The 72,089-nt window shown below is 43.8% G+C and overlaps 1 long non-coding RNA gene across 1 annotated transcript; it reads left to right on the top strand.

The window, feature by feature from the left end:
• The first annotated feature begins 18,166 nt into the window (after positions 1-18,166).
• LOC309621693 lies at positions 18,167-63,189 on the top strand. Its single transcript, XR_014240187.1, has 3 exons — positions 18,167-18,503; positions 57,055-57,585; positions 63,013-63,189. It is a non-coding gene; the product is annotated as an uncharacterized lncRNA (long non-coding RNA).
• Positions 63,190-72,089: the final 8,900 nt, after the last annotated feature.

Genomic DNA, 72,089 nt, shown 5'->3' with positions numbered 1-72,089 from the left:
TCTGCGCTTCCTGGACTTGGGTGGCTATTTCCTTTCCCATGTTAGGGAAGTTTTCGACTATAATCTCTTCAAATATTTTCTCTGGTCCTTTCTCTCTCTCTTCTCCTTCTGGGACCCCTATAATGCGAATGTTGTTGCATTTAATGTTGTCCCAGAGGTCTCTTAGGCTGTCTTCATTTCTTTTCATTCTTTTTTCTTTAGTCTGTTCCGCAGCAGTGAATTCCACCATTCTGTCTTCCAGGTCACTTATCCGTTCTTCTGCCTCAGTTATTCTGCTATTGATTCCTTCTAGTGTAGTTTTCATTTCAGTTATTGTATTGGTCATCTCTGTTTGTTTGTTCTTTAATTCTTCTAGGTCTTTGTTAATCATTTCTTGCATCTTCTCAATCTTTGCCTCCATTCTTATTCTGAAGTCCTGGATCATCTTCACTATCATTATTCTGAATTCTTTTTCTGGAAGGTTGCCTATCTCCACTTCATTTAGTTGTTTTTCTGGGGTTTTTTCTTCTTCCTTCATCTGGTACATAGCCCTCTGCCTTTTCATCTTCTCTATCTTTCTGTAACTGTGGTTTTTGGTCCACAGGCTGCAGGATTGTAGTTTCTCTTGCTTCTGCTGTCTGCCCTCTGGTGGTTGAGGCTATCTAAGAGGCTTGATGGGAGGCTCTGGTCCTGACTATTTCTTAAAATCTCATTGATAGGTATTTAATATGATTTTTAAAAATTTATTTATTTATTTAATTTATTTATTTTTGGCTGCGTTGGGTCTTCCTTGCTGCGTGTGTGCTTTCTCCAGTTGCGGTGAGCGGGGGCTACTCTTCGTTGCGGTGCGTGGGCTTCTCATTGCGGTGGCTTCTCTTGTTGCGGAGCACGGGCTCTAGGCGCGCGGGCTTCAGTAGTTGGGGCACGAGGACTCAGTAGTTGTGGCTTTTGGGCTCTAGAGCGCAGGCTCAGTAGTTGTGGCGCACGGGCTTCATTGCTCCGCGGCGTGTGGGAACTTCCCGGACCAGGGCTTGAACCCTTGTCCCCTGCATTGGCAGGCGGATTCTTAACCACTGCGCCAGCAGGGAAGCCCAGGCTCCAGCCTTTTTAAAAATGTGTTCCTTCCACCTTCGTGGAGCAGGCGTAGGGGATGGGGAGGAGTGAGAACCCGATTGGCAGGGGTCCGGTCGCAACCCCGGAAGGGGACGGGGGACGATCTAAGAGGTGGCACCGGGCCACAGTCGACCCCCAGTGACAGCTAACAGCTGCAGTGCTGCCCCTTCCTGCCCCAGGACCTGAGCTCAGGTCCCGGGGCGGCTGGAGAAATGCACTGTTTTTGGTGAGATGCTCTTACTTACTGTGTGGAGCTGCTCCGGCGACCACACCCCGCAGGGCCCTGTGCCCGTCCTCCCTGCCCCCTGTGCAGGGCTCGGAGAACAGCAGTCTCTGTGGGGCAACCTGCTTCCAAGTCCTTCAGTGACCACGGAGGACTGGGAACGGGCTGGGCTACCGGGGAGCCTGGGCACCCAACCCCTGAGCTCAGCCCTGGGGGCTCCCGTGAGGGCAGGGGCTGGGGGCTGTGGGCGGTGAGCGGAGGGGCCTCCAGCCGGCATCAGCCTGGGCCCTGGACCCGGGGAAAGGCCTCACCCTCTCAGTCCTGACCTGCCGCTCAGGAACCCTGTGGCCCACCAGCCCGAGGCCTGTGTCGCCCACCACGGACTGCCCGGCGCACGGCTGGCGTGCCAACGCCACACCTGGATTTTGCACGGGGACCATCTGGGGGCTCGGTGCACAGGAAGACGAGTGGCCCCCAGGCCCCGACACGCCCCTTCCATATCCATCGAGAGGTGCCTGATGGAAGGCCGGCTGTGCTCCTTTTCAAGCCCCAGGGAATTCACACGAACAGCCCTCCCGGCCACGGGGTGCCTGCCCACCGGCTCTGGGCCTGCGACCAGCCCAGAACACAGAAGGCACCGAAGTGGGTGCAGGGAGCTGAGCCGGGGCTGCAGAAGGGCAGACACCACAGCCTGGTCCACAACCGACTGCCCTAGGGCGGGTGAGAACGGGCGGGCAGGCTGAGGGGAGGGCAGAGCGTGGCACGGCCTGCCCGCCTGGGCCACGGGGAGAAGGTCGGGGCACCGCCCGCGCGCTCGCTCCGCTGCCTGGCGTCCTTTGTGGGGGCGAAGGGCCGGAGGCAGGGCTCCCGAGGAGCTCAAAGGCCCGGGAAGGACACACGGGACGGTCCAGAGCCACCCTACCGCTCCAGTGGTGCAGCACCCTCTCTGAATTCCTACTGCCACCAAAACACATCCCTAAGGCCTTTGGGAAGAATCGCTAGGACCCAGGAAGGCAGCCCCCTGCTGTGGTCCAGACTTCAGCAGCTGCCGATGATCAGAGGGAGCCAGCCGGCCGGCCTTGAGCAGGAGGACAGGACACGGGGACAGGGACAGCCACAGCCGGGCTTCCCACAGCTGTGCCCACCGCCAGAACCAGCTCCAGCCAATCACAGCCCCCGAGATGCCAAACAGTGACGGGCGAGAGGCTGGCAGGAAACTGACACCCCCTCACTGGAGAGCCTGCCCGGCCGGGGTGCAGGGCACCATCCCCGTCTGCACTCACCCCACAGCTCAGCCGTCTCCCAGTGACCCAGACGCGTCACCACGGCCCCAGGGCTGATCCCCGACCAAGGTCAGAACTCCCCCCGGTGTGACGGCCCCCATGCCACTCCTGTGGTGGAAGGGACGGCAGGCAGAGACCAGGAGTAGAGTCTTTTTATTAACGGCTGCGTTTTCAAAGAACCGTTTTGTTACCAGGAAAGCTCCCCAGGAAGGGATTGCATTAGTGCAACAAGGGGGAGCCTTGATGCCAGGCTCTCCAGACACTTCCAGGTGGAGACTTTTGGCCTAGGCCGGCCACCGGGGACTCAGGGGCTGGGAGGACACGCGGCCCCTCCCCCGCCCCGACGGGGCGCTAAGGCACCCGGTCCGCCTGGGTGGGCAAAACCCCGTGCCTTCAGCAGGCCGGCGGCTTGCAGCCCTCAACCTGCAGCCCTTTGCTCAGGAGGAAGGCGTCCTGCGTGGGGTCACAACCCAGGAAGAGCTTCACCATGCCCTTGGCATCCTCGGAGCCCTCTGGCCTCAGAATGCAGCTTCTGTAGTCCATGGCAACCTGACGAGAGGGGGTGGGGCTGCAGGAGGGTGGAGCACCCCCTTCACTGAGGGTGTGGGTGTGGCCACCTCTGCTGTGACTCAACAAAGGGCAGGGGAGCAGGGGAGCAGGGGGTCCAGGGCAGGGCCCTCAGAGCCTGGCAGGCCCAGGCGGGCAGCACAAGCATCTAGGCCCAGGCCAAGGACCTCCGTGCAGACCGGCCTCTCACCTTGCCACTCAGGACGCCCTCCCGCTTGAAACGTGTGTGGAACGTGTCCGCGGAGTACACCTCGCTGCACAGGTAGCCATAGGACTGGGCGTCGTAGCTTCCTGCCAGGTGGCCGAAGGTCGCAAGCAGGTGGGTCCCTGGGACACACGCGGAGAAGCTCCTGCCCGGCCCCCTGGCCGCTCCGTGCCCCTTCCCCAGAGAGGGGGCCTCAAAGCAGCCCTGTCTGAGTCCCCTGCCACTAGAGGGAGTATTGGCCCAACACTTCTAGAAAACGGGGACCTGGCGGGCAACTCAGTGGAGGGACACAAATAAATTTTTGCCGACTTTCTGCTGAAGCTCACGAGGGTTCACCCCTAAGCCTCTTACAAGGTCAGCTGCCCGAGGCTCCGAGGGATGAGTCAGGGCTCACCTTCCAGCACGGGGAGAGCGCGGGTTCAAGCGCTCACGAGGGAGTGAACTGCGTCTCCGCACCGACACGCACGGGCAAACCTCGTCGACGCGTTCCGTCCGGGATATGAAGCCCTCTCCTGCCTCTTCCAGGCTCTCCAGAAAGCACGTGCAGATACGCCCACCCCACCCTCGGACTCCGCAGGCCACAGCTGGAGGGACCAGGCCAGGAACCGAGGCAGGAAGAGGCCAGAGGTCAGCGGGCCTCGGCCAGAGCCCGTCAGTCGGTCCCCCTTCACACACCACCAGAGGATCCTCTTGACCTGGGCAGTAGCCGCCAACCGACCGCTAAGGTGGGCCCGGCGTGCACTTGGCTACCTGGCGTGGCTGGGACCCCGAGGACCTCCTGGCAGAGGCGGGCATTCTCCTGGGCCGGGTCCGCGGGCGTCTGCGTGTGCAGGGCCTTGTCCACCTTGGCCAGGACGATCTGGCGCAGGTTGAAGAGGCCTGGAGGGCGGGAGGAAGGAGACGGGGGGCTGGCACTGTGTGCAGGCCGCGCTTTCCAGCCAGGGGGTCCGGGAGCCCCTTTCCTTTCCCTCGGCCCGACCGCACCGGGGTTGGCCAGCTGGGACTTGATGAGTTGGCCAGCAGCTCCAGGGGACGGCGCTGCCCGTGCCCCACCGAGACCGGCAGCAACGCCAGGGCTTCACAGGGCGCGGCGCTCCCGGCCCCAGAGCCTTCCCTCTGGTTCTCATCACCGGCTGTCGCCAGAGTCGCAGGTAACGTGCCTTTCTTGTCGTTTGTCTTTTTTCCGGCCCTCAGCCACGCAAAGGTGTGAAGCCCTGACACTCGCTGCCACGTGGATACACCCTGAGAACACGATGCTCAGCGAGAGACATCAAACACAGAAGGACACACAGGGTGTGACCCCACTGAGGGGAAACTTCCAGAACAGGTAGATCCACAGAGTCAGAGTGGGTTCCTGGTTGTCAGGGGCAGGGGAGGGGAGGGAATGATAACTAAAGGCGTGAGGGACACTTTTGGGGTGAGGGAAATGTTCCAAAACAGGGCAGTAGTGACGGCTGCACAGCTCAGTAAAGTGTCCCCACATTCTCCGGTGCAGCCTGTGAGAGCATCGCTCTCAGGACGAAGGGCTGACCGCAGGAAGACTGAACGAGCACTGGGTCCTGGGCCCAGACGCTCAGCTGGGGACACCCCCCACCCCCCGGTGGGGAAGTCCCTGGGACTTGCTGAGCCTCCACCGAGACTGGCAGCAGCCCCAGGGCCTCACAGGGCGCGGCGCTCCTGGCCCCAGAGCCTACCCTCTGGTTCTCATCACCGGCTGTCACCAGAGTCGCAGGCAACGTGCCTTTCTTGTCGTTTGTCTTTTTTCCGGCCCTCAGCCACGCAAAGGTGTGAAGCCCTGACACTCGCTGCCACGTGGATACACCCTGAGAACACGATGCTCAGCGAGAGACATCAAACACAGAAGGACACACAGGGTGTGACCCCACTGAGGGGAAACTTCCAGAACAGGTAGATCCACAGAGTCAGAGTGGGTTCCTGGTTGTTAGGGGCGGGGGGGGGAGGGAATGATAACTAAAGGCGTGAAGGACACTTTTGGGGTGAGGGAAATGTTCCAAAACAGGGCAGTAGTGACGGCTGCACAGCTCAGTAAAGTGTCCCCACATTCTCCGGTGCAGCCTGTGAGAGCATCGCTCTCAGGACGAAGGGCTGACCGCAGGAAGACTGAACGAGCACTGGGTCCTGGGCCCAGACGCTCAGCTGGGGACCCCCCCCCCCGGTGGGGAAGTCCCTGGGACTTGCTGAGCCTCCACCGAGACTGGCAGCAGCCCCAGGGCCTCACAGGGCGTGGCGCTCCCGGCCCCAGAGCCTACCCTCTGGTTCTCATCACCGCCTGTCACCAGACTTGCATGCAACGTTCCTTTCTTTTCTTTTGTCTTTTTAAAGGCAACTCTTGAATACACGTATTTAACATGCAGGGAACCAGTCTTGACTCCTTGATCTGCGGCTTCCAGCCTCCAGAGTCTCGAGGACATCCACTTCCGTTTTTTTTACACGCCCTGTGCGTGGGGTTTGATGATGGAAACTGACACCGAGGGCGTCACCACGTGCGGGGTGACATCAGCGGAAGAATCCCGTGGCGAGGGCCTGCCTGAGAACCACGGGAGAGCCCGGGCCCTCCCCGCCCCCTGCCTGCAGCCCCGCGCCCGCACCCACCTGGGAGCGGAGCTGGTGCGTCGCTTGCCAGAACTCATGGAAGTAGGTCTCCAGCTCATCATGCTGCAACAGGGAGGGCGGGTTGGGCGTAGGCTTGGTGAAGTTGGCCACCATGGCCACGATGGCAATCTGGCGCCTCCCATCCTGCTGCAGGCAGCCCGGCTGCAGGCCAAAGCAGGCCATGTGCCCGGACTTCCCTTCCCTGGGGAGGGACGCGGGTGAGGCCCCGCTTCCACAGAGGAGCCCTGGCCCACGGCCGACAGGTTCCCCCACGCATGCACCGAGGGTAGAGGTCCAGGTAGAACTTGCCGATGGATGACCTTGTCCGCGGCCGCGTCCCGGACCATGTAGAGCCTCACATCTTCGTGACACACGTTGGCACCCTCCTCCAGGTCGAAGGTCAGCCCCAGCAGCTCCTGGGAGATGCCCAGCCGCCCGCGCGTGACCACCTGCATGGGGAAGGACTCATTGAGCAGGTACCGGTCCACGTGGTAGCGCGTCTCCTCCCCCTGGTTCGTGTAGTAGCACAGGTCCTAGACGTTGATGGGCCCGTCAAAGTGCAGGCCCCGCCTCTGGCACTTGGCCTTCTTTAGGTCCAGGATCACGGCCGCTCCTGCTCCCCGAGGGGCTTCAGCTTCTGGGCCAGCTCATCTGCGGGCGGAGGGGAGAGGTTCGGCTATGTCCCTGTGGCAGCCTCCCAGCCGCCACCCACCCCACGCCCCTCGAGGCAGAATGAAGGGTTGGGGAAGGCGACCCCCAAGGGCTGACACAGTGGGGTCTCAGGCAGCACCACGTCCAGTCAAGGTCCGCCTGACCCCTGTCCCCACTGGGACTCGGGGAGGCGGGGTTACCTAGGAAAGTGGCCACCACCTGGCTGGTCTTGGCCATGTTCATCTCCAGCACGGAGTCGGCACGCGTGCTGAACCCCAGCAGGCGGGACTTCTGAGCCTGCAGCCTTACCAGCTCCCCGAGGATCGCGCAGTTCTCCTGGAACCCAGAGACGGCCAGCGCTGGGCACCGTGGGCCACGCCCTCCCCACGGGCCCCGGGCCAGGTCTCTGAGGGCGGGCAGGGCTCTCAGGCCACTGGCGGGCACAGCCAATCCCCCTCCCTCCTCCTCCTGGCCCGGATTTCTAGACACTTTGGTGCTGTCCTAACACGTGGTCTTTATGAACACAGGTCCTTTTGGAACCAGAAACGGCGTGAACCGTGATGAGCTCTAAGGCCAAGGGCAGGAAGAAATGTGACCAGGCTCTCCAGGAGCCACCCAGGGGCCTCGCCGGGCTCAACAATACAGACTCGGCTGCCGTGCAGACAGCAGGTCATCCCCACGGCGCCCGAACACCCAGCCCCCTGGACGGCGAGACGCCTGTTGCTGCCGGTGGCCCGGGGCTGGCTGGTGAGGCCCGGCCCCAGGCGTACGCCACCTTCTCTGGGGCCACCTCTCCGGCTCTGCGGTGGGGTTCTCCTGGGAGCCCCCAGTCACCACAGGACCAACGTGGCCTGTCTGCAGCCCAAGAAGGTGGGGACACAGGACTGTCCCCCACGCCCCCCACATCACCCACGAGGCCGAGCAAGCACCAGTGGTGTCTGCGGGGAAGATGAAGGGCTCATGCACAGCCCCCATCTACTGAAGATGCTGAACAGGAGAAGCACAGACTGCAGCCACACGCGGTATGGACCAAACGCAAGTGTCCTTGCAGGAACCGATGTCTGAATGTCAAGGCCGTACCCGGGCCACAGTGAGAAGGCCCAGACCCCACGCAAGGCACAGAGAGGAGATGGGGGGAACATCTGCGAAGCTGAGCTCATGGGGCATCACCCCAGAAGGAGAGGGAGAGGAGGAGGGAGAGGGAGAGAGAGGGAGGTGCAGACGTCTCTCCCTTCCCTGGGGGTTCTCTAGTGCAGCCAAGGCTGAAAAGCACTGCATTTCGGGAGATGGGTCCTCGTGGAAAAGTTAAATAGTAGCTCATGGCATTATCGACACATATTAAAAAGGCCCCAAATCTTGGGGAGTCAGGGAGGGGAGCTGGCGGCTGCCTCGTAAAGGAGGAGAGATTGGGCGTCAGAGGAGGTGCCTGTGCAGCCCGCCGCCGCCGCCCAGGGCCCCGCAGACTTCATCTCCCAGCTGTGGTCCCGGGCTGGAAGGCAGCGGGGAGGTCAAGCCATCCAAGCATCAACGTTGACTTCAGGGCTGATCTAAAAGGCGCCTGGTGTTTGTTGAAGCAGAAGAAAGAGAAAGCAGTGGGGAGAGGAGGGGAGGGGGAGGGAGCCCCCATCAGCCCTTCTCCCTCTCTCCCTCTCTGTCTCCCTCTCTCCCTCCTTCCCTCCCTCCCTCTACCTCCCTGCTTCTCACTCTCACTCTCCCTCCATCTCTCCCTCTGCCTCTCTCCCTGTCCCCCTTTCCCTGTCCCTGTTTCCCTGTTCCGCTCTTCCGATACCTCATTCCCTCTCCCTCTCTCCCTCTCTCCCTCTCTCCCTCTCTCCCTCTCTCCCTCTCTCCCTCTCTCCCTCTCTCCCTCTCTCCCTCCCTCTCCCCCTCCCTCTCCCTCCACCTCCTTCCCTCTCTGGAGAGGGTGCCTGCTTCCTTCTCTGTCTCCCTCTCTGGAGAGGGAAGGAGGTGGAGGGAGAGGGATAGAGGGAGGGAGGGAAAGACAAAGGCGTCTCTCCCTCCCTCCCTCTCTCCCTCTCTCCCTCCCTCTCTCCATCTCCCTCACTCCCTCCCAGAGATGGAGAGACAGAGGAAGAGGCAGAGACAAGGGAGAGGGAGAGAGGGAGAGGGAGAGAGAGGGGGGAGGGAGGGAGAGAGAGAGAGGTGTCTTCCTCCCTCCCTTTCCCTCTCTCCCTCCCTCTCTCCCTCTCCTGCTCCCTCTCCCTCTCTGGAGAGGGAAGGAGGTGGAGGGAGAGGGAGCAGGAGAGGGAGGGGGGAGAGGGAGAGAGAGGGGGAGAGGGAGAGAGGGATAGAGGGAGGGAAGGAAAGACAAAGACGTCTCTCCCCCCCTCCCTCTATCCCTCTCTCCCTCCCTTTATCCCTCTCTCGCTCCCTCTCTCCCACTCCCTCGCTCCCTCTCCTCCCTCTCCCTCTCCCTCCAACTCTCCCTCTCCCTCCGTCTCTCCATCTCCCTCACTCCCTCCCAGAGACGGAGGAAGAGGCAGAGACAAGGGAGAGGGAGAGGGAGAAGGAGAGAGAGGGGGGAGAGAGGGAGAGAGAGAGAGGTCTCTTCCTCCCTCCCTTTCCCTCTCTCCTTCTTCTCTCCCTCTCTCCCTCTCCCTCTCTCCCCCCTCCCTCTGCTCCTCTCCCTCAGCTCTGCCTCTCCCTCCATCTCTCCCTCTCTGAGAGGAAATGAGGGAGCGGGAGAGCCGGAGGGAGAGGGAGAGACGGAGGGAGCGGGAGAGACAGAGGGAGGGAGAGGGAGAAGGAGGGAGGGAGAGGGAGAGAGGAAGGGAAAGGGCGAGGGAGAGGGAGGGAGAGAGGGCGAGACATCTCTCCCTCTCCCTCTCCCTCCCTTCCTCTCCCTCTCCTAGAGGGAGGGAGGGAGAGGGAGAGACAGAGGGAGAGGAGAGGGAGGGAGCGAAGGAGAGGGGGAGTTGGAGAAGGAGGTAGGGAGAGGGAGAAGGAGAGAGGGTGCCTGCTTCCTTCTCTGTCTCCCTCCCTCCCTCTCCGTGTCCCTCTCTCCCCCCTCTCCCTCTCCCTCTGTCTCTCCCTCTCTGGGAGGGAGAGAGGGAGAGGGAGAGGGAGGGAGAGGGAGCAGGAGGGAAAATGATGGAGGGATGGAGAGGGAGAGAGGGTGAGGGAGAGAAGGAGGGAGGGAGAGGGAGGGAGGAAGAGACCTCTCCCTCCCTCCCTCTGCCTCCCTCCTTCTCCTCCCTCTTCTCCCTCTCCCTCCAACTCTCCCTCTCCCTCCGTCTCTCCATCTCCCTCACTCCCTCCCAGAGACGGAGAGACAGAGGTAGAGGCAGAGCGGAACACGGAAACAAGGACAGGGAAACAGGCACAGGGAGAGAGGCAGGGACAGAGGGAGAGGAGAGGGAAGAGGGAGAGGAAAGAGGGAGAGGAAAGAGAGAGAGGGAGGGAGAGAGGGAGAGACAGATGGAGAGAGAGGGAGGGAGAGAGAGAGAGGGAGAGGGAAAGAGGTAGAGGGAGAGCAGAACAGGGAAAGAGGGACAGGGAGGGAGAGAGGGAGGAGAGGAAGCAGGGAGAAAAGAGAGAAAGAACACACCATCTACATTTCTGTCAGATGACACCAGGGATCCTTACACAACCAGGAGAAAATAACACAGGGAGGCTCTTTCTCAGCTGGAACTGGAACTGCAGAGGGGGCCAAACACCACCAGGCTGGCCACACATGTCCAGCCGCCGCTCCAGCCCCGTCAGCCGTGAGTCTGGTCACCAGGGCTCTGAGTGTCTGCTCCAGGGAGCTGGGGTTCACCCTCTCACCGGTGAGGCCGGGCCAAGACCGCGGGGCCCCGGGCTGGACACATAGGGGGAAAAGCATCCCCACAGGACAGCTTGTGCGAGCAGATTCAGCTGCCAGATTCTAGAGGCCCGGGACCACCCTGTGGCCCATGAAAAACAGGAGGCCACGAGGGTCTTGCATCGTGATTCCTGTCCGTTGGACTGTAAAGTTTATGTAGGGAATCTTGCAAACAGTGGTAACAAGGCTGAATTGGAACGAGATTTAGGCTATTGCGGACCACTCTGAAGTGTGTGGGTTGCTAAAAGCCCTCCCGGCTTCGCTCTTGTTGAATGTGAAGATCCCCGAGATGCAGCCGATGCTGTCCGAGAACTAGATGGGAGAACACTATGTGGCTGCCGAGTAAGAGTGGACCTGTCGAATGGGGAAAAGAGAAGTCGCAATCGTGACCGCCTCCTTCTTGGGGTCGTCGCCCTCGAGATGATTATCGGAGGAGGAGTCCTCCACCTCCCACACATCTCCAAGATGGAGAGCTTTCTCCGTCAGCCAGAGCAGGTCCCTTTCTAGATATAGGAGAAGAGAGAGATGACTGTCCCAGGAGAGAAATCACAAGCCGTCCCGATCTTTCTCTAGGTCTCCTAGCCGATCTAGGTCAAATGAAAGGAAATAGAAGACCACTTTGCAAGAGGAGTGGTGTACAGGCAATAACTTCATTTGACAGGAGTAGGCACAGAAAATACAAGTTTTGTTTGAGACTTCTGAAGCTTGGTGCACTTTTTAAATGTTTTAGTTGTTCACATTTGTTTGTCTCTTGGGACAGTGACCCATAAAGGTGTCATTCTCTATGGTTTGAAATGTGTCATATGAGGCATGTGATATGAAGAATTGTTACCTTCCAATGTTCCCTTAAGCAAAATTGAATTTGCTTTGAATTTTTGGTCTTGCCTAGACTGATAATAAAACTTTAACTCCTGCCCACCTAAAGTGTGATGTTTACTATTATGGAAACAACACTGGCAAACATGGAAAAGACTTTCTGTAGCTGGGAAATGATATGCAGCTGTAGTTAAGCAAGCAGTCTTTAAAAGGTGCTGTGAACACAAGCCAGCAGGTAAAAATGAAAGCCGCACCCTTACCCTAGATTAGAGGTTTAAAAATTCCACTAGTCTTCACACGGGACAAGAGGTTGTCCAGGGAGTTGAGAATCTAAGAAGTTTCAAGGAAGTTAGTTTACCTTTGAGTTCGGTCATAAGTCCCCTCTGTGATTGCTGTACATGAATACATAGCTCTTTGTAATCTTTTTTGGAAATCTGAGATTATCAAGATACCAATGTCCTGCCAGATAAATAAGAGTATTGTAGAGCTGAACTTTGAGTTACTGTGCAATTTTTTTTTTTTCACGCTGTCATTTGTAATATGTTTTGTGAGAATCCTTGGGATTAAAGTTTTGGTTGCAAAAGAAAAGAAGAAAAGAAAAGAATCCGCCTGCCAGTGCAGGGGACACAGGTTCAAGCCCTGGTCCGGGAAGATCCCAGGTGCCGCAGATCAACTAAGCCCGTGGGCCACAACTACTGAGCCTGCGCTCGAGATCCTGGGAGCCAGAACTACTGAGCCCCCGTGCACAGCTACAGAAGCCCGCACGCAACGAAGACCCAACGCAGCAAAAAAAAAAAAAAAAAAAAAAAAAGACGATACTGGCCAGGTGATCAAGGGTAAAATCATTTGTCATAAGTCCCGTTGATGGTGTGTATCCTTGATGTGACCTGAGGAGAATGGCATTTTTATCTCTGTCTGGATCTTCCGCCCCAAACCCCATAACTCCAGACCAACCATAAGAAAACATCAGAAAACAAACAGACAAACAAATTGAGGGACAAAATACCTGACCAGTCCTCCTCAAAACTTTCAAGGTATCAAAACCCAGGGACATCTGAGAAATGTCACAGCCCAGAGGAGACTGGGACAGAAAAAGGATGTTAGGGGGAAACTAGGGAAATGCTAATGAAGTGTGGACTTTCGTTAATAACAATGTATCCATCTTGGTTCCTTAGTTGGATAAACATGTCATACTAACGTACTAACGTGTTGGAAATAGGGTTACTGGGTCAGGGTCCACGGCACTCTACACTCTGTACAGATCTTTGCCACTTTTTTGTAACTCTAAGCTATTCTAAAATTAAGCGAGTACTGAACAGAGAGAAGAATGTTATTTCCCTGATTTGAACATGCCTGAGTTTCTTTTCATGGTCACATTTTTGCTATCTGGATGTGTCTTGGAATCAGTAGCAAAGGAGAGTTGCCAGCCCCTGGAAAGATGTGGGTGGTTTGCAGGTGGCTTGCTCTGGAGCTGAAGACCACGGTGGGAAGTCTGCAGCCTCGGGCTGCACTTAGAACCATGGGAGGGGATGGGCCAGCTCAGTTAGGGATGGAACCTATAAATAAAACTTTTTTCTTTTCCATTATGGCTTATCACAGGATATTGAATATAGTTCCCTGTGCTAGACAGTAGGATGTTGTAGTTTATCCATCCTATATTTAATAGTTTGCATCTGCTAACCCCAAACTCCCAATCCAACCCTCCCTCACTCTTTCTCCCCCTTGGCAACCACAAGTCTGTTCTCTGTGTCTGTGAGTCTGTTTTTGTTTCGTAGACGAGTTCATTTGTGTCGTAGTTTAGATTTCACATATAAGTGAGATCATATGATATTTGTCTTTCTCTTCTGACTTACTTCACTTAGCATGGTAATCTCTAGGTCCATCCACATTGCTGCAAATAGCATCATTTCATTCTTTTTATGGCTGAATAATATTCCATTGTATATATGTACCACATCTTCTTTATCCATTCATCCATCAGTGGACATTTAGGTAGCTTCCATGTCTTGGCTATTGTAAATAGTGCTGCAATGAGCATTGGGGTGCATGTATCTTTTCTTTCTTTTTTTTTTCTTTCTTCCTTTCTTCCTCCCTTTCTTTCCTCCTTTCTTTCTTTCTTTCTTTCTTTCTTCCTTTCTTTCTTTCTTCCTTGCTTCCTTCCCTTCTTTCTTTCTTTCTTTTTTTCTTTCTTTCTTTCTTTCTCTCTCTCCCTCTCTCTCTTTCTTTCTTTTTCTTTCTTTCTTTTTTTTTTGTCACACGGCATGTGAGATCTTAGTTCCCTGACCAGAGATGGAACCCATGCCCCCCGCACTGGAAGCACGGAGTCTTAACCACTGGACCACCAGGGAGATCCCAGGGGTGTGTGTATAGTTTTGAATTAGAGTTTTCTCCGGATCTATGCCCAGGAGTGGAATTGCGGGACCCTATGGCAGCTGTATCTGTTGCTGCACGGCTCACATCAACCACCTGCACTCCAATCCTTGCTCTCAACGTCATCTTTGGGGAACCCAACCTGCGACAGGGACCTTGACAAGAAGAAATGGCTCAGGGAAAAGCTACCTGCACAGGGAGGAGATAGAGGCCATCGCCCCTGGGGTGCGGCGGGGAGAGTGGGCACAGAGATTTGTCATTTCACCCCCGATGCTCATCTCAGCCCTCCTGGCTGCCCCACTCTAGGTCACCTTGGGATACAGAGGTGACCCGGTTAGAGTCCCTGCCTGTGCAGGAATCTGGGGGCACCAGCGGGTCTGAATAATATTAGTGCAGGGTCTCCCCCGCGGCACTGGGGTTATTCGGGGCGGGTCATCCTCTGCTGAGGGCCCCTCCTGGGCACTGTGTGGGGTTTAGCAGCAGCCCTGGCCGCACCCATTTGATTCCAGGGGCCCCTCCCCCCCAGTTGTGACAACCACAGATTTTCCCCACACATCACGGAAGAACTGGGTGAGGCGGCGGAGGCAGGATGGCCCTGGGCGAGGACAGCTGTGTTGAAGCAACCAGCCTGGCCCAGGGCAAGGTCTGCCCCAATCCCGTCAGCGCCTGCATTTAGACCTGCCCCTTTCCTCTCCCACCTCCTCTGCCCTGCAGTGGTCTCCGAGACATCATCGCCATGTAATAAATCACACCTTCTCAGTTGACTGTTTGCTGCCCTCGCTAGAACGTGAGCTCTTTGAGGACAGGGATGCTGTTATGTCCCCAGCACCTAGAAGAGTGTCTGCTGTGTAGTAGATGCTTCATAAATACTTGCTGAATAAAGGAGTTGAATAAAGGGATGAGTGGATGAATGAATGAAGGTTACAATGGAAGGAGGGGGGAGATTCCCTTTCTGGCTCTCGGGGGTTGGGAGATCAAGTGAAAGATCCGTCCTAAATAGGCTGACCAGCCTTCTGGGGTTCCCCGGGACTGAGGGTTTCCCCAGAGTTCCAGCGCTCAAACCTGAGCGGTCCTGGGCAAACTGGGGGCGGGTGTTGGTCACCCTATCTAAACACAGTAACAATTCCAGCTGCAATAGCAATGGCCAATGACCTCTACGGTCTTATTGACCATGCACAGTTCTTTACCTGGCAGGGAAGGAAGGGTGGGCCGGGATTGGAATTCTGGTGATCCAGGGCGGGTGAGGGCACACCCCGGGCTTGTGTAGGGGAGTCCAGGAAGGTTCTGGAGGAAGTGACAGTGACACAGGGGGGAGGGAGGAGTCTACGGAAGAACGTCCCACATGACAACGTGTGCCAATGGCCCTGGGCCCAAGGTCACACCTGACCAGGGCTTGCCTTTTTTTTTTTTTTTCTAATTTACTTTTTCCCACATGGATATGCAATTGTCCTAATGCCATTTATTGAAAACTCCTTAATTTCCCCACTTTCTGTCATATCAAGTTTCTATAGATCTGTTTCTGGACCTTTATTCTATACCATAGAGCTATACGTCCCATCCTTGCACCACTAGGGCTGTTTCATCACTATAACTTTATTTTTTATTCATTTATTTTTCTTGGCCATGCCGTGCGGCATGTGGGATCTTATTTCCCTGACCAGGGATCGAACCTGCGCCCCCTGCCAGTGGAAGCTCGGAGTCTTAATCACTGGACCTCCAGGGAAGTCCCCAGGGTTTGCTTTGACATCCATCGAATGGTGGCAGGTGGGCACGGGGAGCAGCTGTCTGTGAGCCATCCTGTGTAGAAATGCAGGCTGGAGGGGAGGACAGATGGAGCGGGAGGGGAAGAAGCGGAGGAGGGAGGGAGGGCGGGCGAGAGACAGACAGAGCATGAAAGCTGAAAATAGCTCCTAGTGCCGGGAGCCTTGGAGCCAGAGCCTGGGAGCCAGGGTGACTGGCTCTCCTCCCTGGTGTGTGTGTGTCGCGGGGGGTGGCTCTGGGCTTCTCAGGCTGGGAATGGGGTGCACAGAGCAGGGACGGAGCAGGGACCCTTCTCTCTGGGACCTCGTGGGCCATCCTCAGCTCACAAAGCTGAGCCACTCCTGGCCCTACGAGTGGGGGGGCTTATCCTCCCTGTCCCCTGGATCACACCCCCTCACACACAACTTCCCCGTGTGTGTTCCCAGCAACCAAGAGAATCTGTTTTTAAAAGATTTGGGGGAGGGGGGTAAACATACAAACAAGAGCAGAATGGATACTTTTTCAGAATGTGAATGGCTCTGTGTAAGCCCACCCCCAGGGTAACCACAGTCCTGACCTCTAACACCCTTGACGAGTCAGCCTTGGTCTGGGCTTGCGGACCCACGGAAGCTTCCTCATCCCCTCCTTCAGATCCCGTCTCTCCCTTGGCGTCTTTGTGAGAAGCACCCGGGGAAGTGGGACTGCTAGGCTGTACTGCTGCTAGAACTCCACCTGGGCTCCACCAGGCTCCAGCCCCCCACCCTGTGCACCTCTCTGACCCTGAGGCACCTCAACTGGTAGGAGCCGCATCACCTTCCCTCCTGGGACTTGTGACACTTAAGGGAGACACCGCAAGGACAAGCCTTTGGCTCCCTGGCTGGCAAAGAGCAGGTGCTCAATTGTCATAAGTGTCCGTATCAGTGAGGGTTCTCCAGACAAACAGAATCCATAGGGTGTGTGTGTGTATATACACACACACGTACATATGTACACGCATACAAAAATATACAGCTGTGTATCTATGCAGTATGCATACACACATATACACATATAGTATATACAATACACACATACATATATACACACATATAAAATGCATAGTTTGTATATCTACAGTATGTATACACACATATACACATAACATATACAATGCACACATACATAGACACTATACATACACACATACAAAATGCATCGTTTGTATGTATACAGTATGTACACATACGTATAACATATGCAATATACACACCTAGGTACATATATATCATACATATATACACACATACAAAGATATTTAGGTGTGTATATAGACAGTATACATACATACACATATAATATATGCAATACGTACACGTACATACATATAGACACACATATACACCTACATATAAAAGCATATAGCGTAAAAATATATATGTACTGTATATATAAATTCATCGTACGTATACGTACATATATCATATATATAAGATATATACATATATACAATGTATACACACACATACACACCTATATGTAAATATGCGCATGTACATACACATATAAATACATACGCAAGTGTGTATATAATAGTATATACATATATACATATAACACCTAGAAACATATACACATACAGGTATACAACATATATACACACCTATATATAAATACACACTGTATACATACATACAGTGTACATAAACTGTATATCTACACACACCCATATATCAATATATGGGTGTGTGTATATATACAGCATGTTCACATTTATAAAATGTATACTATATATATGCACATACATACATGTATACAATAGATACACACAAATATATAGGCTTGTATGTATACTGTATATAGTACTTACACATATACTACAAACGCACGCACATATAAACATATGTGTATACATATATATAATATGTATGCACACATATACAAATTAATAGGCTTGTATATATTCAGTATTTTTTCATATATAGTTTTGTTTTAAGGAGTTGACTCATGTGACCGTGAGGCAGGCAAGTCAGGGCAGGACTCTGGGCTGGAGACACAGGGAAGAGCTGATGTCCCAAGGCCATTGGAGGAACAGTTCCCTCTTTCTACGGAACCTCATTTTTCTCTCCAGTCCTTCAACTGATGGACGAGGCCCACCCACGCCGCGGCATTGACGATCTCCTTTCCCCAAAGTGGACCAATTTCAGTGTTCATCTCTCCTGAAAAATACCTTCCTGGCCACATCTGGAATAATGTTTGTGGTTGCCGGGGCCCCACGCAGTGCGCACATGAGATTAACCACCCCCGTGGCGATGATGACACTTTATTTTCTCCCTTGACCATTGTCACTACTATTCCAATTAAAATGGCAGCGCCATGAGGGCAGGGCATTTCCTTTTTTGCCAGTACTGAGCGTCCAGGGTCTGGTGCCTAGCATAGGCTAAATACAGGGCATTTTTGTGAACAGAAGCCGGGATTCCGGCTGTCATATTTAATGAGGAATTATAGTCTTATTATTGGGTGGGGTGTGTGTGTGTGTGTGTGTGTGTGTGTGTGTGTGTGTGTGTGTGTGTCACGGTACGTCAAGGGCGGGAGTCGAACCCGCCACCCCAAGCCCCGAGGGGGTCTCCCCGGGTCCCGACTTCGGGCCGGTGCGGGTGGCCGGGGGCAGCCGAAGACGTGCGTGCGTGCGTGCGTGCGTGCGTGCGTGCGTACGTGGAGCGGGCGAGTCCACGGGGCGGGCGGCGCGCGCGCCGCGAGTGAGTGGTTCAGCCCGGCCCCGGCTCACTGTGCTCACCTCACGCCGGCCCGAGTTGGCGGCAGCGCTGGAGGTCCCGGGCCTGTGACCACAAAGAGGGAGCCGGGGGCCAGACGGGAGCGCGGCGGCGGCGGCGGCGGCGGCGGCGGCGGCGGCGGCGGCGGCGGCGGCGGCTGAGGTCCAGGCCAGGCCCCCTCCCCTCAGCCTCCCGCCCGCCCGCCCGCCTGCCCCGCCCCCGCCGGCGGGCGTCCCGCCCCTCCCCCCAACCGCCAGACTAGCCTGGTGCGGGGGCCGCGCGCGAAGACATGGGGGAGAAGTTGGAGCTGAGGCTGGAGTCGTCCGTGGGGGCCGAGCCCGCCGTCTACCCGTGGCCGCTGCCGGTCTACGTGAGTGCCACCCGTCCCCTCTTCCCGGACCCCCGCCCCTCTTCCCCCACGGCGCGCGCTGAGCCCACCGAGAAACGGAGCGACTCGAGTCGCCAGACCCTCTTTGGAGCCCCCCTTCCCGCCCCGCCGTGGTTCTCCGCGGCCGTGTCCAGCCCCCGCGCGCAGGGTGGGCAGAGGGGAGCCGGGGCCGGCCGGGGGCGCGGACTCGGCCGCGGGGACCCCGCGCTTCCGAGGGGCGCCCGAGCCGGGCTGCCGTTGGCTCTGTAGGGCTGGGGACCCCGGTCCCCCCGGGCCTGGACTGCCGGCGGGCTTGCCCTTCCGTACTTTATGATCTGACATGTAGGGTTGCTTTTTCCTGGTAGTTTATTCTTAGCGCTGTCAACGTGCTTAGCTTTTTTAGTTTTGAGGACACCCTTTCCTTCCTCTCTCCAGTTTTTTGTGTTTTTGTTTTGTTTTGTTTTAGTTAGGCATTTTGTCCCTCTGATCTTGAGTGGGTGGGCTGGCTGGACCCTTGGAGAGGAGGCGTTGTCTCCCCTAATTTGAGTGGGTGGGCTGGCAGGGCCCTTGGAACGGAGGCATTGTGTCCTGTAATTTGAGTGGGTGGGCTGGCTGGACCCTTGGAGAGGAGGCATCCTGTCCCCTGATCTTGAGTGGCCTTTGGAAAATGACACGCCGAACGGAAATTTACACAGGCGTCCGGTGATTCCAGAAATGCAGGGTGTCCGGGCAGGTGGGCGCCCGGCCTCTCGTCCCCCGTGGCGGCGTGGTGCGCGTGTTGTTGTCTCAGGGTTTACGCTTGGGCCCTGCAGCCCACCTTCGGGAGGGAAAGCGCAGCGGGCGCCTTGGGCCGGCGCCTTTGGGGCGCCCTTTCGTGCGCTCGGCTTGCGGGGGACCGGCCTCCAGGGGAGCCGGCGGGGAAGCCCGCGCGACCCGCCCTTCGCGCGGGCTCCGTGTGTCTCAGTTTGTGGAAACTGTGTCGCGGCCGGGTGCGGGTCGGGACGCTGGGACCGCCTGGGAGCCGTTGTTGACTCCGGTCCCCGGTTCTCCGCAGTTCTCCGCGGTCGGAGGGTTTCCAGCCCGCCACCGCGCGCTGGCGCCTTCTATTTTTGCTCTTCCTGTGCCCAGAGGCGCGGCTGAGTTGTGCACCCATCCCTCACTCTCCGTGTCCCTCTTCCTTTATTGTCTGGTTACTCGCTGGTACTTTCCTCCCTCCCATTTTATCATTATCTGTGAGTTTTATTAACATGCCGTTTACTCCCTCTTTTAAATTAAGAATGAAGGAAACTGTGAAATGGTACTTTTATCTTTAATGGCTGATGCTGTAAAAGTGACAGTTGCCATGCAAGCAGCTTTCCCTAACTTGACTCCTGTCATGCATCTCAGTAGTGTCTCTGTGACAGGACTTGAAATGATAGCACCCACATCTCTTGCAGCTCGTTCACACTGAAGGGATATAATCATCGGTTTGCTATCACAGCCACTTGCCCAGCTCAGACTGTGATGTCACAAACCAGAGATGATTCTCCCTCAGCAGGAAGAAGCCGGAGAGATGAATCTCCATGATGGACCATCAGCCTTATTCAAATGTGGTCACTTCATGAAGAAAAAGTAACCATAATAAAGATCAAAGATACCGGCTAGTTGAAATACCCTGTTGAATTAAGCTTGAAAAACTTTTCCATGATACTGGAATGAAGGAAATTCTTTCAAAATTCTAAGGAAAAATTTGAGAGTTATAATAATGCAGATATCAGTAAATATTTATGGAATTAAAAATATTATGTAGCGCTGGTCCCTTTAAATGTTAACACTTAGAAATAACTTATAGGTATGTTTCTTATTTTCTATGCAAAATTATGTGGCTTGCTATTTCAGACAAAGGTGACATATCAATCTGAAAAGAGTCAGCAAAGACACAAAATGGATGTACTTTCTCTTGACCTATACACCTACTTTTTATGTTCTCATGGTTTAAATAAAAAGTACAGCTTTTGGATTATTTAAAAAGAGCAGAAGCTAAAAATACAGTACTAAATATCATTGCAAGGATTTGGTAGCCAAAACATTTGCTCCATTTCTAGGAAAGAATCCATGAAGACAAAATTATATTACTTTTATAATATAATACTTTTTATATCATGTGCGCATGAAAAACATTCTAAATTACAGAAACAATTAGACAGTCATTGAGTACTCCCCAAGATGTTCAAAATCTCTTTAGTTGTTAAATCTATCAACACACAACACAAAAACTCTCATAAATAAACCACATCTTCAGGTATCCAACCAAATCTTCTAGCATAAAATTCCTTATCCGTTTGTACCCATGAGATGCTAAAGTTGAAGCAGTTTTCAACTTGAATCATTGATAAATGATGTGTTAAAAATTAGCTAATGTCTTTATTCTTTACTTTTCCACTTAAAATGAAGAAGAAACTGTAGATTGGGCTAATTTGGAATAAATTGCTATAGAGTTTTTTTTGGAAAGCTGTTATTTAAATCTCAATAATCATTATTCAGAATGGGTTATTATAGAGAAATAGCTTGATTTAGATAGGAAAGAGAAATGAAGGTTCACTGGGACTGATGCTAACCAGGGCTAAAGGGGAGGTGGGTTTGCTCATCCATTGTCTTTAGAAGATAAATCATAGAAGCAAAGTCCCTAACCTGGTGGGACCTGGGTCTCTTTGTACATTACAATGAGTAAATAAAATCCAGAAGACTTGAGGAATGTAATTTTACACCCCCTTCAGTTCTATTTATTGGAAGCAAATTGTTTGAGTATAATATTGTTAATCTCTTCTTTTTGCCTGAGTTAAACAATTCTTTGAGCTGAAATAGTTTTGTAACTTAAAAAATATATGCCTATTTTCAAAGCATGTCAGGTTACAAAATATAATGAGGAAAAAGATGAATTCTTAAGGGTTCAGGTACATGTCAGTACAGTTAAAAAATACTTTTAGTGAGGGCTGGTATACAAAGTATTTTGAAATTTTTAAATAAACATTTTTCTCTGCAACAAATTGATACACTACAGTATTACTGCTTGTATTTGAATTGCTGCTTTCCTTTACTGGAAAATGACGGGTGAATTTCTGTAATGAATTCCGACGCAAAAGATTTATGACATTTAAGGTTATTTATAGACTGTCTTGAAAAGAGTGATGGGATCATGTAATTTACTCTATTAATTAGAAGTTGAAAAAAGGAAAGAATTCAGTGAAATGGAAGAATTTCAAATTTGACTTATCAGGCAAGTACTGACTAATTAATTACTTTAGATAAATTTCCTTATATTATTGGAAGATCTGTACAGTTAGGTGTGATTTGCTTTTATTGTTTCACTTATCTCCTGTCTTTTAAGATAATAGAAGCATATTATTTGTAGGGCTTCTTTATGAAAAGATTAAGCTTTGAACTTTTCCTATTGAAGTTAACTGATATGGTTGAATTTTTGCTAAAAATCTATGTAGGGAATTCAGATTCTGGCAAATGCTTTTCTTTTTTTTTAAACATAAGATAGTCTCTCTAAAAGTCTCATTATGGAGTGATTTCCAGGGAATTTCTAAAAGGCACTGTACCCTTTAAAATTCTGTGATGGTGTCACTAGTTCTTTGCATTTTACGGTTTGGGCCATTTGATCTGAGTTAAAGCTTGTGAGGTATTAAGATACCATTTGTTTTTGTTCCGTTGTTAAATCAGAAAAATGTCCTCATTTATAAATGTTATGAAACTATGCCCAGAACCTTAGGGTATTTTAGCTCCATTCTACTGAAGTGCTTGCTATACCTTAGTTTACTAGAGATTGTTTTTCTTGAGTGTGAATGAGAATGACATCACAGGGTTTTTTTTTTTTTTTTGGCTAATGATAAAAACCAGTCATTGAGCTTTGTTCTTTTGCATCAATAGAAATAATATTAAAAACAATAATTTTTCTTTGTTTTACCAAGTGCCCTGGGAAACAAATTACATTTGAATGTGTTTGGTAAATAGCATCTCTGAATGACTCTTCTGCCCCATTCAGGGCTCTCTTCGTGCATTTTCCCCCCAAGCTATTAAATAAAACAAAACTGGGAGTTGTAAGACGAAGACAAAGATGGGACAAATCTATTGAAAAATGAATGGAATTTTTGGAGCGTTTTCTTACCTAGTTATGGATGATTAGTTTATGCAGCATAAATGAAAACAAGTGTTTACCTTACAAGGCGTAAATGTGCCCAGAGCTCAAGGGAGGATCACATGAAATTCAAATCTACTACATTCACAGCATCAGCAGGTTTAGTTTCAGTGGTCGAGACATAAATTAATGTTATAAAATTAAATCTTACCTGGCAGTGGTTTGTTTGAAGCTCAGTTATTTGAACTCCGGCTGGAAATAGTAAGCTTCGATACCTGAAATGCAGTCTCTACTTCCTTTTGTGTTCTCTTTTACCCCTGTGTTTTTCTTTCCTGCAGTCTCTGTCTGTATTCCCGGTAATCTTGGAGCATTAGTTAGGACAGCATGCAATAGATGAAGCTTCCTTTTGGATAGGATTATAGAACTAGAAGGGTGAATTTTGCCTTTCTCTGTCTGATGACAGCCGTCGATCTGACCGCAGACAACTTGAGTGTTCAGAACTTATTAAAAATTCATTGACTGTTTCAGCAATTGAGAAATCCTGGGTCTTTCTATAGACGTTTTACCTTCTGCAAAAGTTCTGTCCATATTTCAGAACTACACATGCTCCTGAATCAAGTTGCCTTAAAAAATTGTCTGGACTAGAAGCGTGGATGTTCTCTTGCGTTCTCTTGCTTTCCTTGTTTTTCCCTCTCCCAACTTTTCAGTCCATGAGCTTCCTTCCTGTAGAGGGTGAAGGGATTTCTTCTGTCCTTGTGTTCCTGTAACACGTAGTTCTGTGAATAGTGAGCAAAAAATCCAAAAGGAGGTACGGCTTTATCGTAGTCTCCGGACAGTGAGCACACTTGGCATGAATGAAGAGCTGATAGGAGCTATTCAAACCAGGCAGCAAACTGATGGGATGACGCTTTCGTACATAATAAACCCATTAATTACTTCTCCTGATGGACAGCAGTATGCCCTGAAAGGAAAAAAGGAAGGAGCAGATGATCACATTCGGTTTAATATGTGCTCTCTGAGCAGCCTGTCATTGAGAAGTGAATCCAGGAAAAGCTGCAGCTTTGGAATGTGATCAGGTAGAGTGGGCAAGAGTTGTTTTGACAGACAGTTAAGTGACGTATTTTGGGAGGAAAAAAAGAGCTGAGCACAGAGGTAGCAGGAATAAGGTTCCAAAATGCTTTTGAAAATGTTCATTTTCCCCTGTTAGTCCTTTTGGCTGGAAGAAAGTAATGTGTATTTTACCTCTGCATTATTTGCAGGGATTTTGCTGAGCTGTTTTCTCATGATATAGCTTTCCCTAAAGAAGGAAAATGATTTTTAAAAAGTCTTTGAGATAGAAAAGTATATTGTGAGTTTAAAAACTTCGTAGCAGGGAAAAGGCTACTTTTTTGTGAAAGATGTGTAAAAAAAAAAACAATTGTAAGCTGTGTTCTGACATAAATCTGAGGGTAAGCAGAGAGAAGGCTGCTTTTTAAAAAATATATTTTTATGTTTTTATATATGTTTTAGGCACATGCATTTTGTTGCTTTGGAATAAAGCATCACTTGACATAAAAATTTAGCAGGGTCTTCCTTTTAAGAAGTTCCTAAATTAGAGGGAATTTTGAGTAGTTGTATAAATGAATAGATCTAAAAATGTCAATTTCGTAATTTTTTTACTTAATTTTTGAAATATCACAAGATGATTTTTTTCCCCTACATAGAGTCCTTTAAGGAGGGTTTCTGGGCAATAGAATGCTTTTAAATGTTTTTAAAAAAAGTATTATGAGAAATTTCAAATGTATACAAAACTACAAAAAATAATATAGGAACTTCCATAAACCTATTACCCAGATTCAATAATTACCAAGGTTTTTGCCATATTAGCTTCATTTAGCTCTGTTTTTTCTGTAGCTGAAATATTTTAAAGCAAATCTCATTTCACCCCTGCATACTTTAGTATGTATATGTTTAAAGCATTAACACTTTCTCACATGACTACTGTGCCATTATCACACTTAACAATACTAATAATTATAATTAACAATTAACAAAGGGGTTAATTGTAATAATCATTTGGGGTCATATAATATCCAGACTATTTAAAATTTCTCATGTGTCCTAAACTGTCTCTTTACATAGGTTTTTTTTGAATTAGGATCTAGACAAAGTCCACACATTATATTTAGTTGTTAGGCATTAGAATTTTAAACTCTGACTAAGATGATCACATACGAGGAAGAGGTAAAATTTAATTTTATTGTGGTATTCTACACACATTCATAATATGAATATCTACAGAGAACATATCTCTAGAATATTTTCTTGAATATTTTTCCACTTAACATTATGCATGATACCAAAAAAGGAATGTAATTTTATATGGTAATGATTGGCCATTCGTTAGGTTCATTGCTTTCTGTAAGTTTTGGTTTTGACTTGTTCTGGAGTATGTATTGATAGTTCAGGATTCTGCGCAAGCTGTTGAGCCTACCATTTGGGCTGGGCAAGTTCAATCCGATGCATTCCAGTCAGTTCTGCTTTATTGCTGAAAAAGACCATCTTGCTTGTTTACCTTATCAAACACAGTAGAGTATTGCGATAATAAACACTCCAAGTTTAAAGCCATTGATTATTAAGCCACTTTCAACATTTGAATGTGACCTACGAGTTCCATGAAGATCTAAAAAGAAGTAAGAATCAGATGGGGTCATTGTGTTCCTGAGGACCAGTGACTGTAGTACTATATAATTACATACTATCCATAATAGTGTATAATTTTATGAATTATTGTATAATTATTTCCAATAATAGCAGTTTTTTTCCTATGAATTTTTATTTTCCTGTGAGATTTGAACTCCCAGCTCCTTTCTGAAAAAGCAGAGCATTTGGCTGCCTACTTTACTTTCTCAGGAGTGCAATAACATGAGGTCCTTGAATAACTTGTGTGCTGCATTCTCCCCTGTTGAAATTCATTCTTCATTCTCATCCCGATTCTCTCTCTCCTTCTCCATCTTCCAGGTTGGCTAGATAAATGAGAACGGGGAAGATGAAATATGGGGGGGGAGTCACTAAAAGGGCATGGATGGAAATTATACCCAGGTTCAGAGCCAGTGCTGAGGACCATGCTCCCATTTCTCTGGAGGCTGTAGAATTCTGCTCTCCCAAGTGGTCCATGGATGGTACACCCCTGGCTGTATCTCCTGTCCCATGTCATGTTATGGCATGATTGTTTGTGTAACACTTCTTTATGTTGTCAAATTATGCCTAATGAGGTTTATATCTGTTTATTACCTACATATGTGAAATCCTGGTAAATACTTAATGACTATGACCATTTTATACACGTAAATGGAATAGAAAAAGATGAGCCAAAATGCTTCTGCTTTCTGTAGGACGGACTTTCTGCTTTTGAAGCAAGGCGTTGTCGCTGTGAATAATATTGTTCAGAGATCTAATGGAATGAGCGGCTAGTTGGGTAAATGGCTTGTTCTCCTCACCTCCACCTCCATAGGAAGAGGAGGGAAAGTCTCAGGGAGATGGATTTTATGTTCTCTTTGATGCATGTGATAAAGCACAATTTTCTTTTGTCCAGATGTTTCAACTCCCATCTTCCATTTTGCAACTCCCTTTATTCTCTAAATTTAAGTTAATCTGAACTCGCCCATTTCCACTATAAAACTGACCAAAGAACTTCAGAAGTTTCATAGTCTTTATAGATTTTTAAAGAGCTTCATGTATAATAAGATAAACGACTTTTCCCCACAAAGTTCTTTCTTGCAAGAATGTTTTGTCCATACCAAGAAGTATGCTCACAGCTGTTTCTGAGTCTTTGCAAAATCGTAACTGCTTTTGTAAAGGAAAAATAAAAAAAATAGCCCCTTCTTTATGTTCTCCAGTTCTTAGATGAGTAGGATTTGTGTTTCAGGACTGCTTCTGTGGCAACTGCTTATTTTTAGGGCATTTTAAATATCCATCATCTCAATCGAGTGTCATTATTTTTCAGTTAATAAAGAAAGAAAAAAGTTGCATTTTAAGAGTATTGTAGAATCATGCAAGTTCTTTCTAAAATATGCTTTTTTTGGTTGCTCTTGTTAAAGACATCAAATCTTTGTTGGCTTACATGGGTCATTCTAGATCATTTTAGCCCATTAATTGTAACAATTAACAAATATTTGATTCCTTCCTAGGTACACGACACAACTCTAGATACTTTGAGTGTGTAATAATCTACTTTTTTGTAGCTTTGGGGCAGAGACTGTTATCAATCATATTTTATAAAGGAGGAAATTGAGATACAGAGGGGCTAAGTAACTTGCTCAATTTGACCCAACTAGTAAGATGCTGAACTGTGGTATGAATCCAGTAGGATGCCCTACTAAGGAAAAAGATGATGGAGCCTTTTCCTTTACATGTGAGACTCCCAGTATAATTTTGACAGTGGTGTGTCTCCAGCATAATCAACACTTTACCAAAATGAGGTCTGCAGTTTCTCTGAGATCCCAGATGACTGACTGGCAGATGACTCTAAGAATTGACTGTCCTTGAGAAAAGGACGGTGAATTTAATATAGGATGAATGTTGCCTTTCTAGCTTCCCTGCTTAACATTTATAAAGGGGTGATTTTTTCTTTCTAAAATTATTCATTTTATTCTTTTATAGGCTCTCAAATAGTAGTATGTTTTAGAATACCACTCACGTTTAATTAAACATTTTTAAACTGAGTGTGGTGCTATGAGGGGATATGAACTAGACTTGTACTTGATAATAAAATTGATAGGAAACAAGTCTTCATATGTGTCACATTCAGGTAAACTGATTGCAATTTTATCTTCTTTGGATTTGTTTTATGTTTCACTTTTAAACTTCTTTAGTTCATTACGCTACCGTAGCACTTACTTGTTTCTCTTATCTTGGGCTTTAACCTGTGTCCTGGTGTTTGGCCCTTTCCATCCAGTCTGTCCTCCTTCAGATTTTGACTTCTCCTAGTGACCTGCAGACGACGCCTAGAGGTCTCCAGACCACAATTTAGAAGGCTGATTTTACAGGCACACCCCAGTGAGTGGGATAGATATGTTCCTGGGGAGATGGGTTACTAACATTTCTCATTAACTCTTTATTAAGTGTTTCTAATGTTCCAGGTCCTAGACTAGGCTATGTTCTGGGGGTAGATTAAAAAAAAAAAAAAAGAAAAAGGTAAGAACCTTGAGAACCCTGCAGCCTAGTGGGGACACTAAAGTGAACACATGGTCCCAAAACCGAATGTTAGGTATGGCCACATCGTACGCTTTCAGATCCCAGTTACTGGGGCCCTTCAGATTTCCAGGTTTATTTGAGCTCTTCTAATACTCTTGAACTTCTCTGTAGCTGTTCTTCTGTTGTGAGATCACTTCTGCTTTCTCATTGAGCTCTGATACTGCATCTTCATCAGTCTGGCAAGGAGCCATTCTCTGGAGCAAACTGGATTATTTGGATAGGCTGTGTTTTTTGTTTTTGATGCCCTTCTCAGTGGCTCTAGGCATCTAGTCTTTAGGGAATCACTTCATACAAGAGTCAGCCTCTCCCAATCCCAGGGAACAAGGTAATCCCCACAATTTGGGATCTTCCATTTCCATTTTGCTTTATACTAGAGACATGTTTTTAGAAAGCATCTGTGTCCCGTTTGCATTTCTCTATGTTAGGACTGGTCTCCTAGTAACATGCTTATAGACTTATTCTGAGTGATCCATGAAGAGTACCCAGCACAGTGCCCCACATAGATGGCAAATGCTCAATAAATGTCAGCAGTTATGATTATGGAATTTAGTTTTAGTGCTGGAAGAACTTCAGAGATAATTTAGTCTAACCACGCATTTTACACAGTAAGTTTTTTTTTTTTTAAACAACAGCTCCTGTTTATTCTTTTATTCTTTTTATTTCTTTATTTTATTTATGGCTGTGTTGGGTCTTCGTTTCTGTGTGAGGGCTTTCTCTAGTTGCGGCAAGTGGGGGCCACTCTTCATCGCGGTGCGCGGGCCTCTCACTATCGTGGCCTCTCTTGGTGCGGAGCACAGGCTCCAGACGCGCAGGCTCAGCAATTGTGGCTCACGGGCCTAGTCGCTCCACGGCATGTGGGATCCTCCCAGACCAGGGCTCGAACCCGTGTCCCCTGCATTGGCAGGCAGATTCTCAACCACTGCGCCACCAGGGAAGCCCTACACAGTAAGTTTTAATGTTCTTTTTCAGACGGGCCGTTTAACTGGAATTGTTATCTTTAGTGCTATCCATTCCAGAGTAGGAAGGCCAAAATTTTGATTCGGTCATTATCAGCTTAATGATTACACTATTTCATAGGAGTTTTTGTGTGGATAAATATTTTGAAGTAAATGGCAATTGTGTGTTTTAAAAGAAATTAAGGGTGAAATTGGGAAAGCACTAAACATTTCTACATAAACAGTGATGGTATAGAAAACCTGGCAATTTGTTAGGCTTCCATCTGTAACAAAAGTTCCAGAGGGAATTCTGAAAATTATAGATTAGTAACTTTCTGGAGGGTAGATATTTATTGATTTATGTATTTATTTAAAATTAGTTTTTATTGGAGTATAGTTGATTTACAATGTTGCATTACTTTCTGCTGTACAGCAAAGTGAATCAGTTATACGTATACATATATCCACTCTTTTTCTAGATTCTTTTCCCATGTAGGTCATTACAGAGTATTGAGTAGAGTTCCCTGTGCTATACAGTAGGTTCTTATTAGTTACCTATTTTATATCAGTAGTGTGTATATGTCAGTCCCAATCTCTCAATTTATCCCTCCCCCCACCTTTCCCCCTTGGTAACCATACGTTTGTTTTGGTAGATCTGTTTTTTGTTTTTGTTTTTTATATAGATAGAATTGTGCAGCCACTTTATTTATTTTTATTTATTTATCTATTTATTTATTTTTGGCTGCATTGGGTCTTCGTTGCTGCGCGCAGGCTTTCTTTAGTTGCGGCGAGCGGGGGCTACTCTTCGTTGCGGTGTGCGGGCTTCTCATTGTGGTGGCTTCTCTTGTTGCAGAACCTGGGCTCTAGGCACGCGGGCTTCAGTAGTTGTGGTACGCGGGCTCAGTAGTTGTGGTGCATGGGCTTAGTTGCTCCGCAGCACATGGGATCTTCCCGGACCAGGGCTTGAACCCGTGTCCCCTGCATTGGCATGCGGATTCTTAAGCACTGTGCCACCAGGGAAGCCCGGTAGATCTATTTTTAAAAGTGTAGAATCCTTGAATACTTAGGTGAGCAGTTATTGAAGCAAAGGTAGCTTGCTTTCAGAAATAAATAACTATATGAATGAATAGAAGCGGGGGTTATATTTTAGATTAAAAATATATATTTTGACAAAGTATATACCTTAAAATCTATTTTAAAAAGCTTAGTAAATAGCTAAACATTTAAGTAACCTTGGGGACCTTTAAGTGGATAGCCCAGTTGTCTGAGCCAGCAAGAGAACTGTAGGAATAGACGTCAGTTCTTGGAATGGAGGAGCTTTGGGGATTGTCTAGGAGTTGAGACAGTTTTCATTTAACATTTTTATAGATTATTTGAAAGACAGAGGATAGGAGGAAAGCCCCAAGATTAGGTAGTAGTATATAAATCTGTTAGGGATAAATTCTAGACTAGAGCTCTATGAGTGGGAAGTGGTAGATGCATTTTAGTTTAGTGTGGGCATGAGTAAGTAAAAATAATATTGATAATAACTATGTAATGATAGGCCATAAGATAAGGGGGGAGTTATAGGAAGGTTTCAATCATTCCATGATTTGCCATGTTTTTATTTTATTTTTATTTGTTTATTTATTTGGTTGAACCAGGTCTTAGTTGCGGCAGGCAGGCTCCTTGGTTGTGGCTCACTGGCTCCTTAGTTGAGACAGGCAGGCTCCTTAGTTGCGGCTCACCAGCTCCTTACTTGCAGCCTGCGAACTCTTAGTTGCGGGATGCACGTGGGATCTAGTTCCCTGACCAGCGGTTGAACCCGGGCCCCCTGCATTGGGAGCGCAGACTCCTATCCACTGCGCCACCAGGGAAGTCCCCTTGCCATGCTTTTAAAAGATCTGAGTCCTGTGTGGCATCGTAAGAAATTAAGAGATTGGTAGCCTAGTAAGGAGATGATTGTGATGACCTAGGCAAAGTATGATGGTTCCTATCTTAGCTTAGGCTGCTGTAACAAAATACCATAGACTGGTGTCTTTTTAAAAATTAAGTAAAGAATTTATTAGAAATGCTTCATCCAAGTTTAATAAATCTTGTGTAATTCACTAGTATGTATTTTTAAAAATTGAAGTATAGTTGATTTACAGTGTTGTGTTGATTTCTGCTGCATAGCAAAGTGATTCAGTTATACACATACATTCTTTTAAAAATTCTTTTCCATTATGGTTTATCACAAGATATTGAATATAGTTCCCTGTGCTATACAGTAGGACCTTGCTGTTTATCTATTCTATATATTGTAGTTTGCATCTGCTAATCCCAAACTTTCGATCCACGCCTCCCCACCCTCTGTCCCCCTTGGCAACCACGAGGCTGTTGTCTGTGTCTGTGAGTTTGTTTCTGTTTTGTAGATAGGTTCATTTGTGTCATATTTTAGATTCCACATATAAGTGATAGCATATGGTATTTGTCTTTCTCTGTCTGACTTACTTCACTTAGTATGATAAATCCATCCATGTTGCTGCAAATGGCATTATTTCATTCTTTTTTATGGCTGAGTAGTATTCCATTGTGTATATACAATCTTCTTGATCCATTCAGATCCATTCAGATCCATTCAGTGGACATCCATTCTTTATCCATTCAGATCCATTCAGTGGACATTTTGGTTGTTTCTGTGCATAGACTGGTGTCTTAATCAACAGGCATTTGTTTCTCACTGTCCCAGAGGCTGGAAAGTCCAAGTTCAGAGCACCAGCATGGTCAGGTTCTGGTGAGGGCCTTCTTCCTGCCTTGCAGATGGCTCCCTTCTTTCGGTATCCTCACACAGCCAAGAAAGGAAGCTCTGTTGTCCCTTCGTCTTCTTATAAGGGCACTAATCCCATCATGGGAGCACTACTCTTCTGACCTCATCTGAACCTAGTTACCCCCCAAAGACCCCACCTCCTAGTATCATCACATTGGGGATTAGGGATTCAACATATGGATTTGGGGGCACACAAACACTCAGTCCATAACAGTTCCTTAGACTAAGGTAATAACAGTGGAAAAGGAAAGACGTGGACAGATTAAAGGACTATTTTGCAAGTCTGAAAGATAGAAGTTGCTGATGAATTGGGGAGTGATGGAGAGTGAAGTGATGGAGATGTGAGTGTTGAGAATGACTCTCAATAGTCTGGCTTGAGTAACTGTGGATGGAGATGCCATTTGCTGAAACTGGGGAAGCTCCCTGAGGAGGAGCTTTGGGAGGGGGAAGATCACTAGAGAAAATACTGAACAAGCTGGGCTGTGGATCTGGTAAGGGTTACCTTCTTAGTTACTTGGGGCATGTGAAAGAATACAGTCTTTATAGGCAGGGGTCAACATACTCTTATATGTAATCTTTGTAATAGGCCTTTTTCTCTGTTTTAAATGATGGTTTCAGCTTCCCTGTGTTTTCTCTTGTCTCCACTATTTACATGTAACACATACTCCTCATAACTTCTCTCCATGCAGGTATCCCAGGGAGGTAGGAAAGGAGTGGATAAATTAATCTCTGTGTATGGGGTATGGTTTGAAAAAGTCACTCTAGGAGAAAATATGTCCATGCATATTTCCACTCCCACCCCTACCTGGTTGAGAATAATTAAAGAAAATTCTTCTATGAATGGTTTTCGACATGTCCAGATTTCTTTAACGTTTTTTTGGTTTCTTGGTCGCACTGGCTCATAGGCAGAAAGGGCTCTCCTCAGATGGTCCAGACACCTCATTTTCTAGATAAGAATGCTGAGCATCTGAGAGGTTGGCATTTACCCAAGGATGCAGATCTTGCTTGCAACTGGTTAACAGTAGATACATGAGAACAGTGGAACCTCAAGATCAGAATCCCAGCCTATAATTCTTTCCATGAGACGTACCATTTCCTTCTCAACTTTCTCTCACAGGAGAAATTCTCATGAATAATAAGAGAAATGTTTTATAAGAAATAGGTTTGATAAAGTAAAATATGTTGTTCTGTAGAGATTTCATATTTATTATTTGATAGGATTGATCAGTTGAACAGTTTAGCGCCTAAAATATCTGGATCATTGTGCAAGGGTGACTAAGGATAAACTGTTCCCAGGCAGCTGACATGGAGTGAGGGAGACAAGCATACAACGAACAATGCTGTCCTTAGTGTGACAGCTACTAAAGTGGCTACAGAATAGTCAATAACACGGGGCTTACACGCAGGAGGAAACAGTGTTACCTGGAGAGATTAGGGAGGTTTTCTAGAGGAGGGGTGTCGGGGGTAGGCATTGGCTCGGTGCTCTTTGAACCCCTCCGGAAGAAATCAGTTTTAAGAAGCTCATTTTATTCTTCTTGTTTATCGCGAAACATTAACAAGAGGCTTGTTGTGTGCTAAGTGGAGAATTAGTTTGAGATAATATGTATAAAACATTTAAAATAATAGGAGTGGCAACAATCTGAGACACACACACATACACTCTCTTCCTCTTTTTAACCCAAGTATTCTAGTTGCCATAACAACCTGATTATGGGAGTGCATTTGCTAGTATGGTTGAGGTTGTGTCAGCAGATCCCATTATAAGCTGCAGTTTTCAGGGTTTTAAAATTCAATGTCATATTCACCGACGTGAATATAAAATCCCATCCATTGGTTTTATTTTCTTATCTAGTTGAGTACCCAAGAGTCATTCTCCTCTCCCCTCATGTTGACAAAGTCCATATATTCAGTGCCTAGGATTCTGCTTTTGTTTGTGAGTATTTTACTGCTCAAAGAACCCTCCATATCTGATCAAGTTCTCTTATCTTACAGTGAGGAAATTGAGGCTCTGAAGGGTTAAATGACTTGCCTGAGGGCAAATAATTCAACAGGGATTTACTAGTTAATACATTACAGCAGTGATGGTGTTGGAGTTCAGCAGTGTTTGTGCTTAGTGATCTCCTTGATCTTTGGTTAAATCTCACAATGACATGCCTTTAATTTATCTAACTGTGTGTCTATGTTTGATGTGTGTCCTTTTTCGTATAACAGCATTCTTTTGTCATACACTGCATTGTAGGCACTTGTTTATATGTCTGTTCAATCTCCACTAAAAGAGCTTCTCAAAGGTGGACACCAGGCTGTACGCATGTCTCCAGCATTTGCTGGGAGAGGTCAGCTCAGCCTCTTCTTCCTTCTTGCCTTGACTCAAGTTTCCTTGGCTTCTGATCTTCCTTGTTGCCTATTGCTAGTTCTTAGACCTGATGACCTGTTACTGGTTTGTTGTAGTTTGACTCCTAGCACTGCCCTCTCACTAGAGAGCATGAGAGGAGGAGATCGGGAAAGAGGAAGTGATGGGGGGGAGGGAGGATGTGCGCGGCAGAGGCAGAAGCCCAGGGAAACGTCTGGAAACTCAGGAGAGCGTGGTGCTTTGAGGGCTGTCGCGTCGCTAACAGTGTGAGACGTGGGTCAGAGAGATATTAAGGGACCTGAAGACAGACTTGTACTGGACTTTCTGCTAAGGAATTTACAATTTGTCTAGTAGGTAATAGAGACCCATTGAAAGGTCATTAAGTGGTAGAGTGATAGAGATTACCTAGACCTACTGACTTGAAGTCTGAAATGTGCATGTAAAAAAGAGTGAGGCATAGATAGATACACATTCTCTGAAGTAGGAAAATCTAAGCACAGAAAAGGAAGCAATTAATTCTGCCTGGGGTATGATGATAAGGAACTTTGAAAGTGGTGATATTTTAGCTGGATTTTAATGGGCAGCTAGGATTACACCAGGCAGGGAAGTGGGAGAGATGGCATTTTAGAGATGAGAAGCACCTTGAATGAAGGATTTGGAGGCAAGAGCATGGCTGGCATATTAGGAGAATCTTGACTGGCAATGTTGGTGCAGTGTAAGGTCCAAGGGGGCCAATGGCTCGGGATGAGACTGGATATGTTGGGCTGTGACCAGGTTGTCAAAGGTTTTTGGTGTAGACTTTGTGCTTTAGACAGATTGGAGCCATGGTCTTTAGAAAAGCAGCAGGAAAACACTGAGCTGACATAGAGAAATGGTTCTGACAATTTAGAGCCTGAATCAGACAAGGACAGAGGTAGGCTGTTCTGCTAGACCAGGTTAAAAAAAAAATGAGAGTGTCTGTTGAACTAGGGTGTGGGATTAGAAATACTAGAAATGGAGGGTAAGAATTGAAGAGGGAGGGCCATTTCAGAGGTGCATAGAGCAAAGGAGGGGGGAAGGAGTGGAAAAGGGAGGTTTCTCACTCAAGCTTCCAGATGGATTCTTTTGCCATGTATCAAGATGCAGAAAACAGGAGGAGGAGATAGATTTGGGTTAAAGATAATATTTAAAGAAATATATCCAAATTCTAAAAATCGAGTTGTCACTTGCTTACAAAATGCTCATATCGTAAGGGAACGTTTAGATGAGCTTTGACAATTGAATACACCTGTGTAATCACCCTCGCCCACAAGATGTAGAAGAGTGGCTCTCAACCTTTAGGGAGCATCAGAAACACCTGGATGGCCTGTTAAAGCATAGATTGCTGCACCCACCCCTAGAATTTCAGATTCAGTAGGTCTGGGGTGGGGACTTGAACTTACATTTCCAACAGTCCCCAGGTGCTGCTGGTTCAGAGCGAGCATATTGAAAATCGCTGATAGGATACATTACCATCCCTCCAGAAAGGCCTTTTCCTCTCTCTCCCCTGCTCCCCAGGGAACCATGGTTTGACGGCTATCCTCATGATACAAATGTAATTACACAGTATATACTCTTTATGCTTGGCTTCTTTTCATACAGTGTAATGATTTGAGATTCACCTATGTTGCTGCATGTAGTTTATTCCTTTTCTTTGCTGACTGGTGTCCTGTCATATGAATATAGCACAATTGTTTATTGATTCTGTTCACAGACATTTGTTTTAGTTTCAGTTGTGGGCTATTATGAATAAAATTTCTATGAACATTTACATACCAGTCTTTTTGTGGTCACATGTTTTCATTTTTCTCGGGTAAATACCTAGGAGTATGCTGGATCATAGGGTAGATATATGTTCAGTTTTTTTTTAAATTAATTAATTAATTAATTTATTTTTGGCTGCGTTGGGTCTTCGTTGCTGCCCACAGGCTTTCTCTAGTTGTGGCGAGTGGGGGCTACTCTTCGTTGCGGTGCGCAGGCTTCTCATTGCGGTGTCTTCTCTTGTTGCGGAGCACGAGCTCTAGGCATGCAGGCTTCAGTAGTTGTGGCACGTGGGCTCCGTAGTTGTGGCTCGCGGGCTCTAGAGCGCAGGCTCAGTAGTTGTGTGTGGCGTACGGGCTTAGTTGCTGCGTGGCGTGTGGAATCTTCCCGGACCAGGGCTCGAACCCGTGCCCCGTGCATTGGCAGGCGGATTCTTAACCACTGCGCCACCAGGGAAGTCCATATGTTGAGTTTTCTAAGAAACTGTCAAATCGTATTCCATAGGGGTTGTAATATAACTGGTTGAATTCTTTGCTGACCAAGTTTGCCAGAATTGATTTCTGTAGTTTGCAACCCAAACTTTGACTGATACATTACATTTCTCCCACTCTCTGGTTTTCAAAATCTTATTCATCTTCACATGCTAGTTCGATTGCCACCTTTAGTGAAGCTTCCAGTTTTCCTCAGTTAGCATTGTGGTACTTTGTAAATAGAGCACTTATTTTTCGTCTTCATTTTATTATAGTCAGTTATTTACTTGTATGTCTCCTTCATTAATTGTAAGCTACTTGAAGGCCTGTACATGACATAGCACTGTGGTGTTCAGAGGAGTGATAGGATTTATCAATAGAAGGTAAATGGGGCAAGCTAGAGAGTGTGTTTTTAGACAGTGCCGTTTTGGGAATTCAGGTCAGGGGAACCCTTTATGTTTCATTTGCCTTTGTTACGCTATTTGAAGTACCCTTCCTTTGGTGGTTGAGAGCTCAGTAACTAAAAAGTTATTGCTCTCCCAAGGGCCAGATCTACACAAGAGCTTTAAATCACATTGGATTTTATATTTTCCTTGTTCTAAATCTTTTAAACTTTCCAGTGTAATGCAAACCACAGATTTTTTAGACTGTGAGAATAAAACAGGAATTATAGTATCCAGAGGTCTTATATGTATAGCGCCCCTTTTCACTATTTTTTTTTCTATTTATGTTTTAAACTCATTTGTTGTATGTATTGTTCAAACGATTCTTATTTCGTCTATACTTTGGAGTCCTTGCCACTTTTATCTTTGCCATTTTTTTGGTCAATTATTAAATAGAAAAGTTTTTTTTTAAAGCTGTCTGATTTATATGGTTCTGTATATTTTAAATTATATTTGAAATGTTAGAGTCCATAAGAAATTTTAGTGTTTAGTTTTCTGTTTTTTCTTAACTGTTTCCTAATCTGTTACTAATGAATTGACAAGAGTACATGTTTGTTAAATTTAAACTAGAATTTATTTATAAAAATGTGCTGTGTTAGTTCTATGTATAGAATAACGGGATTGGAGAAAAAAAAATTTTTTTTTCCCTAGCAGGGAATAATTAAAGTAACTAGCTTTTTAGTAGTGTTTCTTTATGCTGTAAAATTAGGTCAGGACAGAGCATTTCTTGTGCCTTAATTTTATTATTATTGTTACTTTTGTTTCTTTTGCCAAGTAGAAATTCTAGGTTCTTTATTTGCTTCATAGAGATGGTGGAAACATAAATTAGGTTGCTTACAAATATTTAAAAATCTATGTTAGGGACTTCCCTGGTGGTGCAGTGGTTAAGAATTCGCCTGCCATTGCAGGGGACATGGGTTCAATCCCTGGTCCAGGAAGATCCCACATGCTGTGGAGCAACTAAGCCCGTGCGCCACAACTACTGAGCCCACATGCCACAACTACTGAAGCCCGCGCACCTAGATCCCATGCTCTGCAACAAGAGACGCCACCGCAATGAGAAGCTCGTGCACCACAACAAAGGGTAGCCCCCGCTCGCCGCAACTAGAGAAAGCCCGCACGCAGCAACGAAGACCCAACGCATCCCAAAACAAAAAACAAAAAAAACTATGTTAATTTCCTTGCAGATAAACTTCCTAATGAAAGCATATACAGAAAGAACCTTTAAAACTATGTTTTTAGAAAAAGTGTTGATCATATTCAACACTTAGATACTCTTCTCTTGGTGGGAGTTGATACAACTCATTAATGAAATCATTTGACATCAGGGTTTAGCCCGTGACCCAGCAATCCCATGTTAGCAATTTATCTTACAAATATGTCTGAACAGTTAGCAAATGTAAGTAGATGATTGTTCTTTGCAACACTTTAAAATAAGGAAAATCTAGAAACAACTTCCTAAATGTCTGTTAAGGGGGACTGGTTAAGTAAATCATGGTATGTCTATGCAGAGGGATACCATGTAGCTATTAAAGAATGGGGTAGATATGGAAAATGTCTAATATCAAGGGAAAGAGTTACTTCAGAAAACTAAGGATAGTATTACATTTGTGTAAAAAAGATATTCATACATAGGCATACAATGGAAAGCTGTATAAGAAACATATGTAGTGGTTACCTTTGGGGAATGAGAATAGGAGAAAAGGAGGATTTTCCTTTCTATCTTTCTGTACTATTGAATTTTTATTTTGTTGCCATGAACATGCGTTACTCATATGAGTAAAGAAACAAATTAAACATTAAGTTCAATTACCTAGAACTGCTTCTTCGTAGGCCCTGAAAGCCATCCTTACATTTAAATGATCAGAACCTCCCTGTGAAGGAGGCTGGCAGTGTTAAGTGTAGTTTAAAAAAAAAAAAATTAATTAATTTTATTTTTGGCACTGAGTCTTCGTTTCTGCATGCGGGCTTTCTCTAGTGGCGAGCGGGTGCTACTCTTCGTTGCAGTGTGTGGGCTTCTCATTGTGGTGGCTTCTCTTGTTGCAGAGCATGGGCTCTAGGCATGCGGGCTTCAGTAGTTGCAGCATGCAGGCTCAGTAGTTGCGGCACATGGGGGTCTAGAGCTCAGGCTCAGTAGTTGTGGTTCACGGGCTTAGTTGCTCCGCAGCATGTGGGATCTTCCCTGACCTGGGATCGAACCCGTGTCCCCTGCATTGGCAGGCGGATTCTCAACCACTGTGCCACCAGGGAAGCCCTAAGTGTAGTTTTATAGATGAAGAAATTAGTGGTTGGGTGGATTTAGGCCTTTCAAAGGATATAGCGAGGTAGTTGGTGGTGGAATGAATACCTGAGGTTTCTAACTTCTAGGATGAGACAAGTTTTTTTGTTTATGAATGAACAAAACAATGAATTGTGAATTGTTTTTTTTTTCCCCCTCCTAGAAGGGTTATGTACTTTTCATGCTTTCCTATCAAGCATATATATCTTTTCTAATATAGCAAATGGTTAGGCGATATTGAATTGTAGTTTATCCCTTAGATCTGTTGACTTAAGTTTTTTTTAGTTTATTCAATATGTATGTCATTGCTCTTAGAGATAGCAAATGTGGGGTAGTAAAATGTGGAGATGGGAATTTAAGATTTTCACCAAATGACACAGAAATGGAGGTTTCCGCCCAGTATCCTAGGTCTACGTGTGTGGCTTCACCACACTGTTCTCCCTAGGCTGTAAAAAGCCATGCTTCTATCCCTCAGTTTCTAGTTCCTTAAACATAAGGGGTTCTAAGTGGGCTGCTGTGATATGTGGTATTAAAAAGACTGGGAAACTTTTAGCATCCCACTTAACCTTCCCTTCTCAGTTTCTTTTTCTAAAATTGGGACCTCTATAGCAAACAAGTATTGATTCATTCTCATTCTCTCTCTCACTTATAAAACATTTAAGTGTGAAAAACTTTTAAGAGACCACTGAGTTTTATAATGTCATCATTATAGTTTATAATCAAATCATCCTGTAGCTTAAAAAAAAATCGTGTTAGATTCTGATTTGCTCTGTAAGTCCACATTCTGGAAGTGCAGACTGCTTAAAAGTGACTGAAATGGTGATGCTTCATTTCTCTTTACAAAAGTTAAAGGATTTTTTTTTTTAAATAAGAAGTGAATAGTAGAGATAAAAGCAAATGTATAAGTGCTCTTTGGCCTAATCAAATAAAGGACAACTGAGCCATCTGTCAAATGCAGGTTGAACTAGATGTATGAACTCCAGTGCCCTTGTCCGGCTCCAAAACAGGAGTGAAAAGAAAATTCCAGGCCACTCCCAGGCATCACCTGCTGCACAGAATGTGTGTCTGCTCGCAGCTGACGTGAAACCAGCAGCCAAAGTACAGTTTTAGCCTTGAACAGCAGGCGGGGTAAGCAGTCAAACATTTTTCCAAATGGGAGTAACATTCATTTCATACTTAGTCATTGATTGAACAACCATGGAATGCATGCAAACCCGAGTGGGTTCAAACCTTAGCTGAGTAGATTAAAACAACAGCAACAGCAACAAATTCTTCACTGCGATTATAAATCTTTACTCCTCAATTTTGACTGTTTCCTAGATTGTTGATATTATTTCAAACCAGACTGGAAATCTGAGAAATGATGTACACTCATGATTCTCTTTTGTGTTCCTCCTCCCCTTGTTTTGTTAGACTCATACAGTCTTACCCATAGAGGAAAAAAGAGTGGGAATCAGAGAGACAAGTTGTAGGAGAAAATCTTCTTTAATGAAGGGGTTTCTTATCTCTTGGGTGTGTGGGCTTTATCTCTGATTGTTGGTGTGTATGTCATGGCCAAGGGTAATTGAGGCAAGGATAATTAGCAAATGTGTGAGCTTAATAGGCTGCTTAATATTTTATCCTTAACGTAGGTATTTCTAGATGAAAATGTTGCCTGAAACAGACTTTTGCAGTATAAACTCGAGATCTGGTATGTATTATCGTATTTGTGAAATTTCAATATAGTTTCATTGATTTTTGAGCATTAATGGCTTAGAGTTAAGGTAGAACTTACAGAATAAATTTTGTGGCATAAACAGCAAACTTAGGGAGTTGTTCTTTATTTTGCGTTGAGTCTCTTCTGATATATGGACTTTTGTTTATGCTACTTCCTTCATTTTCTGGATTGCAGAAACTGCGTTGATATTTGCAGTTTATATATATAGTGACTTTGGGTGCCCCAGCCATTGTACTTCTCCACTACCAAAGCTGGTATATCTTTAAATACACATTTATTTTAAAAGAACAAATTAAAGGGGCACCTTTCTTTTTTAGTGCAGGAGCTGACCGTATATGTTCTATCCACACCTACAACTGGCATGTGCCCCTCTCTGTATCTACACGTATATATTCAGTAACATACTCATATAAGTTGTATATTAATATGCTATTTGGAAGTGCTTTATACTCCCAGTTTTGTCCTTTTTGTTTATGGTAATTTATATGACTTAATAGTTTTCCCTAATGAATATTCTCTGGGCAACATATCTTCCTTTTTTGTTTTCTGACCTAAATAATGATTACTGATGATGTTATGAAGTGAATGTTTCTGTTTCCCCCCAAATTCACATGTTGAGGCCTTAATTCCCAGGTGACTGTATTTGGAGATAGGGCTTGTAAGGAGGGGATAAACCTTAAGTGAGGTCATAAGGGCGGGGCCCTAATCTGATAGAGCTGGTGCTCTTGTCAGGACAGGCAGAGAGACCAGAGCCCTCTCTCCTTGACGTGTGAGGATACAGTGAGAAGGCAGCCATCTACAAGTTAGATAGCCGGTCCTCACTAGACATCGTCTGCTGGCACCTTGATCTTGGACTTTCTAGCCTTCAGAACTGTGAGAAATAAATCTCTGTTGTTTAAGCCACACAGTCTGTGGTAATTTGTTTGGGCAGTCTGTATGGCTAATACAGATGGCTAACTTCCTAACCATAAATAAATAGGTATTTTTTATAGCGGGTAATGTGAAGACTTCAGATGAAATAGATTGAGAAACTGATTGGAAATTGAATGCAAACTAAGACCACTTGACTGTTACTGAAATGAATAGCCCAGTTTGCTTTTTTTTTAAACGGAATTCACGTTCTTTTATTTATTTATTTATGACTGTGTCGAGTCTTCGTTTCTGTGTGAGGGCTTTCTCTAGTTGCGGCAAGTGGGGACCACTCTTCATCGCGGTGCGCGGGCCTCTCTTGTTGCGGAGCACAGGCTCCAGACGCGCAGGCTCAGTAATTGTGGCTCACGGGCCCAGTTGCTCCGTGGCATGTGGGATCTTCCCAGACCAGGGCTCGAACCCGTGTCCCCTGCATTGGCAGGCAGATTCTCAACCACTGCGCCACCAGGGAAGCCCGCCAGTCTGCTTTTTGTTGTAGCTTACATATATCAATTCTTTTAGTTACTGATCTTTGGATTCTCTTATTTGTGATTGTTTACTTCACGTGCGAATGACACATTTTTTCCCCCCTTTCACTCATCTGTGGTAAAGACTCGTCTGTGGTAAAGATGCCCCCTGATACTGGGTTAAAAAGGGCTCTCTCCTCGAAGCAGGAGAGTTCTTTTTAGAGGAAGCGTATTTGTGTTTTTATTGTTGCTGTAACAACTTGCCAAAAACTTAGTGGTTTAAGACAATACAAATTGATTATCTTATGGTTCTGGAATCCCAACCTGGGTTTCACTGGGCTAAAATCAAGGTGTCTGCAGGGCTGCATTCCTTTCTGGAGGCTCCAGGGACAATGTTTCCAGTTTCTAGAGGCTGCCAACGTTCGTTGGCTCTTGGCTTCTTCCTCTGTTTTCGAAGCTAGCAACATAGGGTCTGTCTCACTTTACTTCTGTGGTCACATCTCTTTTCCTTTCTCTCCTTTTTTCTGCCTCCCTCTTCCACTTTTAAGGATTCTTGTGATTACATTGGGCCCATCTGTATAATCCAGGGCAGTCTCCCTGCTTTAAAAGTCAGCTAATTAGCAACCTTAATTCCCTTTTGCAGTGTACCCTAACATATTCACAGATTCAGGGGATTAGGACGTGGGCATCTTTGGGGAACCATTATTCTGCCTATCACAGGCAGAAAGTGATATATTTAATAAAGTAAAAGAAAACTTTGCTTGGGAAATTATTGGAGTTCTTGTCTTTCAGCCTGTCTTTTCTTGGAAGAGTCATGGTCTGTATTTCTCAACTGTTTAAACCTATGTCCTCTTTTGAGAAACAAAGCTCGTCTGTTCTGCGGTCGATAATAAACATATTTGTTTTTTCCCCCCCCTAAAATATTCACATAACCCCCGCATCCCCCAAGTGTTTGAGCTAAATAAGGTTTGTCACACCTGTACTTAGCCTACATCTGGGCCATTGTTTCTGAGACTTCTGGAGTATTTTAGGCTCTGGGATATAACATTTGCCCTTTTGTTCGACTTAAAAATCTGCCTAGTGTTTGCCTTATTCTTATTACCGGCTCCATTTCCCCCATAATAGTAATTATTTGCTATTGCTATTGTGAACTTATTTAAAGAGGTAAGCATACCTAACATATTTTCTAAACATGTCCATATACTTAAGAGGTAGGTAGAGTATGGATTAGTGCTTGTTCACAAAAAGTAAAAGATCTGCAATCTTAATTGCTTAGTTGATTTGAAGCTCATTTTCAGTTTCATTGTTGTATCAACTGAAATAACTCATAGCAGTAGGATAAGGTGATCGCTTTTGTTGGTGTGTGGTTTCAGAGCACATATCCTGGTCTGAGATTTTATATATATATCAATATATGGAGATTTTATATATCTCTATATAACTATGTATTACCTCTGGATAACTATATAACTATATCTATATATATAGTTTTAAAATAGACTTTATAGACTTTTTAGAAGAGTTTAGATTTACAGAGAAATTGAGAGACTAGTATAGAGAGTCCCCATAGATCCCATACCCAGTTTTTCCCCTGTTATTAACATCTCACATTAGCATGGAACATTTGTTACAATTAACGAGCCAATATTGATATATTGTTATTATCTAAAAGCCATGATGTCAGTTTTGTTTTTTAGTAGAAAAGGAATAATTTGGCATTTGAGAATATTACTTATGAAATATAAATAATGTGTTTTTGGGGGGTGAGTTAATTATGCTTTATTCATCTTTAACTTTGTGATTTGACTTTGTATTGGCTTCTTGATCTGTGAAGACTGACCATGAAGTGGATTTGAATGTTAGATTTAGCTCTGAGTTTGAAAGTAATTTTTCTGGTTAGGACTGAGAGCTGGTCAGATTAAACCTTGCGCTTTTCATGTCTTTATGGATCTGCCTTCCCATCACATTTAGAATAAAATCCGAATTCCTTACCCTGCCCTATAATGCTCTTCATAATCTGACTCCTGTGAGCCTCTTAGGCCTCATTCCTTCACTCTTTCCTCCAAGTTCAATGCAGTATAGCCAGGATACTGGCTTTACTTCTGATTTTTGAATGTGGCAGGATTGTCCTCTCCTGAGGACCTGGAATGTTCTGCCTTTCTACCCCAGATCCCAGCATGGCCTACTCCCTCATTTATCTGGTTCTCTGCTTAAATGTTCTCTCTGAAGATGTTTCACTGATGATTCTATATAAAATAGTGCCCTCATCATTCTCCAAACCATTACCCTGCTTTCTATTTGTAGGGTTTTATTTGTCACTACCTGAAAGCACAGTGTTTTATGCATATATTTATTCAAACTTTGTCTATCTATTTATTTGTTGGTTGTTTGACTCCTACAGTAGAATGTCAGCTCCAGGAGGGCAGGGAATGTTCCATGCGCATCAAACAGTGCCTGGCATAGTATAGGCTCTCAATCGATATTTGTTATGTGACCAAATCGTGGATTTTGTGTTTAAGCATGGCATTAGAATATTTTGGAAATATTCACATTTATTTTTTGTTAGCAGCTTTATGCTTTTCCTATTACAACTAAAAGTAGTGAAGGGAGGCTGGGTGTAGCTGTAGTAACTCTGAAACCAAATCCACTCTCTGGGCTCCTCTCTGCACACAGTCCTCTATTTTGCCATCCGTGAAAAGAGCCAGAAGGAGTTTAAATGCCTCTGCCAAGGAAATAAGCATCTGTCAGTTTCCAACACGTGCTTTCTGTCTTTCAATGCCCTTAACAACGAGAATGTGTGTACACGATTACTTTTCCTTAGTCTCTAGCAACATACCTGGTGAGCAGCTGTTTACAATGAATAGTTCCCCACCCTCCTGGCCTCTTAAACCCAGCCTGAAGGTAAGAGGTGAGGCTTACAGAGCGGGGACTAGAATAGGAGAGTGTTCCAGAGGTCAGGAAGTTTTGGTTTTCTTTCTTGTTTTTTTTTTTTTGAGCGTATTAGATAAATTGTGACACCTAAGAGGAGAATAAGAAATGTGCACGAATATCACGGTTTTATAAGAGTCAGTGATGGGGTTTTCTCTCCCCTGGCGATACCATCAAATGGAAGGTGAGAAATGGGCTGGCCCTCAGCTCAGGTGTGTGGAAGCTCTCATAATCCAAGAGGTTGAGAGAGATGCTGCCTCAGCAAACCACGGTAGAGTTACTGGGCAGACACGACCAAGGTGGAGTTGGCCCACTACGGCCTGTTTCTTCTGCTGCGTGCAGCTCAACGCCATGGACAGATTGCCCAAGGACTCAGAAAGGCAAAGAAAAGCTGGCAGATGGTGAAGGGAGTGAAAACCCCCGGGTAAGCGACCTGTATGGTGACCGGGGGGGGGTGAGTTTCTCATCGTTTTCCTTTTCTCTCTGGCCTTGAACCAAAGGCAGGCTCTCAGCAGAGCTGCAGCCATGGCACGGAGGTAGCTAAAAACCAAGAGAAAGTCCATCTTTCTGACCAGAGGACTAGGAAAATGCAAGTTGGAGAGTATGGGGCGGGGGGGTCCCCTCCTTCTTTTGAATCATGGGATGAGTGCTGGGGTCGGGGAGCACCAGACCCTTTGGAGAGTCAGGCTGGCTGGTGGTGCCAGCAGCTAAAACGTGTAGAAGTCTGTTTTTCTGGCCAGAGGACCAGGAAAATGGGTTCCTGCAGTCCAAAAAGTATGGGAAAATGCCCGTTTTTGTTTTTTGTTTTTCCTCTTTCTTTTTTTTCCCCTTTCTGCTTTGCCCTCTGAGCGGCAATGTGGGCAGCTAGAACTCTAAGAGAAACCCGACCTTTGGGCCAGAGGATTGGGAGAATCCTAGAGAGGAAAGAGCTGGAAGGGGATCCTCTCTGTGTGTGAAATGTCCAAAGGTAGGGGCTCACCCTGAGCTGCACATCGGGGAGACAGACTGGAAGTAGCAGTGTAGCAAAAGCCTTGAGAACTGATGTGACATTGGATCTGTCGCCCACAGGAGATGAGACAGAACTTACTGTCTGGATTTAACCAGATTGGTTGCCAGATAAAATGGAACAAACAAAACCATAACATTCTCCAGAGGATGTTTAATGGGATCCAGAGTCTAAACAACTTCATATTCACAATGTTATTCTACATCTAAAATTTCACAGTATACCAGCAAAATGTGACCAATTCTTGAGGCAAAAGACAATCAATAAATGCCAACCCCAAGATGGCCCAGATAATGGAATTCTGAGCCAGAGACTTTAAAGCAGTTATTATAAGTCTGCTCCCTCCATGAGTTAAAGTATCTTGACCTGAATGGAAGGATAGCTATTCTTCTTTTAGAAGAAACCATAGGAGGAAATGTTTGTGACCTTGGGTTAGGCAAACATTTCTTAGGTATAGCACCAAAAGGATGATCCGCAAAGAAAACAATTGCTAAGTTGGACTTCCTGAAAATTAAAAATTTATGCTTTGGGAAGGACACTGTTGAGGAAAAAAAAAAAAATAAGCGACACAGGAATATATGGGAAATTGCTGTACTTCCCATGCAATTTTGCTGTGAACCTAAAACTGCTATAAAGAATAAATTCTATTAAAAAAAGACAAGCCACAGACTTGGGAGAAAATATTTTCAAATCACATATCCAACAAAGGACCGGTATCCAGAAAATACACAGAGCTCTCAAAACTCAGTATTAAAGTAAACAATTTGTTTAAATCTTTTCCCCATTTTTTAACAGATGGTTTACCCAAGAAGATATATTGATGGCAAGTAGCACAAGGTGGTCAACGTCATGTGTTATTAGGGAAATCCAAAGTAAAACCACAATGAGAAACCACTTTATGTCTATTAGAATGGCTTAAAAAAAACCCTGACAGTACCAAATCCTAGCGCTTTATTATCAGATTAAAAGTACGCTTTTCATATGACCCTGCAGTCCCACTCTTAGGTATGTATTTACCCCCAAGGAAATGAAAACTTTCTGTACATGAATGTTTATAGCAGCATTTTTTTTCATAATTGCCAAAAGCCAGAAACAACCCAAAGATTCTTTAACTGGTGAATGGAGACACAAACTCTCCATGCAATGGTCTACAACTTGGCAGTAAAAAGGAATGAACCACTGTTACTCAAAACAACATGGATGGATCTGCTACTAATGTACTAGGTTAAGTGAAAGAAGCTTGGAGGGTGGTGTGAAGGGAAACTTTGGGATGATGGGATTGTCCTGTATCTTGATCGTGGTGGTGGTTATATTGATTCCATTTGTCTAAGCTCATAGTACTTTGTATTTTACTATATGGAATTTGATAAAAGAAAATACTTATTGGGGACCATCTAGTAATAATTTTTAGCAGACCCTAAAAAGCTAAGTATTCCAGACCGAGAGGGCAGTTATTTTTCACATGATACACTTTGCTTTGAGGTAAGTCACCAGCCCTCTTCAGTGGTGAGAGAAGAGCGTGTCTGTTTAGTAGACTTGTAAACCTGTGATGTCTTTTTTAAGTGAATGGTGTGCCTCAGCTAACGAAATCTACCACTCTGGATCTTACTGCTTTTTGAGTGGCTTCAGGACCATTAGAAACAATGAGAGGAATTTCCCTTTTTCTTTTTAACGTTTAGTGCACTGAATTGCTGTGAATAATGCCTGAAGGCTGGTCTTGGGATTGTGTGCAGAAGGAAGCAAGGTTTATCTTGCTGGTGATTGTGACATTTTCTTTGGGACAGACCCAGGGCCTTCTTCCTGTTCCTTCTGTCCTCTAGGGTTATCTCTGAGGTAGCCCGTTCAGAACTATCTTTTTTTTTTTTTTAACATCTTTATTGGCGTATCATTGCTTTACAATGGTGCGTTAGTTTCTGCTGTATCACAAAGTGAATCAGCTGTACGTATACATATATCCCCATATCCCCTCTCTCTTGCATCTCCCTCCCACCCTCCCTATCCCCCCCCCCCCCCCCCCCGGTGGTCACAAAGCACCGAGCTGATCTCCCTGTGGTATCTTAATGATAAGTCACACTCCAGACATTTTCTTTTCTTCTCCTCTTGTCAAAATTGTGATAATGACCGTGTGTTAGTCTCAGGGAAGGGCTTTGAATTTCAGGTTTCTTTAATCTAGTCAGTGTGTTGCCTTTTTAGACATCCCAGTGGGGACACTAGTTTGGGGGCAGATGAGCCTTTTTGTGCTGAGCATATTATGGAAAGATACAGCATTTTCCTTCTGCCAAGCCTAGAGCTCATGTTCTAATAGGTAGTAGCTTTTTCATATTTATTCCTCTTGAGAGTTTCGATTACGATTTTAAACTCACAGGCTGCCTTGTTAGAGGAAAGCAATACTACGAGTCTAATTTGTGCTTCCTCCACAAAAGAGTATTTGGACACTGTTGGTGGGGATCTAGAGAAGGTGGAATTAAGTGTTGCTTTACATTTCTATGAAGCGGAGATAGTCTCACGCTTACACAAAAGATGAGGTACACATCATGTCAGTATTGCTAACTCCAAGGGAATTTTACCGACATGCGATTATTCAGGCTCGCTGTGCCATGGCCCAGCTTCAAGGCCCTTGGCTTGTGTGCGCTCCATAATCCTGGTCCTGAGATTTGCGTTTTGTCCTTGTGGATTGAGGGCTTTGAGAAAATCCACCTTTCTCTAATGCAAGGTAAAAAGCTCTCTCCCTTCCTTATGTGTCTCTGCTGCCCTTTCTTTTGATTGAAGTTTTTTCCTCCCTAATGTTGGAAGAGCTTCCTACAGGTCACACTTGAAAAGAGCTGCAGAAGGGAAATGCTGATTATAGCATTCTGTCCTTTCACAGGGGAAATTGTCTTGCGAACCTCTCTGCCTCCGGAAAGTGCATTTTCTTTTTCTCATTTCTCAATTTTGGTTAAAGTGGTGCGGATGGGAAGGAAAGAGTTTTTGCGGACATGTAGCCATGATGTCATTCTGCTGATGGCAGAGGAGCAGAGAAGGCAGTTGAGCCCGAAAAGAAGAGCATGCCGGCTTGAGCTCCTTGCAAATGTCACGCATTATGGGGCAAACGTAGGCCTCGCGTTTAACCCAGGCGTTTTGTCTTCATTGCAAACAACGCCATCTTATGCCATCTACAAAATATTTGCCCTTGAAACCTCTAAATACGATGTTTGTAGAAGTTGGCATCCGATTTCTATGGACGCTAAGGGGGCCGACTGACAAGAGTGCTCCGAGCGTCCGAGTCGTTTTCTCTTCAGGCTAATGTTGTCATGTGTAAGTGCTCTTGAAGATAAAGAAAAGATTTTAATGTAAGAAAAAAAAAAAAAATCAGCCAGCCCACAAAAGAGAAATGTTATGCATTTTGTACAGATTCTATTCATCAGGGAAGAACTGCATAGGGGGATAAATTCAAAAGAGGCACTTCAAATGGTAGAAAGCGAGAGACCGTGGAAGCATACATTAAATTATGTGTCAGATAAAATACGTGCACAAAGAAACACTTTTCCAATGATTGGTAGAGTGAGTCACTCCTCCTCATTCGGTCAGTGTGTGCATGGGCTGCCCCACATCACGTAAGGTAGGGACTCAACAGGAAGAGAATTCTCTTAGGTCCGTTTGTTCTTTCATGTGAAATGGCAAATTCGGCAGCTTTCACTGGGTAGGGGCTGGGTTTAGCCCTTGTCTTTGAAGAGAGAACAGCTAAAAAGGGTAGAGATTGTGTCTTTTGTCTTCAGAAATTTGACCTATAGGTTAAATTTATAGGTTAAGCTTATAGGTTTTTGCCACAAGGAGAGTAAGACTGTAATTCAGTCAGGGGATGTAAATGAGGAGATGTGCAGAACTTATATGAAGGCCCACAAGTTTCTAGCTGCACAGCTGTAACTTAGATCAGTCACGAAGGAAAGTGCAGTGAAAATTGCAGCCCACTTGACTGAGTTGTGAGGCGGTGTGAGGAAGTGTGTTCTCCCAGATGGTAGCATTCGTCCTTTAATTAATAAGAATAGATTGTATAAGATGTAAATCACACCTATTTGCTTATGGTTTTCTTTTTTTCACATTTTATCAGTTTGTCACCCATTGACATCATCTTCTATTTTAGTTTCGACAATTTTTGCAAAAGCTCGTCAACTCCCCTGTTCAATTGCATATTTTTCTTCATGTCATGGATTACGTGTGTCCTTCTCTCCCCTCCCTTCTCTCTGGTCACATTTATTGCTTTTAACTATAAGTGACTTATTACTATCAAGCCGTTTCCCCATCCTGTGAACCTTGCTGTTTCCAATAATTAATATGAATGGGTTGCAGTGGATAAGTTTTTGGGGTCAGACATTTGTTCTCTTGTGTGGTTGGTAAGTTTTTGGAGTGGGTACGTGACCTGTTTCAACTGTATTTCATCTGTATACATATAATTGATTATGTATCAGTAAGGTCTTGTCTATCTTCCAGGGCTTTCTTGAAATTAAGATAATTGAATGAGAATGAGTTTTGAGAGATGCGAGATGGTGTCATTGATGCAGGGAAGGTAGTTTCACACATCAGAAGATGATTCTTGAATAATCAGTCTCTGGCTGGTTACATCTCTTCTGCTCGTTAAACAGTCTCATTAGTTTTCTCTGTTGGTAGTTAGGAGTTTTGAGCAGGACCTTCACAAAAGCTTTAGAAACTGAAAGACTAAAAACATTAGAGAGAATGATTTGTTTTACTAAGATTTTGCTCAGTGAAGAGACATATTTGCAAAAGCACTAAATTACGTCTCAGGCAGATTGTCATTCTGCCTCTGCCAGTAAGACCTTGGGCAAGTTCTTTTCTGAAGCTCATCTCATCTCATCTCCAAAGCCTCGGGGCTTAAACCAGATGATCTACAAAGATGCTTTAAGAGAAATACTGTTATTTCAACCAAATTTTCAATTTGTCTCCTTGGGTTGATTATTGTGGAACAAGTTTGTAAAGGTATTTATCGGTAAGAAATTCTGTTCTAAAGGTAGAAAATGACATTATCTAGTAGTAAAACGTGTTTTGAGGCGTGGAAAAGAGTAGATGACGTCATTAAAAAAATAAATTTATTGACTCTGTTGTGTGCATAGGGTAAAGTACAGCAGCATACAAAAGAACTGTATATGACTTTGTGATTCTTCGAAGTGCTGCTGGAATAAATGGTTGCCAGGTAACAGTTTTCAGTCCTGTCAGAATCTCTGAATAAGGCTTACTGAAATCACTTACCTTGGTAATTGGCATCTTATTAGAATTAATAGCTACGTGGTAACAGGGACATTGTATGAAAAATTAAGTGGTAAGTGTTTCAAAATAGCTAACTTCTTTGAGGAAGCTGCTTACTATTACTGAAACAAGGATGGGATCTCCATGCTGTTTAAAAGGCAGGTGGAGGCGGTTACTTTGTGTCATTTCGTAGGGAGAGTCTAGCACTCCATTCTAGGCTCTGTGATGAATTGTTACCAGGTGGACTGGGGGTGAATTTGGGATGGGTGGGTGTGTTCGTAGTTGGTGAAGGGACACTTGGCAAATCATACACAGTATTTTGATAAGCCCAAGAGATTATTTACAAGACAGTGGTTCAGAACTCTGAACGTAAAGAAGAAAACAACCTTGCTTTTTTCTAAATACCTGTTGCTCACCAGAGGAGGGTATTCGCTAAGTTATTTCAACTGTTTCTTCATTCTCCCGGACTCTAGCACACAAGCACCCAGAGACACTTGGGTCTAGCTCACAGTGGGTTCACAAGTTTGATGGAGAAAAGTTTGTTAGCTGGACCAAAAACTGGTAGAAATATTTTAGAAGAGATTCAGGTGCATTTTGCAGCTCTGGAGATAAATAGTGCTTGAGAGAACTTTTGACTGAAGTACAATATGAAAGAGAGGGGGACGGTTGTGAGCAAAGAGACTGCCTCATGCAAAGAATGAAGTAACAAGGAAATAAGTGACCATGTGAGACAGATACCCACCAGAGTCCATCTCAGAAGCTAACTTTAATATAATGTTTATTAGGTAATTTTGAAACAATCTGTTGTGCTGATCTGATAGTGCTGTGAACTTCATTCTGATAAGGAACCTAGGAAGTAGAAAATTTCGCCCCGTTTTGTGTCCACAAAAGTGGTTACTGTTCGGATCGGGGGTGTATCGTCGGAAGGAAAGGTGCAGAGCCTGTGAGGAGCTAGGACTGGAGATGAGCTGTATGGCCCCAGGCTCTTGATTCTGCTAACAAATGGTAATCAGTTCTTCATGCCTCATTTTTATCAGACTCTGAGCCAAAATAACACCAATGAGAAAGAGATAAAAGAACCTGGAGAAGGAAAGGGATGGCATGAAGGGCCCCATGAGCCGAGTCATTGAACAACCGCTTCATGGGTTGTTTTACCTTTTTTTTCTCTGTTCTCAGACTCTTTCCGCCTCTTTTTTTTTTTTTTTTTTATGTATTGACATCTCTGAGCAACATTGAGAGTGGACAGCTGTTCTTTTTTATCCTTTGCCCCGAAAGACTGAGGGTAGAATTTCTAGTTACATACTTAAAACAGTGAAATTGTATTCTGATAAAACACTTCTGGATGCTGTGTGGGATTTATTGTAAAAATGTGCTTATCCTTAGTATCTTTGTCCTTACAATAACAGCTTTGTATGGGATTTGATCATGATCCTCGGTTGTTCCTGATATTCATGTGAAAGCAGTTTCCGGAACTTTTAAAAGGGAGACACAACCTAAGGTTGGCTTTTCAGATTTCATGGTTCTGGAGCCCCCTCTTATGTTATTTTGAAGTGTAAAAATACGGACATCTCACATCTGGTATATCCCTGCCTCCTCACCACCCCTACCCCCAAACCTGGACCTTCTTTTCCCTCCCTCCCTCCCTCCCTCCCCTGTTCTGCTCAACTGTGACTCTACCCCCAGCAGTTTCTCCAGAGTGGAGTCTTGTCCTGCAAAGGAGCTTTGCCCTGTTACTTTTGAGGGTTCATAAGGCCCTGGCTTACTCAGCCCCTTCAGGCTTTCCTGTGAAGGCCCTGTACACACCCACTACTGGAATACAAAGGACCCAACGTTCTTAGCCGCTGTTCTCGCCGGCCCTCTTCTAGTGAGCCCCTGTTGTTTATTTTGGGATGCTCAGGTCTCCTCGGTGCTCCATTGCTCCCTCTGCTTCCTCTCACAGGTGCTGGTCCATGTGGGGCTTGTGGCTGCTGGTGATTGGTTTCTACCTGTTCACCTCTGTCACTTTGTGGCTGTACCTTGCCACCTAGGTTTTTGTGGATGTTTTCCGTGTGTTTTTGATTTTTCTGTCCTCGTGGTTGTGTGTGGACTTTATGGGGGGGGTTGGGAAGACTAAAAAACTGCTACTACTGCTACCATCTTCCTAGAATCCTCAAACATGTTTTTCTTTTTCACCCTTTCCCATGGTTGACCTCCCTGGGCTGTGCTTTGAACAGCTCTCATCCCTTAGTTAGAAGCGTGTTCTTTGCTAATTCTCCTTGAACCTGGGGACCGCCTTCCAGCAGGAGATAGCAGCTGTTTCCTTTACTAGAGTAATCTCAGGCCACGTGTTCTCACAGCTAGAGCTGAGGTATACTATTCCCTCAACCTTCTTGCCTTCCCTGAAGTGCAAGACTGGTCCTGCAAACGTCCCCCATCCCTCTCCTTCCTCCATTTCTGATGCTCTCTTTCTCCCATAGCGTCTTACGTGTTTTTCAAAGCACATATCACACTGCTTTAAGTGTGCGTTTGCTTCTCTGATTTCCCCACAGGACAGCGGTTCTTAAGGCTAGGGACCTTGTCTTGTGTTTTATATTCCCAGTGCCTGAGCTGCTGCTTGGCACTCAGCAACTACTCAAGAAATGCTTGTTGAAGGAACACTCGCAAACGAGCAGTGCAAGGAACAAAAGCAGTCCTCTTCAGATATATTGTAAGATAGACAGAGGGAAAGAAAAGTGCCACTTAGGCTTGTATTTAAAGAAAAAATGTGTCCTGGTATGGAACTGTGAGGATGACTATTTTTATTTTTATTTTCAAAATTTCTGGTGGGGAGAGGGCAGCACTGGTCAAGCCACATCTACCAAGTCCATTTTGATTATAACCACTAAAAATGGTCATGGGGAATTTAAGAGATATAGAACAATCAGTGATAATGATTAAGGAATCAGAACTTTGTCATTATGAAGGAAGAAATGTGATTAATTTAGGTAGAGAACATAATCATAGACCCAGGTAGACTGGCCCAATGTGATTTCTACATGATCTTGCTTGAGGGCAGAGGGTGGACCAGGGCTACCCAGGTTCCCTTTAGATTGATAATTCTTTACTAATTTAATTAAGTTCTGTCTGGTGATTTGAGGGTTTGGGGAGTGTCTTAAAGTTGGCCAGATAAACAACAGCTATTTAGCGGTCTGTGATTTTTCTTGAAAATGGAAGGTGATGACATTAAAACCTCAGTAACTAAGGAAACCAACCCTGTGCTGGTGGAGAAGTGAGGTGAAAATTTACCTGAGACAGAGTTGAAAGAAAATCTGGCCTATAGAGAAGAAACTAGTGGGGAGGGGGAAGAGGAGAGGGGCAAGATAGAGGTTAGGGGTTTGAGAGGTACAAACCACTGCGTATAAAATAAATAAGCTACAAAGAAGGATATGTTATACAGCACAGGGAATATAGCCAATATTTTATACTAACTATAAATGGATATAACCTTTAAAAATTGTGAATCACTATGTTGTACACCTTAAATTTTATAATATTGTACATCACTCTACTTCGATTTAAGAAAAAGAAAATCTGATTTCCAGTGTTAAGCCCATGCAGTGTAATCCGTGGGAAGATGGGACAGAGGCAGGTGCACCTGAAGTACCATTTGCCTTCTTAGGAAGAGTAGACTGTCAATGGCTGTGGTGGAGGGGAATATGTTTTGTACACTGAGCTTTACCCAGGAATGCTTGGTCTACATGCACTCTTTATATGAAGGTTGATTATTTTTGTGTATGTAAAACCTTTTAGTCAAATGTTTTGATAAAGCAAGGTTCTTACTTGAAGGCCTCTTAGTTGCTTTTCTAGTTAACTTGTGTGACTTAGAGCATAACCGCAGCGAGAAGCAAATTGTCTCCCTTATAGTTGCACGTAGTGCCTTCTCTACTGGAAAAACTGTTGATGTTAATTCATAGAATTTTACCAGGGAGTTGGGACTTACATGGTGGATTAATTTGGTAGTTTTTAAACCTTTTTTAAGCCTGAATTCTTACGTGGAGCTCAAGTTGTAAAGCAGATAAAGCGAAACTGATTCATTCCATTGCCACTCCCACCCTCCTTTCCATAAGGACTCCATAAAAGGACATACACAAAGTATAGTTTAAAATCACCAGTTGGGACGAATGGATAAATAAAATGTGGTATATGCATACAATGGAATATTATTCAACAGTAAAAGGAATGAAGTACTGAGACACACTACAGCATGGATGAGCCTTGAGAACATTATGCTAAGTGAAAGAATTCAGTCATAAAAGTGATTGCATTTATAGGAAATGTCCAGAATAAGCACATCTATAGCGACAGAAAGTATGTTAGTGGTTTTCTAGGGCTTTCTAGAAAATGGAGAGTGACTACTCATGGGTACAGGCTTTTTGGGGTAATGAAAATGTTCTAAAATTGATTGTGGTGATTGTTACACAACGTTGTGAATATACTAAAAACTATTGAATTACATACTCTAAATGGGTGAATTGCATGGTATGTGAATTATACATCAATAAAGCTATTATTTGAAAATTTGAAAAAAAAATAAAATCACCAGTTGGCCCAATGAAAGTTACTGCAGTCTAATTTCCCAGACTGCCCTTAAATCATGGAAGCGATAAACTCTCAAGGTCTTAGGTGGGCTGCCAGCAAATGGTAATTGGCTTTCTTTGCCTCCTATTTTTAGGCAACACTCTGAAACAGTAACACAGGTGAGAAAGAAAGACTTGAGAAAGAAAGATGTAAGGACTGGGGTGAGTGAGGAGGCCTGTGGAGAAGTGTCACTGAACAGCTGCTTTGACGGTTGGGTTACCATTTTCTCTGTTCTCAGATGCCTCCACCCTCTCTTCTTTCCCGTATACTGTTCACAAGGAGGGACAAGAAAAGAGGCTGTATATAATTCTCTTGCTAGAGAAACAGTTGAATTTGAATACAGTCTGGATCCCTTTTTTTCCCAGTCTGGATCACTTTTTTTCCCATTCTTAATGGCCACAGTATTTTGGAGCTCAAATACTATGTATGTTGTTCTGGGCTCAATAGATAATTTATATATATATGCCACGTATTGCATTTACTAATTTTTTCAAGTATGATCATGTTGTAATGTGTATTTTATTTAATACACAATGCCAAATGGAAATGTCGTCCTTAGTATACCGGTATACTAGGTATATACTATATTTTTTATTCAGTCATTTATTAAAATTTAGCTTCTTGAAATGATATATAAAAATTATTTTTGCTAGCACACTTTTCTAATACCGAAAGCTGTCATTGAATTCTTTAACCATGATGGCGTGTGAATTTTTTTTTTATTAAAAGCATAATTAAAAAAAATAGTGATGCCCAACAAGGACCTACTATATAGCACAGGGAACTATACTCAGTATTTTGTAATAACCTATCAGGGAAAAGAATCTGAGAAAAATAGATAAATATGTAGGTATAACTGAATCACTTTGCTGTACATCTGAAACTAACACAACATTGTAAATCAACTATACTTCAATAAAAAATAGTGACGTATCAGTTGCTGCTTATGGTCCAAATGATTATGTGAGATAAAAATAACCTTAATAGGGTTAAAAATATAAAAGTTGGCAACTAGATTATTAACTAATGATATATTTTAAAACTTGATAACATTTCAAAATTTTATACTAGGATGAATTAATATAATTTTCAAATTATACACAGTGTAACATTTTTGGTTGGATATATTTGACATTATTACTTAATTACTGAAATCAGTTTCCAGTTACTTTCTGTAGGAGGGTTTCATATCTTTCTATCTGACCTGTTCCCTTCTGTGGTATAATTGCATTTTGTGAGAAACATACGAGTTTGTTGAAAAATGTGTGATTGACTATTTTCAACCTCCTTATTAGGTTCAAAGCAGGAAAGCCTTTTTCTACACCCATTTACTCCAGAAGAAAGTAGAACAGGGACCTTCAAAAGGTAGGTTCCTGAGTATAAAAGGCTTTAAATAGGATCTGTTGTCTAACTGTTATGTATTAGTAACTTCCCAGATTTTACTGGTTTATCTGCAAGCTCTTAATGATAAAGATAATCTTTAAAGACTGTTGCTTTTTTTTTTTTAATTTTTATTTATTTATTTATTTATTTATTTATGGCTGTGTTGGGTCTTCGTTTCTGTGTGAGGGCTTTCTCCAGTTGCGGCAAGCGGGGGCCACTCTTCATCGCGGTGCGCGGGCCTCTCACTATCGCGGCCTCTCCTGTTGGGGAGCACAGGCTCCAGACGCGCAGGCTCAGTAATTGTGGCTCACGGGCCCAGCTGCTCTGCGGCATGTGGGATCTTCCCAGACCAGGGCTCGAACCCGTGTCCCCTGCATTGGCAGGCAGATTCTCAACCACTGCGCCACCAGGGAAGCCCCACTGTTGCTTTTTTGAAAGAGAAGGTAAGAGGATATTTAAAAAATAATGTTGCCCAAACGTAATGTTCATAGGCTGGCCAGTTAAATTAAGCTGATTGCAAGTTAATGTAAATTATTATTGTAAGTTAAATAGGACTACAGCTTCAGTGAGTAAATAATTTTATTTGTTCTGCTGTGTGTATTGGTACCTTTTGTCTAGTTGTTCTAGCCATTATTGAAAATGAGGTGTTGAAGTTTCCAAATATTGTTGAGCTATTTTTCCCTTCAATTCTGTCTGTTTTTGCTTCATATATTACGGGGTTCTATCTTTAGGAGCATATGTTTAAATGTTTACAGTTGTTATCTTTCTGATAGATTGACCCTTTTATCCTTGTATAATGTCCGTTTTTGTCTCTTATGACAGTTTTGCCTTGAAGTCTATTTTGTCTGATATTTGTATAGCCACTCTAGCTCGGTTTGGCGAACTGTTTTGAATAGAATATCTTTTTCCATCCTCTTACTTCATTTTAATGATATTTTTATCTTTGAATCTAACATGTCTAGTGTAGACAGCATACAGTTGGATTTTTAAAAATCTATTCTGCTAGTCTCTGCCTTTATGATTGAATTGTTTAATCTATTCCTATTTAATGTTATGACTGATACAGTTGGATATTTGTATCTGCATTTTACTTTCTGTTTTCCACGTCTCACGTATATCATTCCTCTATTCCTCCTTTACTGCTTTCTTTTGCACCAAGTGAATACTTCTAATGTAACATTTTAATTCCTTTAATGATTTTTTTCACTTTTTTGTAGTTATGTCCTTAATGGTTGCTCTAGGGCTTACCATATACCTTTTAATTTATTGGACTCTGCATCAGATAAGTTAATTCCAGTGAGATATAGAAACATTACTCCAGTACGCTCTAGTCCCCATTTCCCCTTCTTGTGGCATTGTTGTTATACATATTCCATCCATATGTTACAAAACCAGTAACACATTGATATACTTACTACCTTATATAATTTTCTATCCTTTAAGGAATATGAGAGAAGAAAGAAGAGTAAGCATATGTTTGTGGCTTTTGTTACAAGAGCCTTCTTATTTCCTATTTCTAGTTTTTTTCATTTGTTTTTGGGTATTCCCCACATAGAGTTATTTCCTTAGACTAATACAGTTTTGCTCCCACTCACCTCCTTATTGCCGTTATTGGCAAATGTATTGTTGGGTCTATAACGTATAGAAATATAAGTATGCACATATTGTTTTGTACAGTTGCTTTTAAAATCAGTTATTGGAAGAGAGGCTGTATCAGATATGATTTGCAAATGTTTCTCCCATTCTGTAGGTTGCCTTTTCATTTTGTTGGTAGTTTCGCTTGCTGTGCAGAAACTTTTTAGTTTGATGTAGTCCCACTTGTTTATTTTTGCTTTTGTTGTCGAATCCAAAGCCTCATTCCCAAGACCTATGTCAGGGAATTTACCACCTATGTTTCTTCCAGGAGTTTTATGGTTTCAGATCTTACATTCAAGTCTTTAATCCATTTTGAGTTAATTTTTGTGTATGGGGTGAGATAGGGGCCCAGTTTCATTCTTTTGAATGTGGCTCTCCAGTTTTCCCATCATCATTTAAAGAAGAGATTGTTTTTTCCCCCATCGTATATTCTTAGCTCCTTTGTCATTAATTAATTGACCATATATGCATGGGATTATTTCTGGACTTTCTATTCTGTTCCATTGAGCGATGTGTCTGTTTTTATGCCAATACCATACTGTTTTTTTCCGTTTATTTTTTAAAATTTATTTATTTATTTTTGGCTGTGTTGGGTCTTTGTTGCTGCGCCCGGGCTTTCTCTAGCTGTGGCGAGTGGGGGCTACTCTTTGTTGTGGTGCGCAGGCTTCTCATTGTGGTGGCTTCTCTTGCTACAGAGCACAGGCTCTAGATGCATGGGCTTCAGTAGTTGTGGCACACGGTCTCTAGAGTGCAGGCTCAGTAGTTGTGGCGCATGGGCTTAGTTGCTCCACGGCATGTGGCATCTTCCTGGACCAGGGCTTGAACCTGTGTCCCCTGCACTGGCAGGCGGATTCTCAACCACTGTGCCACCAGGGAAGTGCCCCATACTGTTTTAATTGGTATAGCTTTGTAATATAGTTTGAAATCAGGAAGTGTTATGCCTCTAGCTTTGTTCTTCTTTTTCAAGATTGCTTTGGCTATTTGGGGTCTTTTGTGTTCCCTTACGAATTTTAGGATTGTTTTTCCTATTTCTGTGAAAAATGCCATTGGAATTTTGATAGGGATTGCACTGAATCTGTAGATTGCTTTGGGTAGTATGGACATTTTAACTATTAATTCTTCTAATCTGTTAACAAGAACTAGCTTTCCATTTATTTGTACTGTCGATTTCTTTCATCAGTGTCTTACAGTTCACAGTATACACCAGACTACTTTCATAATGATGATGTTAACATAATAATGATGCCTTCCTATTTAGTTTTCACATTGCTTTCATCAGTATTTTCTTATTTGTTCTGTTCTTTCTCTCCATCATGGGACTATGCATATTTTATTTTTTGTCCCAGATTTTTGCAAGATGAACCAAACATAAAATCTCTAGGAGTTTTTAAGATACACCTTTCTCTAAGTTACATCAAATGTATTCTAAACTTTATTACTTCTACTACCCTCTTGTGATGGAGGCTAATGACGACTTTTCTTGTCTCCACTGTTGGGTGGAGGTAATGAGATTCTTGTTCAGTGATTCTTCTACGTTGGGGATTAGTGAGTCATTCAGCTGTGTGAGGCCCAGCCTATTATAAACAGTCTGTAAATATTAAATGAGGTGATGGCAGGGTCATTAATTCTATCTAGGTCTCCAGTCTTCCGTTTCAGTGGTTATTTCTGTGTTAATACTTCCTCGGGTGTTTCAGATGATAATCCTTTCACATCGAGCTAATTATTTTGCTCAGGGTTACATTTTTGCCATGGCTATATCTGTGTTCAAAGTTTTTTACTAACTGGAGAAGACTCTCTGAACTCTGTTTACCCAGTGGGTCAGCAAAAGAGTATGGGATTTTCTCAAATTAAACCCTGCAAGTATTTTTCAGCTGTAGTTCTATTCCCCAAATTCTCATCGGTTGCAAAGCTATTTTCTTTAGGGTGTTCCTGGTATTTGTTATTTATATAGCAGATCTCATTCAGTCACATACCTTTAATCTGCCAGCATCTTATGGTTCTGAGAAGCTTGCAGGAATGGTAGGAAACCTCTAGGTTTCAGGCAGTCTCTGCAATTTCTAGAATATAATGTGGATTGCCATTTTTTGGGTGCTGTCAAGGAGGTTTATGATATTTGAGTGCTGAAAGTGATCTTGAAAGGTCAGTTACTCCATTGTTTCATGAAAACTTATAAAAATTTGATTCAGGTGAGGACTGTTGACTACTGTTAAATTTGTTAGGTGAATGGTTGACGGGGAACTAGAAATTTGTAGTGGACCAAAATAACACTACACAGACAATTTCCTAGATGTAACAGGGAAAACATATCCATACAGTGGGTGGATCAGGCTTCATCATCCAAAGTCATTGGTTAATCTTAGCTTTACTTATGTTGGCTTAGCCATTTATCGTCTGTCATTTGATGTGATGTAACATAAGGTTCAGAGCACCATCTGTGATGTATTTTAGCCAAAACCTACCTGACTCTGTTGGGTGTTTACATTAAAAAAAATTTTTTATCCACTCTTTCCTGTAAACTGATATACTAACACCACAAGGAAGCAGCCAGACAGAAGATGGGTCCTTTTGCATTCTACCTGTACTGGTCTCTTCAGTAAATCAATGTCATAAAAATAGAGGTTGTACTAGATTCAAAGAGACTTAAGGGACAAGCACTGAGATACAACGCATGATCTTGAATTGGATACTGGCTTAGACAAACCAACTGTAAAGGAAATTTTTTTGTCTGTTAGGGAAATTTGGAAATAGTCTGGATGTTATATGAAATGAAATTTACTGAAATGCAGAAGTGGAGAATATTGATGAAAAACTCTGGTTACCAAAAAAAAAAAAAGTATATATAAATATACATAGTAAAAGATCTGGAAGTATATACACTAAGGTGTTAGTAGTGGTACTCCCAGGTGATGGGAATGTGGGGTTTTAATATTTTTACTTGTCTTTCCCTCCTAATTTTCTGCAATGTACAACCCGTTTCTGTGTTAATAAAAACTTACTTTTAAAAAGTCTAACTTATCCTATACGGATGGATTATTTTAATATATTTCACAAATTCTTTTCTTGGTAAGGATTTTATAATCTTTGGGATACTCCTTTGAATTGTATCTTTAGATTCCATATATATCTTTTTTAAAATTTAATCTTTTATTATGGAAAATTTCAAACACATATTAAAATAGATAGAATAATATAATGAATTTCCATGTACTCATCATCCAGCTTCAGAAATGATCAATTATGCCCAGTGTATTTCATCTCTACCCACTATTCCTCTCCGCCTATTATTTTGAAGCAAACCCACATGTCATATCTTTGCAACCATAGATAGTTCAATATTTATTTCTAAAAGATAAAAACATTAAAAAAAATGGTATCACACCAAACAATAAGTAAATAAAATAACAGTATTTCCTTAATATAAGAAAATATCTTGTTCACATTTCTTCAATAGTCTTATAAGTGATTTTGTCTAGTTATAGTGTTTGAATCAGAGTACAAATAACTTCCCAACATTACAATGGTTACGTGTCCATTAAACTTTTTTTTTTTTTAACATCTTAATTGGAGTATAATTGCTTTACAATGGTGTGTTAGTTTCTTATTAAGCTCTTTTAATCTATAGGTTTCTCCCTCCTCCCCCATCATTTATTTTCCCTTGCAATTTATTTGTTGAAGAAACTAGACCCTTTATCTTTTGTAATTTCTCACATTCTGCATTTTTCTGCATGCCCTCTTAACATTTTAATGCCCAAGTCTGGAAACTGTTCTCTAGAATGCATCTGAGTAGGTTCCCATTTAAAGCTTATAAAATATACTTACGGAATGTGTTTGTAAAATCTGTAAGTTGGAAGAACTAATTTCCATCCTAAAGTCTTTTGAATTTAAGACTCTTATAGCCTTGATTATTTCAGTAAGAAGAAACCACTCTTGAAATAGGATTACATTGGGGGTAGACTTTAGTGATTCAGTTACACTGATTTTAGGTAGGATCTCATCAGATTTCGTTTTCACAGCTAAATGAAGAGTTTACGCTGAAAGTACATTCTGATATAATGGGGTTCTCTTGAAATATTATTTAATACTTGCATAGAACTTGGTTTATAAGATGTGCTCTTTATCGTGATACCTATGTACTATTTTTTTGTTTTGATTTGTTTTTAAAAATTTTTACTGCTAAGGCTACTAAGGTTAAGATTTCCACTGCCTGCTTATCGATTTGTCTCTCATGATTGCAGGTCGAAGATGACAGTGATGCAGAGACCTGTGGAGAAGAGAATGAAGAACAGGGAAACTATTCTAAAAGGAAGATAGTTTCTAACTGGGATCAATATCAAGATACTGAAAAAGAGGTCGATAATGAAAGTGGAGAATCACAGCGGGGGACAGATTTCAGTGTTCTCCTCAGCTCTGCAGGTATGAATTCCAGTTGCACGCGTACTGCTTAGTGCTCTGAAAGTTGCATAGGCATCTGTGTTCCTTTTTAAATAGCATTTTAATAACTAGAAATTCGTTGTTTGTTCTTTGGATTTTAAATCCAGGTAAAGGACAGTGTGTCCAATGGTTGGCAAGGAAAAAGTGATATTTCTTTCAATGGAAATCTGGGTTTCCATGTACTGATGTAGAAAGACTTAAGTCCTGGTTGAAATGGATAAAAGGCTTTATAGGAATGAAAAATGCTAAACTATGCCCCTCTGAATTGGGTAGGCTGAGAAACAGAAGTGTTTTCTTTGATTTCAGAGGAATTAGTACTGAAGTTTATACAAAGCTTTACAAAGTTTCTAGCATATACGTTCTTTTTCCTTTTACATATTAGTGGGTAGGCACATATTGGAGCCATATGTGTCTGAACACCGATACTTTTCTTTGTTGGTTTTGGACAGTCTTCTCTGTCAGCAAGGTGAGAAACTCATGCCTTCATTGACCAGCTGTTTAAGATTGACTCTGTTGAGCAACGCACAGCAGTGTGAGGCCTGAGAGTAGTAACAGGAAATGGGCCAGAGCTGGTTGTATAGAAGGCTATTCCCTACCAGCGTGTGGCATAAGAATTCAAAGGATAAATGGTGGATAGACTTTTGGTTTTCAGGAGTTATGGATGGGGAGTGGGTGGGAGGTGGATGTGCTTATAAAAGGGCAACACGAAGGATCATTGCGGTGCTGGTACCGATCAGTATCTTGATTGTGGTGGTGGACACACAAACTCCTATATACACACACATAAAAGTGAGTGCAAATAAAACGGGAAATCTAAAGAAGATTGGTAGAGTCTATCTATGTCAAATATCAATTCCTGGTTGGGATATTATACTATAGTTGTGCAAAATGTTATCATCGGGGCCAACCGTGTAGGAGATCTTGCTGTATTATTTCTGATGACTATCTGAATTTACAATTACCTCAAAAAAGTTGCCAGGTTAAAAAAAATTTAAAGGATGAAGCTATGAGAAACAGAGAAATAAAGTGAAAGTAATATTTTCAGGTAGTTGGTTTTGAATTTCTTCTTCTCCCCGACTTTTATGTTGCTGTTGAGTTGTACCTATCTCTTTTCTCATCTGCCTGTATTTTTGAATGCCTGCACCAAACTAAGTATCATAAAGTGATGAATTGTCTTCCAAGTTAATAGAATAAACCCTTCGAGTAGAAAATGAAGAGGTAAGTGGAGACAGTATTAGATTTGGGTAGGAGAGCAGATTCAGCCTGGGGTCATTATGTTTATGCCACGTAGCGTAATCCCCTTGTGTGGATGATGGCATCCAACTCGTTGTTCAGGGACTGGTAGCTCATCTTTTTGCCACTCAGATGAGTGTTTCCCTCTTATTACCTGCATTTTGGCCAGTTATGGATTGATAAGCACTTTTATTCAAGATAGGAGAAGGATAAAATGTGGGCTGGTCAGTTTCAATTTTTATCAGCTGTTCCACTAAAAGATTTAGGGGGCAAACTGAAGTAGTGCATAAAATTAACATGTGGACTACCTACCAGTGGATTTAACTGAATCAATTGTGTAGTCAAGTTACTAGGACGGTACCTGGCAATAAAAGAGACTGCATAAATGTTTGAAAGCAATTCAGAATGCTAGTCTAATCCAACAGTTATGCACATTGGCTTATGGTTTTGGTTATTTATTGTAGCGTTTTATTTATAACTTAAAGCCTGGCATGGTTTGGGTCTTATATGTATATTTTTCTTGTAGTCTGTCTTTGCTTACTGATTTCTTAAGCGGTTTGTTTATCGGTGATTAGTTTCTTGGGAGATGACAACTGTCACATCTTGATATGTGCTTACATTTCTTTCCCACTCTGCTGCTGATCTATCATTTTCTTTTCACTATAGCATAAGCCTGAGAAGAGCTGCCTTGCTTTCTTCCTCTATGGTGGGGTAGGCTATATTGGATTACTTTTGAGAAGTGGCGTTCATTCTGTGATCATAAAATATTAAGAATGTCCTCTAGATAGGCTGACCATATTCTTTGGAATGATTGTGATTTTTAGTATACTGTCCTTATTTGTATAAATAAATATACAACCCAGAAAAAATATCACTGACCATACTCCTTGGAATGATTCTGATTTTTTAGTATACTATCCTTGTTTGTATAAATAAATATACAACCCAGAAAAAACATCCTAGACGTGCACATCGTAAACTTCCCTAGCTATTGCCAAAATGCTCTCCAAAGAGGAGATGAGCTGAACTTCCTAGTGTCCGCCGTCTTTGCCAATACATAGCACTGTTAGACTTTTAAAAAAAATTTTTATTGTGGCCAATTGATTGAGTGGTATCTAGTTGAGGTTCCTTCAATTATTGGAGCACCCACCATTTCCAGGTACCGTTTCAGAGGCTGAGCATACAGAAGTGAAACAGAACAGACACAAACACCTGCCTCGTGGAGTTGACATTCTAGAGGGTGGAGACACAGAAGAAAGAAAAGGAAACTATATAAGATGTCAAATGGATATAATTGCTTAGGGTAGAAATGAAGTGAGGAGGGGCCGTCACAATTTTAGAAAGGTGGCCAGAGAAAGTCTTACCGATAAGATGACAGTTGAATAAAAGACCTGAGGAAGGTGAGGGAGCAGGCATTGAGGATATCTGTGGGAAGAGTGTTCCGGGCAGAGGCAGGAGCAAGTTCAAAGGCTTTGCGATAGGAGTAAAGGAAACAGCAGAGAGGCCAGCGTGGCTGGAGCAAAGTGAGCAGGTAGGCGGTGAGGTCAGAGATGCGTCACGTGGCCAGATCACCTGGAGGCTTGTAGACCATTATAAAGATGTTGGCTTTTACTCAGAGTGAAATGTGCAGCCACTGGAGGGTTTTGAAGAGAAGAGTGATATAGCTAACTCTTGTTTTAACGGGATCACTCTGGCTGCTGAGTTGGAATAACCTGAAGACTGGTGAGGGAGGGAGCAGGTAGACCAGTGAGGCTATTGAAATTCAGTTGTTCCTCGGTATTCATGGGGGTTTGGTTCCAGGACCCCCAGTGGATAACAACATCTGTGGATGCTTAAGTCCCTTACGTAAAATGGTGTAGTACAGCTAGTCCTCTGTTTCCGTGGGTTCTGGATCTGCAGATTTCTATCTGTGGTTGAATCCGCGGATGTGGAACCTGCAGATATGAAGGGCCGACTGCAATGCAGACAAGCACTGATGGTGGCTGGGGCTAGGGGTGGTAGCGGTGGAGGTGGTGAAACATGGTTGAGTTTCGGATCTATTTTGGAAGAACTGCAAATGTAGGGTATAAGATCGGACTTGCAAATGTGGTGTATGAGATTAAAAGATGCACAAGGATGACGCCAAGATTGCGGCCTGCAGAGCTAGAAGAAGGGGTTTGACATTAAATGAGATGGATAAAACTGTAGGAGGTGCTCAGTTAGCACGTGTTAAAATTGAGATGCCAGTTAGACATCTGTGTTAGTCAAAATCCTGTAGGAAATAGACGGTACACTCAGTATAATTATAAAGAAGTTTTAACGAAGGAATCATTTACAAAGTTACAGGTAGCATGTAGGGAAAGCACAAAGATAGTACAGCATTGGGAGGGCAGGTAAAGGCAGAGATGTTACCACCCCTGTTACTAGAACTCTGAAGGAGAGCTTCATGTGAGAAGTTTGCCTTGAGAGGATGAATCGCCTTTGGTCTAAAGATGTAGCCAGCAAAGGTGACTCTCCAGGGAGAGGGACAGGGGAAGAAGTGCTCTGGTCTTAGACTCCTTTTTTCCTCCATTCTCCTGCCAGGGCTCCCCATAAGCCTAACCTACTGGAAGTCAGAAGGCAAGGGAAGCCTGAAGCTGTGATCCATGTAGATCAACCTCCTAGGGGAGAACAGAGAGGGGACGGGTGGAGAGTGAATCTGGAGTGGTAACTGCAAGAGACCCAGCACAACATCCAACAGGAAATATTGGAAATATCGGAAATATCAAGCATGTTGTTGGATAAAGGTATCTGGGGTTCGGGACCCGGGTTTGGACAGGAGATATACATTTGGGTGATGCCAGATGGTGTTTAAAGTTATGAGAATGCATGAGATGACCAAGGGAGTTATTGACTAGAAAAGTACTGAGCCCTGGGTACCACAGTGTCTAGAGGTTAGGGAAATGAGAAAAGAACCAGCAAAGGAGAATGAAGAAGGAATGAAGGAGTGTTTCCAGGAAGAAAGAGGGATTTGTGTCAAACACAGCTGATGAGAGCCAAGAATTGACAGTTGAATTTAACAACAGAAGGTTACTGGTGATCTTAGCGACAGCAGTTTTGTGGGAGTGGTGGGATAAATTCTTTCTTGGATTCAAAAAGAATATGGAAGGAGAGACATTTGAGACAGAAAGTATAAACACAACTATTAATATTGAGGAATTTTGTTTATAAAGGGAAGGAGAATAATGGGCTGGTGGAGGAAGTGGGTCAAAACATATTTTTTAAACATGGGAGAAGTAATTGCATGTTTATTTGTTGATAGAAAGATCCAGAAAAGAGGTCAAAAATAACGTGAGAAGAGGTGAGAATTACTGGATCTGTGTTCTTTGGTCCACATGAGGTGATGGAATCGTTTGTACAGATGGAGCAATTGCCCACTGCCAGGGGCTGGGGCAGTTTTTCAACTGTAATTGGAGGAAACCCAGAATATTTGGGCATAGGTATAGGTAGGTGGGTAGATGTGATGGGGGCTTGAGGAAGTTCTCTTCTGGTTGCTTCTGTTTTCTTAGTGAAATGAGAAGGCTGTCAGTGAGAGTCAGGGAGGAGGTGCTGGAAATGTGAGGAGAGAGTAGAAGTTAAGAAATAGTTATCTATAGAAAACAAACTCATGGTTGCCAAAGGGGAAGGGAGGGGGATAAATTAGGAGTATGGGATTAACAAGTACGAACTACTATACATAAGATAGATAAGCAACAAGGATTTACTGTATAGCACAGGGAACTAGATTCAGTATCTTATAATAACCTATAATGAAAAATAGTCTGAAAAAATATATAACTGAATCACTTTGCTGCATACCTGAAACTAACATAATATTGTAAGTCAACTACATTTCAATAATAAAAAAAATACTAAAAAAAAAAAAAAAAAGAAAGAAACAGCTGTCTAGACAGTGGGAAATTGAAATAGGAAAATGGGGTTTGGTTGCTGGGTGCTAATGGATGCCCACAGGAGGTTGATGGTCATGAATTTAAGGTGAGAAAAGGCGTGTTTTTCCCCCATTCACATTCTGCTGTATGGGTGCAGGTATGGAGGGATGGAGAGTAGGATTTAATCATGATTATATTGTTGTTCAGCCAAGCAAATGCAATGAAGTGAGAAACAGAAAAGGGGTGATTAGAATGATTGCCATTGCATTCAGGCTGGGTAAAGAGAGACGTGCAGGCATGAGAAAGGTGAGGGGCAGAGGAAAGATAGAGGGATCAGTGGACTGTAGATTTCTCTGTGCAGAAGGATTGTTGACCTCCTTGAAAGGGGTATGAGTCGGAAAGGGGGGAAGTGGTGGCCACAGAGTGGAGCATTTCAAGTTTGGGTTTAGTGGGGCAGAGGTTGTAAATGATGATAATGATATACTCTAGTATAAAAGCGTGAGTGAGTGGCTCTGAGCTGGCGTGGAGGGCTGGGTTGCTGCGTTTCCTTGGCTAACTGTTGAGGCTGAGCATCTTTTTTTGCTGTGCTAGCTTGCTTCTATGAACTGCCTGCACACATTCTTTGACCATTTGGCTTGTTTGTTTCTTATTGACATATATTTTTAATATATTCTTGACATACATTTTTAATATATTCTTGATACTTATCTTTTGATGTTTATTTTTACAGATATCTTGTATTAGGGGATTTTCTCTTACTTTTGTAATGGTATCTTTTAGTGCATGGTTTTATGTTTTAATGTAATTGAATTTATCAACTTTCTGTCTTACAGTATGTGTTGTTTTGTGCCTTGTTTGGGAAGTCCATCTTTCCCTCAAGATCCCAAAGATATGTTCTCTTGTATTTTCTCTTAAAAATTCAAATTTTGCTTTGTTTTCTGAAGCGTGTTAAATTTTATCAGTTGCTACATTCTTTCACAAACTTTAAAAAAAAACGTTATTGAGGTATTATTGAAATATACAAAGCTGTTCATATTTAACATATACAACTTGATGAGTTTGGGGATTAAGTTTGTACCTGTGAAATAGTTGTGGCCATAGAATGTCCATCAGCCCCCCAAATTTCCTCCCATCTGCTTTATCTTATTATTAATTTTGGTGGCAAGAACACGTAAGATCTACCCTCTTAGCAAATTTTAGGTATACAATACAGTCTTGTTAGCTACAGGTACTCTGCTGTGTAGTAGATCTCTACTGCTTACCTATCTTATATAACTGAAACTTTTACGACCATTTTTAGATTAATGGAATGAGGTGGCATAGTTACTCCAGCTTGCATTTCAGTCATCTAAAGAGTATATAACTTTTGATTCTCTCTTCTACTTTTCTTTTAGTGTATAATTTCTTTCCTAACCAAAATTAGAAATAACTTATCAAGACTGAAAATTTAACTCATGACACTTCTGCACTTCTGAATGAGTAGGTACAAATATTAGCAAGGGTGAGCTCTAGGGTGAGGCACCAGCCAACTTTTCTACCTTCATCTCTCTTGTGTGTGGGAACCCGCTGCTGCCTCAGATGCCTTGACTCCTCCTCCCCTATCAACTACTGTGCCCACGAGCCGCGAGCCTAGAGCCCGTGCTCCTCAACAAGAGAAGCCACTGCAATGAGAAGCCCGCACGTCGCAACGAACAGCAGCCCCCACTCGCCACAACTAGAGAAAGCCCACACGCAGCAACAAAGACCCAGTGCAGCCAAAAATAATACATAAAATTATTCTTCTTGAAAAAAACTTTGTATTATAGAAACCACATGAAAATAATACAGAGAAGGGTTCAAACATCCATCATCCAATCAGTGTGGCGAAACAGGTGTTTTTTTTCCGAATCCTTTCTGTCCCTTTCTTACACTCATACATAGTTAACACTGTTCACTGCTTCTAATTATCTACTCTGTGGTTAGGCACAGTGCTTGGTCTTGAAGATTGAGAAAAAAGAAAAGAAAAAGAAAAAAGCCACAGTCCTTGCTCTCAAGTATCAATAGCTCACTTCCCAGAAGGACGACTGTAAGTCTGTAAGCAGGTGACTGCACTATTGTGCTGAGTGCAGTGAGAGATTCAAGGTGAAGTCTGGAAGGAAGAAAAGTTGAACTGCCTCAATGAGTCACCCAGGGCTTCATGAGAAATAGACCCAGGAGCCAAGTCCTGATGGTTGAGCAGGACTTTGCCTGGTAAGTGGGACTAGAGAACTGCTGAAGGGTTGTCAACTGCAATCTTGAACAAAGTAACGCAGAGCACAGTTCTAAGTACTTCCCATATAGCACTTCCTTTAGACCTCACAGCAGCCTTATGAGGTACTACTACTCGAGTCATCCCTGTTTCACAGATGAGGGATCTAAGACGGAGACGTAAAGTAACTTCCAAATCACACAGCTAGTGAGTAATGGAATGATTGGAACCCAGGGCAGTCTGGCTTCAGCTTCTATGCTGTTAACCACTGTACTCAGAAAACCATTCTGTAGAGGAGAATCAGAATTCCAGGCAGCCATCAGGAAACTACTGGAAGAGTCCAGGCCACAAATCATTAGGGCCTAAATTGAGAGCTAAGAAGGAAGATAATGGGACAGATAGGAGATGGGAGAACTGATAGGACTCCGTGTCCAATTCTAAGTGGGGAGGTCAGAGTGAGAAGTTAGGGGTGATGCCCAGGTTTCTTGCTTGAGTGACCAGGTAGCTAATGATGCTATTAGTCAAGAGGGAAAATACAGGGTTGGGAGAGGAGATCTGTCAGGATAGTAGTATTTTTTTTAAACACTGTATTCTATTATACATTTTTCTCTATTCATTGTCTTAATAGTTAACATTTTTGTCAATAGACACTGTCACTTCTCACACAGTACATCAATTCTTCCCTCTCTACTCTTCTCCAGCCTTTCCCATTGTTCATTCCTCCACATCCTATTTTTCTCTCTTGTTTTTTAACCTTATCTTTTTTTGTGAAATTAACACTGTCAATGGCACTCAGAATTAAGTTATTCATCCTCATGCTCAAATTCATAATCCCACCCCTAGAGAAACACTAAACAAGCAGATGGGAGTAATAACAAGAATGTTATCCTTTTCTCTGCACCCCATAAAGGAATCAACAGGAGAACCCCTTGGACAACCTGAGCCCCCATCCCCTATGTGACCAGGAACTGTAATGTTTTGGTACATTCTCTCTTTCTAATTCTACGTGCAGTGACATAAAGTTGGTTGCCTGAAAGGGGTTACAGTGGGAACTTTTACACCACGGAACTTGGCAAAATTCTGCAAATCTGGACTTTGTTTCCACCCCCATCAGTGGGGCTGGAAACAGGTTGTTAAATATTTATCAACACACCACAGATTCAGGCTGTCACCAAGATGAAGAGCCACATATTAATCTCACGCCAGACAGCACACAAATCAGGGCTTCTCAACTCCGGCACATTTAGGACTTGGTAATTTTTTGTGGTGGCGGTGGCTTGTCCTGAGCATTGTAGAATTTAACAGCATCCCCAGCCTCCAGCCACTAGGTGCTACCCACTGACGACCCTCCCTCCCCCCAGTTATGACAACCAAAGATGTCTCCAGACATTTATCCCAAGGGGCAACATCACCCTGCCTGAGAACCACTAGCAAAAATGGATTTAACTGTATAACTATCCCTCAAGAAGCCTCCAAAATTATGACATTGAAAAGTTCAGTGGGAGGGCGGGCGGGGGGGTGTGGGAGCAGGAAT

Source organism: Balaenoptera borealis (assembly GCF_965194805.1).
Source record: "Balaenoptera borealis genome assembly, contig: HAP1_SCAFFOLD_887, whole genome shotgun sequence".
NCBI lineage: Eukaryota > Metazoa > Chordata > Mammalia > Artiodactyla > Balaenopteridae > Balaenoptera > Balaenoptera borealis.
The sequence above is the reverse complement of the archived record's forward strand: the minus strand, read 5'-3'. Positions and strand labels throughout refer to the sequence as shown.